We start from the raw sequence: 72,089 nt of genomic DNA, 5'->3' as shown, positions 1-72,089 counted from the left end.
ATACAAGCTGTGAGCCATAGTCTATCTTTTGAATAGTCAAGCTGAAAACAAAATTATTAACCTGTTATGAAAAAGAAACAATATATCTAAAAACAGTGATCTGCCCCCAAACAAAATAATTGTCTGTCGTTCAGATGCACACCATGACATCCCTCGGGCTACGCCCTCAGGATTCAGTTCGTTTGCATCTAAATTTAATATGTTGTATTATGTTTATTGATGCAAGCTTTATTAGAAACCTTCAAGCTGTTTAAAATATGGGAAAAACACAACATGTAAATATCGGACCTTGACCTATGATCTAAGTCGTGTGTTCTGCATACCGTTTTAAAGGAAAAAAAACTATGAAAATCCTTAAAGTTGTTAAATTGTTATGGAACAAATACCAAATACAGCCATTGAACCGTTGACTTTGGAGGTGTGATCTTGACCTTGAACCCAGTGACCTTCTTCTGGGTCAAACTGTTTGCACGTCGCCTTGATGAGCTTAATAGCGGATACTATCATTTTGAAGATGTTTCGAACCGTTTAGAATTTATGAAACGGACATGAATTTAAAGCCCCAACTTTTACTACCCTAGCAGTAAGTTTTGTAGGAGGAGCCTATCAAATAACAAAGCTGCTCTAGCCTGTCTGTCAGCTAAAATAGCTTAGTTTCAATAATTCACAAGCAAATGTAAAAAAAGGTCAGTTGAAGAAGAATTATGAACTTACATGTTTTGATGATTACAAATTAATATTATCCATATTTTTAGCACCCGTATATAGAGAATATTAGATTACTGTCTTATAAATTTATATTTAATAAGTGAATCGAAGAAAATATAAAAGTCGAGGCTGTGTCGAGACTTTTATGTTTTCGTAGACGATCTTGATAAATTTGAATTTATAAGACAGTAACCTAATATTCTATTTATCCTGCTTTCTGATCTAAAATCAGTCTTTAATTAATATTCAAAATTTACCACCAACTAGATCTGAGTCTGCCTTAAATAGAAATTTAAACAAATTACACAAATAGGTCTTTCAAATCCCACAAAATAAAAGCTGAAAAACAAAGGCTAACCTTGTTTTGTTTTATTCCCAACCTCTCTGTTCTGCTGAACATGAATGAATAATTATAATTTGCTGCCAAGTGCAGTTTTATCCGAAGTTCAGTTGCAAGCCGGGTACCCATTCTCACCAAGCAAACGTTAGACGTGACTTATACACACGCCAAAACGCCGCTTGACATAAAAAAAAAGGGAAATCTATTCCTCGATGATTTCATTCAATGACATTCCATTCGAGATGCAATATATTCCTTGACTTAAGTGCAGAAAGCTAAAATCCTGAACAAACACTATACATGAGTCAGAGCGTTTCCGATATAAAAACTTTTTTGTGGTAATTGCAAATACGGTATGCATACGCTATACATTAGTGACATGGTCAAAGCGCGTTTATAAAAATAATTGCATAAATATGTCTTTTAGCAGTTATTCTCAAAAACAAAATGGCGTCGTTTTGAAAAAATAAAAGTAAAAAAGTAGTCCGCCAAGCTTTATTAAGTCACTGACCTGATAAGGCAAAATTTATCATACCCCCTAATTTTTGCTTTTATTTTGCATGAAGTTAGGATAAAAAAATCAATCTTGTGAAAAATTCAAATTTAAGACCAACATTCCTGATATTTAAAGTTCTTAATGAAAATTTTTAGTGAAAGTTCAAAATCAAATATTCATTTAGCTTTTCTGACATTGCTGACAGACCCATTAATGCAGAATTAATAAACTATTCAAGTCTGGGATGTAAAACAATACACACAAATTAGCAAGTGTTGCTGTGATAAGGTCTTAAAAATGATAAGCCCTTTGAAATAATTTGTCACTGCAATCACTTTTCTGGCAAAGCTTTACAATGCACTATAGGTGTTAATTCCATTGATACATGAAGCCTGCTGCTAATCAGGTTTGTTGATAAAATTAAACACCTGGGACTTTTTCGGCGTGCCGTATTAAGCACGCTATGACCTCGTATGACCTTATGCCGCCTGAATAATGTACCAATCGGATTGCTTGGTAAGGTGTTCTCGGTATTTTCAGCCATAATGAGAGATTTAGTAAGAGTGGCGCTGATTGGAGGAAAGGCTGAAAATGCTGCACTCCGAGTCATGTGTGACACTGAGTGAAATGACAACGCGCTCGTCATCTATAACCTCTATAATAAGTACAGCACCATCGGGTTGTATGTGTACCACTTGAAAAGGTGTGCGTAACCAAATATTCATCTGCTCATCCGGAGTTATTACTGTTTTGTTAAGTTTCCTTTCCTTAAGTTTTTGTTTTTACAAAAAGGTTGTTTGTTTTCTACAGTCATTAACTCTTACCCTGCATAACAGCAACAATTTCTAACCAGTGCAAATCATTACTAACCTGCAACAACATGTCCGATACTGTTAAATTTTAGACTCTAAATTTTAAATTAATCTTTCCGGTGAAAACAGTACTGTACATATTCTGAATGATAGACAAATTTGATAATAAGCTGAAGTAGGGTAAGGGTTCATGTTACTTCCAACAATTCCAGAAATAAAGTATAGAACGTATTTCAATATTGTTTGCTTACTGTTACCATCTTTTAAGCACCAAAGGCTCAAAGTGGGCTTTTGTGATTGTTTGGTGTCCGTCGTGTGTCCCTCCACAATTTCTAAACACAGTCTTCGTCAGAACTACTGTCCTCATTTATACAAAACTTCAGAGAGGCCCCTTTCAACATTGCCAAAAATTTAAAATACAGGTTTCTGCCCATATATAACTTGAGCTTCAGTTACATCATGCCGACCATCTTTTTTTCGGCGAACGCCGTCTAAATTCGTTTTCGTTTCCTATGCCACGTGACTTCAGTTTGCAAATCAAACTACTTGATAACGCATTATAGATAATTTATCAAAATGGAAGATTTATGTAACGCTCTGCCTGATTGGACGAGAGTGTCAATTTCTTTCACTCTGTTGATTGTGCTACGCTGAGTGAAATGTAGACAAAGCGTTTATCCTAAACGACGCTGTTCACAGTTTTAAAGCTAACTTTGGCTCAGTATATTTAGCAAGAATATTGATATATTTCAAAATGATAAGTAAGTTTAATAAATATGATAAAACCTGTTCAAATACCAACATATGTCAAATTAAAGAAAGAGCTGAATACGGTCTGCGTATCACATGAATAAGGGTGTGATAAGAGTCTTTTATGAAGAGAAGTGCTTTTTAAAGATTTTCCTTGTTACAATTGTCGTCTGTATATGAAAAGGTTTCTTGCTTTTGTGACTTATTCAGATTGCATATTAAAATGAGTGCTTGTTTGCTTTGATATATTTGTTATAAATTATTTAACTGATTTATTATATATGAATATTTTTCTTTAGTATGGTATGCAGATATTGAACTCAGTTGAAATCTGTTTTATTATATATATGCTATATAACGATTGAATCTCATTACACTAAAATGAAGGTACCTTGCATACAGTTTATCTATGTGATATGACTACGGTCAAACTTTCCTTATAAAACAAAAATATTGAAATATTTACAATTGTATGTTTTGCTTGACCATCACTTTTTATAGGTGTGACGTCATTGTCCAAAGATTCGTGAATAGCGAATATGCATTTGTTAAAGCGGGATCAGTTGGCCTATTTTAGAAATAAATAAAAATAATAAATAAAAAAATCCTTTAATTGATTTTTTTCTCATGTATTCTAATCAAACTTGATTTGTAGCCAACTTTGTTCAGCTGGGACATTTGACCCCTTTTAGGGGCTGCTAGAGCTAAAACTAGAAATGCCTTTGTATAGCGTCTCATGAATAGCTTGGTGGATCTTTGTCATACTTGATCTGGAGCATCATTATAAGGTCCTCTTCTAAATTTATTTATATAGGAACTTGGGCCCTATTAGGGACCACTATAGCTAAAAGTAGATATGCCTTTCTTCGCATTAACCACTAAAATGTAATGGATTTTTATCAAACTCGACGTGTAACAATATCGTAAGGTCTCCTGCTATTTTGTTACAAATGGGGATAGGGACCAATTTAGCTAAAAATATAAACACGTTTAATTACCTCGCTTCATGAATCTTCATCAAACTACTGCTGTAATTATTCGTCTAAGGATAAACGAAGCAAAATTGCAACCCTACGAAACCTTTGTGAAAAATTAAAATAGAACCATTTAAATTGTTAAAGTGCGGTGTTTAGTTTTGCAATTTGAAAAATGTTAGATGAAAGATGAATGTTAAATGAAAAATTCATAAACTTCTTTCCTTATTACAATTCGCCGACCATCATTTTTAAAGATATTTCTTGTTTAACATATTTCTTGTTTATATTCTCCATTTCTCTAGGGTTCATTACCTCATTAACTCCTCCCGGCAAATTCAAATTTTTGGCAGTTAGTTTAAATTATTTTTTGAGACTATACTTCAAAATATTTTGTTTTAAAATATAATAACACCAATTGATTAAAAATGTTCAATGTGTATTTATGCTATTGTTTATAAATTTTTATTCGGTAGTTTATTTAAATTTTGGAAAAGGGCTCTCTGATGTGAAGCATGCATAATTTATATAAAAACCTGCCCTAGCGCCATCTTCTGGCTTTTATATGGCAGTTGGGGATTTCAGCTATTTAACCCGCGACCACCAAGTGTGACCTTGACAATGCACCTAATAACCTGGATCAGCATTTACCTCGTCGTTTTATGGTGATGAAAATATAATTATAGTTATTTGAAAATCCATTAAACGGTTTTTGTTGTCCCCATTGCAGAAAACAATAGTTTATAAAAGGTAAAGGTAAAGGTCTTGTTTATTATAGTGTCACCCCTACTGAAAGGGCCAGCCAATTTGGCTTATGAGACACCTTTAATGTGCGTACCAATTACCTCCCAACTCCTACCACTATGCCAGGCGCCAGGCGGATAGAAGTCGGTAACCATTCATTTAACTAGCTCGCGGCTCACGAACCGGCCATTTCGGAACAAGTCCTATGACAAACATCCCCCGGACGAACGATCCCCATGGGGCTCGAACCTTCGACCTTCCGATCCCGAGGCGGACGCCTTAACCACTGGGCCACGGTGACTTATACATTAAAAGAAGTGTCTTAACTAAATAATACTTTGTAAGATATAAAAAGTTTTTACTTGCATAGCTGACAGCCACAACATTTGTCACGTGCACTGAAGTAGAATTAAATGTCATTGATTCGATGAACTATTGCCAGCATTTACATTACATTCATATGTATTGCAATAAACTATCACCTATCAATTATATTTCATTGAATATTTCTAATTTCTATTAAATAGTACTATATCCTCAGCTTCGAAAATATTGTTTAGACTGTTCTTTATCAATTGCAATATTATGTCCTTTTTGTAAACAGTCCCAATCGGTCCAATATGATCATGTCATTTATTGTATCGTATACAGAGAATGACAGGTAAGTTGACATTACTTTGATTAAAAGTGATATGCCATTTTTAATTAACCTTTACCAGCATTGCAAAACAATTACATTGAAAACAGATGTGTCACATTTTTACCCATATTCACAATAGTTTATGTATCTTTATCATCCACTGCCTATAAATACAACTTCAGTTGGTACAATCCTATATATGGTAAAATGATTTCGTTCGACCTTTCGTAGTCATGTAGGTGTTTTCCTCTGTCTTTATTTCCTGGTAAATATAATCAACTGAAAATGCTAAAATTGAACATAAACATGTTTGTGTCGTTACAAATTAATCATCAAATTAATTTATTTCATTAAAATTATTAATTGCTTTTTTATGTATCTTTAAAATTCAGTACCCTAAAACCCATAAATGAATAAGTTCATTCACCTATCCTGTCAATAATATATACCATTGATACCAAATATGTCAGCGGTGGGAATGGGATTCTAATTGTTCATTAAAATTAATGTTTTGTTAAATTTAAAACTATTGTCAAAACTACCTTGGCGTATTTTCTATTTTGTAAAAGTCAACTATTTTAGACCTTAAAATTTCTAGATAGTCAAAAACACAAACTGCAAAATCAGCTAAAAAGTGATATGGTGTATGATTTAAGTATCCAAGACAAATTCTGCCATAATATTATTTCATTGTAAACATTGTACTTACGTGCCAAGCATAGATCTGGCATGCGATTTTAGCAAACAAATGCAAAGAAAATAAGGAAAATAGCTCTACACAGCAAAAACAAAACACACTGAGGACTTTTTGAATTCGCCCTTATGCGACATCCATTTATTTCGCGCTATTTTCTATTTAGTGTCTGTATACCTATTATACAATTATATCATTCACGTCCTTTATCTAAAAGGTAGCCAGGAGGGACGCTGGCCTTCAGCAATTATAACTGTTTGTAATTAATTAAAGAAAGCCCTGCAGCTAACACAACAAAACATGAAAGAAATAATGTTCATTCTTCTATCGTCTGAATTTTTTTAAAGTTTTTTTTTTTTCAGGGTCACTTTTCACAATAGCTTTTTATTTATTGTACCAGTAAAACTGTATTTCAATGGCAACTTTAACATCTTCTCTGCTGTTCATTGGCCGTAAGTCTACAATTCAACGCCTACAATGAGAAGGTTTCAGGAAGATTAGCAGCGTTACAATAACGTAGCCTCCTAAAAACAAAGTCCTATAGCCATGTTTATCTGGATATTCAGACAATGCAATACATTGACAAAAAGACAAGGACAAAACCAATACAGAAACGGTTTATTGACGATGTGAGTAAGCATTTATCCCGACAGTTACATCTTTCACACGCATAATGATAACAAAAAGGCACAAAAGTAAACCACATATATTCTCGTGTATAAATACGTAGAAACTATATAAGCATATAAGTAGTCACTGCTTTGCTGAGAAATATGCCACCAAGGGCTAGACGAAACAAGGCAGAACACTAATATCAAAGTGTGATCTAAGCATGTTACGGAGTCTTCCACTTGTACCATGAATACCAACCATGCGATGTATCACAAATTAGTCGGGTTTGACATTTGTTAACGGTGACACTGTATGTATTTATCAGAAAAGCTTTACATGCACGTGTCGATCATGCTTCCTGGAATTAGGTTTTAAGACCAAAATACAATTCCCTTATATGCTTTATAAAATGCAAATTGTCACCGTGTTGTCACACATAGGCAGGCCCGATATTAGATAACTTGTCCGTATAACATTTTGAAGAATTATCTTAAAATCTGTAATATAAAATGAAGAGAAAAGTAGTGGCCATGTTTCTTTTAAGAGAATTTTTTCCTGTAAATAACCTACAGCAAAACCGCATCTATATTTAATTGTTTTAGACTGCTTTGGCCAGGTATTACTATTCATACTAAAATTGAGTTCAAATACAGCATTCTCTCTCATTTGTTCTGATAAATTGTTAAAATTCTATCCAAAATTAAATTCTAAAAAAAAAAACCTTGCCTAAGTTTATACCTCTCTGATATCCTCAGTGAAAGGTTAGAGTCAGATACACGACTTAACCAGATGGCCCATAAGGCCTTCTAACCAGAGTATTTTATGCATACAAGGGTAAGGCCTTCAAACCACAGTATTTTATGCATACACGGTAGAATATCACTATAATTTTTGTATGTGGAAAACAGAAGAATTCTTTACTAATATATACGGAACAGAATGCAATTTTTACAACATGATTTTTACTAATATATACAGAACAGCCACGTTGCAGATTTTATACATCCGCATAATACCTACATGTAGGTGGTACACAATAATGTTACAATGGATTTTTTTTAAAAAGACTACACTTCAAATGTATATATCTTTTGTTTTGATAATATGATACTAAATATTAATTGATATTTCATAGACCAGTCCAAACATATATTTTTCATTATCTAAAATATAGCGGTCATTAAAAATTTGTGTCTTTGGCAGGGAACTATAAATACATACAAAAACATGCGTCTTTGCGCAAAGGAAAGAAGCAAATGAACAAAATGTTTAGTCCGTGCATTATAACCGAGATTTTAAACCCGATCACATTTCTTTGCATGTTCTGAACAGTTTTTTTCAGTTCTACAAATTAGCAGTGTCTGTGCAGTATGTATCATTCACATTGTACGAGTTATTGGTTTCTCCTTATATTACCTATAATGTAGTACGTCTCAACGCTTCATCATAGTAGAAGCATATATTATGCACAATCAATTGTTTAATCAGGAATGCAGAAACGCATTTGTTTGTAAAAATTTACCGCTTGGTGCACCGAAGCAAAAACGTGAATTTGAATATACGTTTAGGTAAAGGAAACAAACAAAAACATAAATAACAGTTCAGCCCTTCTTACGGGGGCATATCAGTTATGAATCACTGCTGTATAATAGCTTTAGTTTATACCAACCCCAAACACACATTGACGCACGCTACATATTGAAAAAATATTTCCTTTCTTCTTTTAAAACTAAAATAAAATTCTATTGCTTTATAAATTGCTTAAGGATGTACGAGCGTTTTTTTCAGGATATCCGCCATTTTGAAAAATGTTTCTTCGAATATTGCTTTCTAGCAAAAGTTTAGCCAAAAATTAATGCTAAATAATTAAAATATAGTATGCTTTTTGCGGAAAAAAATTTTTTAACCCTTATTTTTGGCTGGCATTTGCCTAAAATTAACATAAGATTTACAATGGGGTAGGGGCAGATAATTTCACATATCTATTAAAGTAGATCAGGTTTTGTTTTGATATTTTTCTGACTGATACATATAATGTTAAGCTATAAAAAAAATAAAAGTTTTCAAGATAGCACTTTATATTATCTAGAAAATATAGATTAAAACAAAAAGAACAAAAAATATCAAATTTCACCACTTTTTTGCAGTTTTTTCTTAATAAATCTCTTAGATGCACGGTGACCCCAACTTTTTTTCTTTCCATTCTGAAACATTTTTGTGTGTCTTTAATGCTGCAAAATATTTTGACAATCTTATCGTCAGAATTTTTTTGTAGATCTAAATACGTTTTTTCCATTGAAAATAATGTGGGTGAGGTAATTATGTCAACATGTAAAAATTAAAGAGACTTGTTAGTGACAATTATGCTTATATAATACTGACATCACCATATAGTCATGTTAACCTGTAAGACCTGAAATCCCTATAAGATTAAGAAGGATATTATATGTTTTATATAGTACCACCATTTTTCTAATTTTACAAAATTTCAGAAATGCTTAAGCAGTGGGTGAAGAAAATGCACTATAAAATTAAAACGAGTTCGGTAACCTATGTTTTTTTTCTGGTCTTGTTTGTCTTAGAAACTAATGTTCTTCAAGCTCACAGAGTATAAAAAAAATCTTAACGTTAGAAAAAATTCGCTCGTACATCCTTAATTGAGTCTCATTAATTTGAGGAATACAGTGAAAGGCTTAACTTAATTTAAAAGTCATTAATTTAACTCTTTGAAGCGGCATGACTATGATGGAAGCGTTGCTGAATATTTACATTTTATGTGAAGCGCATTTTGAAAGGAGATTAATGACACATTTGTTCGTTTGAAGCCCTAATGATTTATTGTTATTATTATTTTATCTTTATGAATTATTGCAAGGCGTTTGTTTTAGAATGTTTTACTTAATATTTATTTAGAATTAAAAGGCGCATAAATAATAGTTTGGTTATTGTGAAAAAATATTTCGTCAGATGTATGAATAAAGTTCGTTTATAATAACTTTTATTTCTCCCAAACATTTACTTTTGCATGTAACACTGTAATGTATGTCCCACTGTTCTCTTTCCTTTTCTTTTCTAGCGGAGTATTTGCAGGAAGTTATTACTGTACATGAGGTCACAGGTATAGATCGCTTTGTTGGATTTAAAGAAATCCATACTCCAAAGGAGTATCATTTGAAAATATGAAAGACAATTAAAGAAGACACTGTTAATCAAGGCATTATAATTTATGCAAAACGCAAAATATACTGAAAAATCCTCGAATAAATTATCATTTCCCCAGTTCAAGCCTTTTGGAAAAATGGAGAACAAGTAAAAGCGAGCCAACATGCGCCTACGAACCTAATATTGCCAGTTATTGATTCTTCGTTACAGCGGAATAGTAAACGTCAATATTTTTCCATATTTTTGTTTTCCATTTAGTTACAATGCAACCGGAAACGTCACTATTCTTTTCCAATATTGACGTTTAAATTTCATATCTAGCGCGTGATCTCATTTTAATTTTGTTATTTACGCCAATAAAAACGCATATTAAAACGAATCATGAGAGTTTACGTCCGTAAACAACATGTTCGGTAGTCGTGTCAAGTGTACGACAAAATATAGTCCCGGTTACGGAAGAAAAAAAATTTTAGGTCACATATTAGGTGAATATTAATAAAAGTAGTCCAGATAAAGACAAGAGCTGCTGTCGCATTTCATACTTGTGCAATACTAAGTTTGGTTTCTATCAGTTCGTATTTATTTGTGAAGTGCAATCCGTATTTATTTACAAACTATTAATTACATGCAACATAATGATGCTAACTGCATTTATCTTGCAATATATTTTATATTCGATATAAAGCGAGGCGCTTTAAGTTTTCAATATGTTCCTTTTGATGTAAGAATTTTCTTTATTCACTTTTTGTGAAACCAGAACTCTTGCGATTTCAATACGTATACCGCATTGTAGCGAACGTTTAAAAGTTCTTTTTGTTTTTTATTTTTACAAGGTTACTGGTGCAGTTTCATTTTCACTGCTAGAAAATGGAAATAACCTGCAGTATCCTGAACTCAGACATCTCAGAAGATTATTAAAATGAGATACTGACTTCCATTAACAAACGGCACATACGTTTTGGCCTTTTCAAAACTCTGACAGAAAAAATATAGGCTTGTGAAAAACATGAATAATATCCCGATGCTTCTACCAGAGTTGGGTTGGGTGTCAGTATAACTCGAGTACTGGACAACTTAGTAGTTCCTCATGTGAGTACTTAGTACTTAGTTTGCTAAAATACTTGATTATTACTTGCATATTACTCCCAGTACTCATGAGTTATTTATGAGTACAATGGTTTATTGTCAAACTTACAAGCGAATTTTATACAAATCAAGAGGTCACAAGTATGTATTTCTTCATCACTCTGTTCTGTTTGCTTTCCTTATTAAATGAAGGTAGTTGCTCCATTTCTTTTGATCATTTCTTATCAGCACACCAATGCTAGTTGAAAAAAAATCTTCCGATGTATCTTAATGTTCACTTTTATCTGTGTAGCAACTGATATTCATTATCTTTAAACTCGTTATTTTTAAAGTTCTGCTAATTTTTGTTTTAATTTCTAAGCTCCTGCGTAATGGTTGGGGGAATTTATCCATCTTAGTCAATTTTTACAAGGGTTATTTTGTCTTACACTCACAATGTTCATGTGTTCTGGTTCTGGATATTGGCTTAAACATTTTTTTTTAATCCTTGAGAGCTTTCAAAACTTAGCTATTGTAAATTGCTTTAAGATCCTGACGTTTTTTTTTTCATAAAGTTTGATTTATTGTGAGGCTGTTGGAATATTTCACAAAACTAAACACAATGTTTATCAAACATGTACACTTTTATCACTTTTCAAAACTAACAGTATTCATGAGTACTTAACAAAAATGCATGAGTACGGATACTAAACGTTTTTTCATGAGTACTGAGTATTGGCAAAAACTGGGGGAAATTGTACTTGTAACCATAATACTCAAGTACTGAAGTAATCAACCCAGACCTGGCTTCTACTTTGTTTGAACGATTTTACTCAAAACATGTTTCATTTTGCGGTCCAACTTTACTTTTGTTCTCGTTTTTCTCTACTTTAGTTTTTGGCCAATGGAAGAGTGACTGTAGAAGTAATATTTATGGTAAGCTAAACTCTTTGCCGATGTATCCTAGGCTAAGCTGCCCCAAACTGTAAACTTTAATATGAGAAGAGTACACTTGTGCACATAACAGTACCAACTGCATTCACGTTTTAATAGAACAGAAACTACAATAGACAAAAGAGAACATTTTCTTTGTTCCTCTTTAACATACCGTCTTTTCTGACTGTATCAGTAATTTTAAAGACGTGCATACAACAGCACGAACAAAAAATAAAGAAAGAAAAAAAAAAAGAACCCAAACAAATAATAACTTTCTCCTTGTAATTAATCACAATGAAATAAAAATTAATAACGATAATGAACAGACAATACTATCCAGGAAACTAGTTTGTTTAGATATACGATTCATTTTAATGATCAATCACAAAACTTCAATCTTTGTCAAGCTCTTCAAATTGTAAATGAAACTCATTTTTATTTTAGTACGGTTCATAGTTTCAAACGATCAAAATGACTTTAACGCTTCTTGTGATTTCGACTTATGTCTGTCTAGCTTCAGGTAATACTTTTGTTAACATTTTGATCATTTAAAGATATTTCATTACGTCTTTCTAAAACGAGAACATTAATGTATTCGTAATAATGTATTCGTTATTCTTTGGGCTTTTAATTTTGCCTGTTTTCTTATACTTTCTTTATATTTAGATTAAGTTTATTTTTTCTTTAAATTTACATCTAGGAGATTGAATGAGTACTCTTATTCGCTGAGTTCTCGCGAATGCGCACTCATATTTAAGAATATCAAGTGCACAGAACTTGTTTGAGACGTTTTAAATAAAAATATTATGTATATTAATTGTTTAAATTTACAAAAATGGTAACAATATGTATGATTATATCCAACACCACCTATTTTCACAGATGTCTACTATAACGTAAGAGAAGTCTTACATAAGACATGCGAAACATTATGTTTCTTCATATCTTAAAAGTTCCCGGGTTGATACTTAATGATATTTGATGGCCATCGTCCACTTAAATAATTTATCTTTAGGTATTAATTTCAGATGTAGAAAATCCTCATCAAATGTATGTAACTTAACAAAATATATAAATAAATTGTATGTGTATAGCCTCATTCATAATTAAATGTCGCGCAGAAACAGTCGATTGTTACAAAAAGAATTCCAGCTTTTAGCAGCTGTACACATTAATACTGCGTATACAGTGTGTACTATTTTAAACCTGATGCATAGTACTGTTTATGTACGTAAACTGTATATAGTAACTGTTCATATTTTCAGATACGAAACTTGAGTCTAACATATCTTTAGAGATTTATAGTGATACTATTAGAAATAGGTTAAACATAAAGAAATGAAATAAATGAACCAAAAAATCATTGCATATCCATCATCAAAGTAAACGTGTCCTTTTTTGATATATTTTTATTTCGTCATACATTTTATTGAGCTAATCCGTTTATTAATATGTATTTAGGTCAAGGTGTGTTTTATGGCGGTATACCTCCAGGTAGCAGCTATGGGCCTATGGGGCGAGGGTTTTTTCCTCCTAGGTATGAAAGACCATTCACCCCCGCACCCTTTCGAGGTTCATTTTCCGATGGATCTTTCGGTAGATCGTTTACACCGTCAGTGGGTACCAGTGGCCCATTTACACCTCGAGAGCGATCGTTTATGCCAAACGAAAGAGGCTTTTCAGGAATGACCAGATCTGACACGTCTGTTTCTCCTAGAAGAGCCCCATTTTCGTCGTTTGGAGGTTCTCTTACTTCAATGAGTGGTCCTGTGACGTCAACGGAAATGTCTGTTGCCTCAAGGAGAGGACCTGTGGTTTCTAGACGAGGCCGAATGAGTTATAGGAGAGAACCTTTCACACCAAGGAAAGACTATGGGACCTCTAGAAGAGGCTACGTGACCTCTAGAAGAGGAACTGCGAGCTTTTCTGCGAGCCCTTTTGCATCAACAGGTGGTAAATTTGCGCCACGTTCTTTTCGAAGTACAGGTATAATGTCTAGATCACCCGCTTACTCTCCTACCTCGTCTGCACCTTCGTCTTTGCGAGACTATTCTATATATGGAAGACGATTCCCCTCCAGCTCTTTGCCGGCATCATCTCAAGTTACATCATTTCGAGGAATGGGCTCATTTGGAATGAGATATACGCCAGACAGTGACATTTATTCAGATCGTTTAGATAATTATTCAGATCGTATAGAAGATCGTTATGATCGTTTCAGTGACAGAGTTGGAGACAGGCGGAATAGGCGAATTGATCGCTTTGAAAACTACAAAGACCGTATTGACAATGTTGGTGACAGAATTAAAGATAGATGGGATCGAGTTAGTGATAGGATTGAAGACCGAGTTGATACAGTTAGTGATGCCTTTGATAATAGATCTGATCGCAGAGAAAACATCATGGATAATGTAAAAGACAGAGTAGAAAACATATTTGATCGCAGAGAAAACATCATAGATAATATAAAAGACAGAGTAGAAAACATATTTGATCGCAGAGAAAACATCATAGATAATGTAAAAGACAGAGTAGAAAACAGATTTGATGGTTTAAAGGATAGACTTGATAAAGTAAACGATCGTATTGACGATAGATATAGCGATAGATTTGACAATATCGCTGACCGTTTTGACAATCGAATTGATAACATCAAGGATAGAGTAGAGAACAGATTTGATCGGATAAGTGACCGAGCTGACAATGTAGAGGATCGATTTGATAATGCATTTGATCGAAGAGAAGACCGTTTTGATTCATTTAGTGACGGAATGAAAGACAGATACTATCCTCGCAGGTTCGGCTCATCCAGCTTCTTTCGTTTTAGAAGATAAGTAATTCATTTAAGGACTTCTCAAAATTATGTAAATAGTGTAAAGCTGGTGGATGTTATTCATTCAAATACACTGTGAAAATAAACATAAACGAAAGGTCAATTACAGTGAGTTAAATTATAGTTTTGAAAGCAAACTTTACAGGAGTGCGTGGGTTTTCACCTGTTAATTTAAATAAAAATTCAGATGTAAAAACGTGAGATAAAGCGATATGACAAAAGATTCCAAAGTCCGAAGGCGCAAAAGGAGAACGGAAGTTGTAACAAGAATAAATGAATCAAATAATTATTCAACGAGGAATAGTTTAGGTTATTTTCATTAATATTGACACACCCAGAAGGTATCCAATGCATGTTAATCGTTACTTATTAGTGTAAGTTAAATTGGTAAATAAATGTAGATCTATTTGACGAACTTTTTAAAAGGTATCAATCCTGTGTTTAAAGTCGTTTGTTTGATATAAGAACACTCAATGTATTAAGTCCACCATTGGTACTATCAATGATATTACCAAAAAAAAAATCCATATGCAATAACACGGTGTGTATGCATATCGGATCCCTCTCTGCGGTAAATGAGAAAACGGATCCATCTCTGTTCGCGCACAGTACCTTCCTTGTGGTAAACAAACTCCAACGCCAGGGAGCTCGGAAAATCGAAATTTTCGTCCTGAACACAGGTTTGTGCATAAAAACATATGCACCACGGGAAGACGTGCTTTTTTATCGTTACATTTGTTTTATCATTTCACACAAGTCCAAACGAAGATGGAATGTAGAGGGAGGGTACTGGCTCGCATGAACATCGTGTCATGTTTATGAAACTTAAATGCGACTTTCCTTGAATATAGCAAATATCTAGTACTTTAGATGTGAAGTTGTTGACCCCATCTTATTTGTAAATACACATTATGCGGTTATTTTCATCAGATTTTCTTTAAAAAGGCCCTACTTTCGATTTCGTTAATGAACGGGATCCCTCTCAGTCGGCGCAATTTTGCCTCACAGGATCCCTCTTGCTTCTCTCTTGATTTTCTATCGGCACCGGTGCCCTCTCAATTTAACTTTAGTGTTAGAATTATGAGATGGTATTCGTATTTAAAAGCAGCATAGTAATCATATGTTATTAAATTTGTATCGGGAAATATGCACGAGTTTTGCAGCAGAAATAAATTGCGCGACTTTCTTCTGCTAAAGAGCGAGTACATATTTATTGATGCAATGAAAATAACCTTTTAATTACATACGCATACAATGTAATGTAACTACCATAAATTTGTTCAATAGCCCGAATAAGAATGATAGCACTGAACTAGATAAAAGAATTAATGCCACGACACACATCAAATTACGTCACGCACCCGATATGAAACTTAGGCGTCAGTGTATGGAAAAATATTGATGTTTCAGGTACCATTGTAACTCATTGGAGAATTGAAACGCGTATGTAATAATACAGACTTGTGTGGGCGGACGGGGTTTGTTATGGTACAGATGTGTCGCTGAAATGCCCCATTTTCAGACTAGCTACGTATGAATAGCCCCTCTTTGTATCAAATCAAATTAAACAAATTCTAGTTTAAAAGTGATTTGACTATCACTAAGGTATAGGTAAATTTGATAATAAAATTTAAATATGTATGTTATGTGAAATTGCTAATTTATTTTCAATTTAAAAGCATATTAAGGGAAGTAAAAACATCATGATTTTTTCCCCTTATAAAAAGATGTTGTTTTCAATAAGAATACCATCTCAAAATTCTAACATTGAAGTTGAGGGTGCCGGTGCCGATAAAAAATTTTGTCAAAGAGGGTTCCCGTGCCGGGTGCAGAGTGTCAAGAGGGATCCTGTGGAGCAAAATTGCGCCAGCTGAGAGGGATCCCGTTTATTAACGAAATCGAAAGTAGGGCCTTTTTAAGGAAATCTGATGAAAATAACCACATAATGTGTATTTACAAATAAGATGGGATCAACGGCTTCACATCTAAGGTACTAGATCACATCTAAGGTACTAGATACTTGCTATATTCAAGGAAAGTCGCATTTAAGCTTCATAAACGTCGCACGATGTTCATCCGAGCCAGTACCCTCTCTCTACATTCCATCTTCGTTAGAACTTGTCTTTCCATGGTTCATATGTTTTTATGCACAAACCTGTGTTCAGGACGAAAATTTCGATTTTCCGATCTACTTGACGTTTGAGTTCATTGTTTACCACAAAGAAGGTCCTGTGCGCGAACAGAGAGGGATCCGTTTTCTCATTTACCACAGAAAGGGATCCGATATGCATATACAACGTGAATAAAATAAATGTGCACAATGTGTGTAAAAAATATCAGTAACTTTCAGTCAGATTTCAGATATAGTCCATCCGCCATCAATACCACATGCCACTTCGGGCGGGGCGCATGTTCTCCGTGACGATTTGATAAAAGACAATGTGTCTGAAATCAATCGTCCTCCACCTCTGATTCATGTGGGGAAGTGGAGATGGTACACAATCCAGGAACACTGATTATGTTAACTGCCCGCAGTTACATAACTGAAATTATGTTGAAACACGGCGTAAAACCGTTATATTAACGTTTGAAATATTCGGAATCACTGCGTTCTAGGGTTAGGGTTAGGGTTTAGAGTTACTGTTTAAGGTTAGGGTTGAAATTGAACCCACCCTGGGGCAAACTTAGTTTTACATAGGGAAAACCTTTAAAAATCTTCTTGTCTTGAACCACAATGCACAGTACTTAGATATTTGACATGTAGCATTGTCTAGTGGACCTCTACCAACATTGTTCAAATCATGACCGGTCTGTGCACAATAAAAATGTTGATTCTTCAGGTGTATCGGTTGAAATATCACTCAATAAGCACTGGCTATCAGTCCTTTCAGGGCTTTGATTTCTTTGAATATCAATCATTTATTGCATAAGCCCGCCCGCTTAGCTCAGTAGGTAGAGCGTCGGTCTACGGATCGCGAGGTCGTGAGTTCGATCCTCGGGCGGGGCGTATGTTCTCCGTGACTATTGATAAACGACACTGTGTCTGAAATTTTTAGTCCTCCACCTCTGATTCATGTGGGGAAGTTGGCAGTTACTTGCGGAGAACAGGTTTTTACTGGTACAGCATCCAGGAACACTGGTTAGGTTAACTACCCGCCGTTATATGACTGAAATACTGTTGAAAAACGGCGTTAAACCTAAAACAAACAAACAAAATTTATTGCATAAGCAAATTAAATATTATTATAACTATGAACTAAACTTTAAAGACATCCAAATCAAGAATAAATTAGTACAAATCCTTGTGCAGGTAAATGTGTTGGTTACGGAATGAAACAATATTATATTGCTCTACCTGTTTTGCTCGTTGTTTTTTTTTAGATTACCATTATTTACATAAGTCAGAGATTAACTCCGCCCCGCCAGGTCGAATAAAACGCAGTAGTGATCAAGAGAAAACGCTTATTTTGCATTTTAACAATAATGATGTGTCCGAGCCCAAATATTCAACTGACTATTATACGTTATGAAACCCTCAGTTGTATTATGAAGTGAGCATAATGTATGAATATCTGCTTCTATTTGAATAATCGTTTCAGTGTTTAGACACGTATATCAAAGTAATATCAAATTAAATTTAAGTACAAAAAATATGATTCGTTGCGATAGATTAAAGCCCACGCGATCATATTTGATAATGACAGCACGTCTAATTCTTTTTATAGTTTATGATTAATTTGAAAGAGAATGGATGACTGTAAATTATAAATAGGCGTTTTGTAAGCATATATAATTCTTGATAGCAAAAAACAAAACAACACCATTACTAATCAATTTGTTTATATCTTCTCAAAGGTACAATTCTGTATCTGCTTAGTTAAATACAGTGTACCCAGTTTTCGGTCCAAGTCTGAAATACTGTTCGAAGGAACAGATGGAGTATTTCCTCCTTCGTAAAACACTGGAAAGTTGCAACACAAGCTATAACTGGGTTGCTGTGACGTTAAACCCGTTGTGCTTCGTCATCTTACTGTTAAAGTTAATAACTCACACAAACATCTAAGTAGGTGATGCAAAGGTTTTTTAAGTTCAAATAAATATATCCATACAGCCTAAGCTTATTACATACATCATGACCAGTTTTCATTCAGTTTCCCTTGGACTGTAAAATTCACCATTCAAACTGAACAAACACCTACTAAAAACTTACATGAGACAAAAGTTGCCATTCCTAACAATCACAGGAACATCAGTTATTGGAAATTAATTTATATAAAACTTACACAAACTATGAATTAATAAAATAATTTTTGGTCTCTTGAAATGTCACGTGGCAGACGTATAAAACCTCCCTGTACTATATATTGTTATATTTACCGGTCCTTTGGAACCATACTGTATCAAACACTTGACTTTGTATTGAGATATAATGTCGTGCGTTCAAGATAAAACGTTGAATGCTCGAGGTGATTTGACTTAAAAAAAACAACATGACTTTGTGTCCTGAAAATACCGCCTCAGTAATGACACCATTCGTAGCAACCACTTGTTGAACACCTGTTAGAGTTTTAGTAGGCAGTACTACTTTATACTGTGTGTGAACTAACAAATATTACTGTTTATGTACAAAACATGTTTATTTCATGTTGAGGTATTTTTTTTATTATAGGAACACATTATTTTTATTGATCCTCATGCATGTGCAAACCATGCCGCCTGAAGAAAGCGCACACTGAATAAATCCCTAATTATAATAAAAAGAGACCTTATAATTATGTTAAATTTGTACGTTAGGAGGCAGGCATAAACACCAGAAAAAAATAAGTTGATCCTAAATATTCTAAGTATACAATGCTCCACACACAGTTTTCATTTTTTAATGATTTTGCTCTCCTCACCAAATATTATGAAAGTTGCTGTCATCATATTTCAAATCGAAACCATGATCAAATAGGAAATGAAAATGATCTAACGAAGCAAATTAGTGCTAGCTTACACTCAGAAATATAAAAGTTACCGCCGTTTTCCGAATATTACTGTTACCTGGTTTGACATTAATGCAATGCTTAAATACGCGCATGAAGATAAAAATTAAAAATGATAAACTGTGTGTGTTCTTAAGTTTATTTATAGTCGCCACCGGTAACCCATATCGGCGACTCACCCAGAAGACTGTAATTTTTAGTGCAAGATACAGAAGACGCTTCTATTTCGTTGGTTCTTTAGCGTGCCAGGTGTAAAGCACCCATACACGAGATTCTTATCCCAATGTTAGTAATTTTTAGTTGGAAGAACAGAGGCTCGAACTAAATCCCTGATTTTGTATCAGACAGTGTTACCTACGGTGTTCCGTTAGGCCCAGCGCCTGCTCCCTGTGAGCGCGAAGTGCGAAGGTACGACGGTACGATGGCGAAGCGGGACAGTACGGTGGTGACACTATGACGATGAAGCACGACAGTGCGATGGCGAAGCGGGACACTACGATGGTGAAGCGTCATAGTACGATGGTGAAGCGCGACAGTACGACGGACTGTCACCATCGTACTGTCGCGCTTCGCCATCGTACTGTCGTGTTATCGCCATCATACGCTTCGCCATCGTACTGTCGCGCTTCGCCATCGTACCGTCGTACCTTCACGCTTCGCGTTCACAGGGAGCAGCAGGCCCTAACTAGTTACTACTGGACAGCTGAGTCCGCTCTGAAAATTGGTAAACAATTTGTTCATCAATACTTGAACGCATTGGAATTGCCTTTATAATCACAAGTGATTTCACTGTTTCAATCTAATACCTGAAAACAATTGTCAACAGCATACTCATAAGCAAAGGTTTTATGTACTTGTGAATAAGATAAATCGAATTAAAATGATGGTTATTTTACACAATTTTACCAAAGTAGAATAAAATTAAACAAATTATCTGTGATCGATTGTTTTCATCGGGTCAATTTTCTTCTTGATATATCATCTTTTTACTAAAATATGATACTTAACGTCTCTTCAGGCATTGTTATAAATTAGTTAGTTTAGGTCATTGAAATCAAGAACGAAAACGTATTTCGATTACCCTCGTATTAAACACGTAGCATAAAGGCCGAGGTGATCCGACTGCAAATGATTGACATCAAAATAGAGAATACAGTTTTTAGAACTTGTGTAAAAAGTCAGACTTAATTATGAAGTCAAAATGCAAATGCTTTTCATATCGAGTACAAATGTATGTTTTGTTTCAGATAGCTTTTCTCTTTACTCGATTATGAAAATTATACGTAGGGTTAACGGACTAAATGTAACTATTCAGGAAAATTTCTGACAAATAAGAATTTTGGCTTGTATGTTTCTTTGCCATCAGTGTTGGCCAATGAGTTTGAAAGCAACTTTATTTAAGAACACAAAAAAGAATACAAAGATGATATGGCATTATATTTCTAAACACTTTACATGTTAAATCTTAAAAGATTACATATATAACGGCTGATAATTGGTTATGAACATTCTAATTTCTTTACATATAGGAATTAATTGGTAATGATTCCGCTTGTGTATGATACACTAATATACATATATACATGTATTTCATAATAGTTCGGGATTGACGCGTAGAATTCAATTTATATTGTTTCAATAAATTTATATAAATCTAAGTCTTGCTTGAGTAACTTTTTAAGTATAAGTGATACAGTGACGATCATACATTTATTTAAAAGTAGGCAAGCGTTTACGTTTAACAGGCCATTTACATTGAATGGAACCGTTTAGCAAATATAACACACGCCTAAAATATATGTTCATATATATTTTTATTAAAAAGATACACGAGGCACTTGTATAATTTTACGGTTTATGAAAAGAAACAGTTTTCTGTCAAACTAAATTTTGCCACAATTAAATTATAAAGGCTTTTAGATCAGACTAAGCCAATTCCTTTTTCACAGAACTGCATAGTGTAATAGCTGTAGGCATTAAATATCCACTTGTGGAGTTATCCGGATACCGATACATTACCAGGCCTTGTATAAACCGAATTTCTAGCCGTATAAACGATTGTAAAGGTAACTTACTGAACTGCAAACCTGCTGAAACTTCCTATCACATTTATATTGTATATTTATCTTTTTTAATTTATCTGTAAACTCGACTGGAAGCAGCACTGTAATGTTCAAGTTCTTATGTTGTTTATTTTTGTCTTTACACTTCTAAATGTTAAAACCATAAGGGGGCAATAAACAGTTTTTTGAGCTCCTAAAACAAGCTATGACGCCCCAAAGAACCAAACCAGTCTGTTTTGGATTTAGCGCCGTTTTTCAACAGTATTTCAGTTATGTAACGGCGGGCAGTTAACCTAACCAGTGTTCCTGAATTCCGTACCAGTACAAACCTGTTCTCCTCAAGTAACTGCCAACTTCCCCACATGAATCAGAAAGGATTTCAGATACAATGTCATTCATCAAATCGTCACGGAGAACATACGCTCCGCCCGGGAATCGAACTCACGACCCCGCAAACTGTAGACGAACGCTCTCCCTATTGAGCTAAGCGGGAGGGCTCGAACCAGTCTGTAAATGTAAACAAGGACACCTGGAAAAGACAACATACATTTTTGGATTCACAATGACTGACTTCATTCAAAACACGGTCAAACATTTTTTCTACTGTCATCTTAGGTACAGCTAAACCTGGACCTCTGTTGAGAATGGCCGCGAAATCTGGTGACAAAACATACACATTTGCCAAACTTCAAAAATCCATAGGAACTTCCCTGCAAATGAAAAAAAACATTTAGTGTACTGCTCTAGAATTCCATGTCACACCAACATCTGAAAATGTATTCAAAAGTACGTGCCATCCGTACCGTTTTTGAGCTGATTAGAATCTTCTGAGGCCCCTGTCAAATGAGCGTCTATTTTCCTGACTAGCTGAAAAAGGTTTTGCATTCACCGCCATTTGTCAACAGGTACTTGCTATACATCATGGACTGGCTGAACACTATTATTTACATGACCAATAATCTAATCAATTTGCTAACTTACCTTATATTTCTGATTTTGACCCTGGCCAATTCGAATGCAGGGCTAGAAACTGTTTACTGCCTCCTTAAAGAGACAATATATCTTGCCTGATAACCATTCTTCTACCATATTCCAGCAGAGCAACTATCATGTAATAAAAACTATAAAAACAAACCTGGTATTGAGTTGTCTCTGTGCACTACGCATTTAACCAACATAATAATCTTGGGTAATTCCAAGCATAATTTAGCCATGAATGGCTACTAACAGTATACATGTTTGAAATCTTCTCTTTCTTCTTTAACTTAAACAAGACATTTGTAGCCCCTTGTTTCTTTCATCTGTGTGAGTATAAAGTCTGAAGATGACATCTAAGTGCAGAGGACATTTACCTATCTGGAAACACAATGAAATATGTATGCGACTCTGCTAAAATTTTTAGCTTTTGAGTGGCTTTCCTCACTGTAGATTTCAACAATTTGCTGGTTCCCTTTACAAATATGTCAGATATATGCCTACTTATGCCTAAATGAAGAAACAACTCTAAAACTAGCAACTATAAAAGTAAAGATACTCTTATGCTGCTGTAAGAGATACTTATAAAATACATTGTATCTAAAGGGAAGTAATCCATCTGGTCTTGTTTGAAAAATAGCACAATGTCCAAAGTTCAGAGAGTATCAGAAACCTCATTAATAATGTAATGAAATACCACAGACGATGGTAGGCCAACTCACATTTCATTTTTTGTAACAATAACCCAGTGATAAGCCACTCAAAATGCAGCATCTTTGTTTTTTGGGAGAATCACTTAGAATTTAGACTCCACTGTGAAATAGTGTATTGAAATTATTGTAATAAAGCTGAATGTTTAAATAATCTACAAAAACCGTTTAAAGGAAATACATTGAAAAGGAAGCACAGTTCTCACAGAAACCGTAGGACAGTTTAAAAGTGGCAATGTAGGAAAGCAGAAGCAAAATTGTTGAAATGACGGACACTCCAGATATTCAACTGCAGCGACTGAACACAAGTGAAGCAAGGGATGTTCTTTATGTAGCCGAAAATGAATACCAGGATACCGTAAACGTAGATACACTTCCTTAAACACTAAGACCTCAATGTGAAAATCAGAGCAAAATTCAAAATGGTGACATAGATGAAAACATTATTGTTAACATTGAAAAGTTACGACAGCTTATACAGCTGGTCCATAAATTTATTATTATTATTATTATTATTATTATACCAGATTTATATGATAAACACGTTCAAAGGCGCTTTACATATAGCAAACGCAGCCACACAGGGCGCGAAGTTCATCCTCTACTAGTACAGACACAGAGCGATCTGACCAGAGGGACAGAGTGAGATAACTTAGCCTAGCTCTTTGCGAATAGACAGTCTGGTTCTTTAACGTGCCCGGTGTATAGCACCGATACACGCGAAGCCGTTGTGGCAACGTTAAATGTCGCAACGCTGCTAAATGTCGCAACCACCGTTAAATGTCGCAAGGTTGACGTTAAATGTCGCAACCACCGCTAAATGTCGCAAAATCGTCTGCCGCTTAATGTCGCACCTTTAACGTTAAATGTCGCAAAAATTTGCCAACCGTTATATGTCGCAACACCAACGCTAAATGTCGCACTTCCTATTTGACACTATGATTATCAATTCCTTGTGTATATTTCCTTTTTTGAGGTTTATGTAAGACAAATAATTATCTTAATGATAAGTGTTGTTACGTATAGCAACAAGAGGGCCTTGTTGGCCCTAGATCGCTCACCTGAGTTCCACACCTTGCTTGAACAGTCACGCAAGAAAAATATTTGTGAAATTATTTTGTAATAGGGCCAGTGTTTTAGGATAGAAATATTCTGAGGTTTCGGGGGCAGAGAGAGAGGGTTATGTGTGGGTAGACGGAAAAGTAGGATAATGAAGGGAATGAGACTAAACCAAACAAGAGATAACCCCTCCCATACATCGAAATTTTGAACAAAAATTGCAATTTAAGTCCAGCATTCCATACTTGTATTTCAAAATTGTCAATGGGAAAAGACCCTAACCATCTAAAATAAGTGTGCCTCTAGTACGTACCTAAAAATAGACAAAAACGCACCACAGGTCAACATTTCATACCTGTATATAAAAAACTTTCCCACAAACAGAGGAACCCCGTACCTACCGCACGTCGCCGGTGACGCTTTTGTTTTAAACTGGTGCCCCCCCCCCCCCCCCCCCCCCCCATTCAAAATTTCTGGTCCCGGCCTGTTGTGTAATGAAATTCAGGTCGACTAAATACATGCGATACAACACGCGCGACAATACGGAGCGCGAGCTTAATGTCTCATGAGCTTAACAGGACTCCACAGAATTACATAGTTCAGACCTGAAATAAATCTAGTACTGTGGCGAGTACCACGTTAGTGCTCAAACCTTTAGATATGAAATATATAACGTATGTATGATGCGGAACCACTGAAAAGCAAACGTACAGATTAGAATGAAAGGTCAATTCAGCCCTTCCCAAATCAAGCATGCATTACCCAGTCTTATCTTTAAGTTGTAAAGACTGTTTAACTTATCTTATTTTGCTGTGCGACATTTAGCGTTGGTGTTGCGACATATAACGGTGGGCAAATTTTTGCGACATTTAACGTTAAAGGTGCGACATTTAGTGGCAGACGATTTTGCGATATTTAGCGGTGGTTGCGACATTTAACGTCAACCTTGCGACATTTAACGGTGATTGCGACATTTAGCGGCGTTGCGACATTTAACGTTGCCACAGCTGTCTTTCCTGGGAAGAACCAGTACAGGTCTCTTAGTTAGGCGGGAGACACTCAAGAGTATCTCAGAAATTTCCAGAGCCTGGACCGGGATTCGAACCCTGGACGTCTGGGTTGACAGTCAAGCGTGTTACCACTAGACCACCGGCCCAACTTAGAATGTTGCTATCCTTCTATTTCAATTTCACGTTCAAAGGCGCTTTACATAGTTCAAATGCAGCCACACAGGGCGCATAATTCATCCTCTACTAGTACAGACACAGAGCGATCTGACCAGATGGACAGAGTGAGACAAAGCCCCCACGACAGAGAGATCAGAAATCAGATACAGGCTTGTCCGGCTAACTTAGCCTAGCTCGTTGCGAATAGACAGCCTGGTTCTTTAACGTGCCCAGTGTGTAGCACTGATACACGCAAGGTATGGACCATACCAGACATTGGCCGACTTCCTCACAGTTACTGAATAAACTGTTACTCAGTTTTTGCAAGAACTCAATGTCATCATTTTTAGTAAAAAAGAAGAGGCCATATTTTGTTCTGAAAAAAAAAAAACATCCACTACTTTTGTACAAGTCATACTTGAAGTTATCTTTTTCTTTGTGCTTATTTAAAAAAAAAAGAATGATAAAATATCTGATATGCGTTTCCATACAAAAAAAACATCAAATTTTGAAAACTTTGTAAATAGTGCCTATTTTCAGTTTTTATTACCTCCCTTTTTTTTAATCTGGTCTCACATACTAGATATGCATTTAATTTAAATCAATGTAAGCTTTCCTTTTTTTGATAGAATATGCATATAAAATCCGAAATATGAATTCTTATCCCCATATCTTAATGTTGAAAATTTGAAACATACATTAAGGTGGCAGTTAACAGTTTTTATTGAGCTCCCAAAACAAGCCGTGACACCCCGAAGAACCCAACCAGTCTGTACATGTAAACTGGCACAAATGAAAAAGACAACATACATTTTAATCAAGCGGCAAAAACACAAGCAATTCGAAGCTATTTCATATTTACTAATTTATTTAAAGATATGGCAAATTTTCTGGTATGTTATAGTAGATAAGATTCCATGAAATTAAATGTAAATAGTCCGGATATTTAGCCCCGTCAAACGGTAGCAAAGCGGGCTTTTATGCTATTTATGCCTCAACGGCAAAATAATGTCACTATAACAAAGTTCATAGTTGTATTTTTACAAAAGTCTTTGAAATACTCTTCGTTTATGTTACATGTATTGTAATATATAAGCTGGAATCAGTGTTATAACTTAGTTTGTTCTGTATCATATCTTCCAGTCATGACATGGAGGTGTTTTAAACCCTGAAATTATAAGCGACAGTTATTTAATGTGGTCGGAGGACGGGTTTTTACATGTATTTTGATCGGTCTGCACTGGTCGCAAAGGCAAAATCACTTTACGCCAGCAGGCTAAAGGTTAATCAACTTCATCATTCGAATTAACAAATGGCTCAACAACATCACTCACGCAAATGTTCACTTTGGCGTGTCCAGTTACTGCTACTGCTACTGCTATTGCTACTGCCACTGCTACTGTCACTACTTCTACTACTACTGCTGCTGCTGTTACTCCTGCTGCTGCTACTGCGACTGGTGCTACTGCTGCTACAGCTAATGCTACAGCAGCTACAGGTACTGCTGCAGCTGCTTTTTCGCGTTTTTGCTACCTCTGCTACTGCTGCTACTGCTTCTGCTACTGCTGCTGTGATACTGCAACTGATACTACAGTTTCTGTAACTGCTGCCATTGCTTTTAATGCTTCTGCTGCTACCGCTACTACTACTTCTGCTGCTGCTACTGGTACTGCTGCTACTGCTTCTGCTACTACTACTACTGCTACTAAAGATCCTGCAACTATTACTGCTGAAGCAACAGCTGCTACTGCTGCTGCTGCTACTGCCAACTTCACGTTTTTGCTACTGTTGCTACTGCTACCGTTACTTCTGCTACTGCTACTGCTACTACTGCTACTGTCGCTAATCCTGCTGCTGCTGCTACTGCTAATGCTACTTCTGCAACTGCTACTGCTACTAATGCTACTGCTACTGCTACTGCTACTGCTACTGCTGCTACTGCTTATGTCATGATTTTGCTAGTGCTACTTCTGCAACTGCTACTGCTACTAATGCTACTGCTACTGCTACTGCTACTGCTACTGCTGCTACTGCTTATGTCATGATTTTGCTATTGCTGCTCCTGCTACTGCTACTACTGCTACTGCCAATTTCATGTTCTTTCTACTGCTACTGCTTCTACTTCTACTGCAGATTTCCGACAGCTGTGCTACTGCTACTGATACTACTGCTCTTGCTAGCGTAAAATTTCGCTGCTACTGCTACTGCCAACTTGATATCAATTTTGAAAAGAACAGGTGCGTTCAAATCACTCCGTCTTCATAAAATATCGCGTCTAAAATACTTGCTCTTTTTCACCGCGACATTTTATGAGACCGTTATAGAGAAACAAAAAGTCGTGGCTTAATTTTTACCCTCGACCTTTTGTAGAATTTCTACTAAAATTGCAAGAAATGTCGCGGATTTTTTTCTGTTTCTCGTCTTTTTATAGACTGTCGGGGGATAAAATGTAGAGTCAAACAATGGACGCTACCGGCCAGTCAAATTTTTCCTTGCTGTTTCCAACCACTATTATAGAATATTGTGGTTTATATGTTCCTCGCGACATTTTGCACGATTTTGACAGAAAATCTCGCGAATTTGTAAGTTGCCCGCGACATTTTTTACACAGACGATAAAATTTGAAGCGGGTTTAAAATGATCGCAACCGGCCACCATACAAATGTGAGATAAAGAAATTTTATAACTGAAATAAATTTCCCTTTAAATAGATGATACAAAATGTAATATGATAAAAAATCGTTGAAAATAAATAACTGGATAGGAATAGTTAAAGTGCAAATTTTATGTACTAACTTAATGGCAGCAGTAAAAATCATAAGATAATAAGGTTGATTATATATGTATACTAATTTCTAAATATTTTTCCAAAGTTACATGTTCATTTGGTCTTGTTTTTTTTTTTTAGATGCTTTAGATAATATTTTCAAACTAACCATTGTGAGTTTTCTAGAAATGCTGTGATAATACCTTCACAAATTGTGAAAAGTTACTCGAGAAAATGTCGAAATTCCCGAAGTCACTATCTTTGAAAAAAGTGATATTTCTAGCCATCAAGCAATATTTAATTATTATTGTATTTAAGTGCAAACAAGCCTGTGTTGTAGACCATCGCCACTACTAATAAAGCTGCTAACAAAAATCACTATTTCCTCTCCGCGTTTAAATATAAATAGAGATAATTTACCTGTGTTGAGGGACCTTCTGTCATCAAAGACCCTTTTTTATCATTTCCTATAAGGGGTCTTTACAGACGGGTTTGACTGTATATCTAAGACCAGCCGTCTAGCTACTTACACTTTATTTCTGCTAAACGGCAAGGGTATTGATGAAATAATTTTTCTTCTGACCTATGCAGACAAAATATTAGAAAAAGAGGATATAACATGAGTGTCTTTTCATATTGAATTTATTAAACGAGTTGATAAAATAATAAAATGCGAGACTGTCGAGGATTTTATCAATTTTGTTCAACGAGTTTGATATATTCAGTGTGGAAAGACACACATGTAATATTCTTTTTATCAAATTTTTCCTGCTGAAACATAAAAAATTCTTCTTTCTATACCTATCATAGACCATGTAAACTCGACCAACGTTTCCTATACTTAAAACGACGTCAACGTCAAAACTGTATTACACTTAGTGTAGAGTATTATCAAATTTATGTAATGGTTTTATTTCACTCCAGCGATAAATATAAATATTAATTTGGTTCACGATCGGGATCAGACGTGCCCATTTTTAGATTTGGTTATCTTATCAGGACAAATTGGTTTGATAAAAGTTGTGCATGGCACGATCTTCTCTATATTTTCGAAACTATTGCCAAACTGCAGACAGACATGAAGTACGCAATTGTTGTCTTCTTTTTAGTGTTTGGTAAGAATAATTGTTTCTTTTCTTAATTTTCGCATTTGTTTAGGTAGTTTTAAACTTTGTTTTAGCATACAGGCATTGTCAGGTACGTTATAAGAATTATATTAAAAACCAATGCTGATAGCACATGACTTATTTTCGGCCATATAGAATGTAAGACAAGCTATTAAAATTGTTATTATAAACCAGTGATTTAGAATTAGTCTATATAATTGAACAATCCCTTAAGCAAGTAGGGTACCACAGACCTTGTGGTAAAGCGTTGTAACAATCAACTGATGCCAGTTACGTAAGTACTATTTAGACCACTGAATAGAAAGTAATGTCATTTAATGTTCAACGATATGGTGCAGACAACTAAATTCTATAAAGGGTGTTAATCTAAAAAAAACTGAGCGAGACAGACTCATGATTTTATACACTTCAGTTTCTTTTAATGGTTTTTATCGTTGTGTGAAATTTCAACAAAAATGATTAGCTAACTTTAGAGTTATTCTTTGGAAAAGAAATGTTATATGTTAGTTTAATAAAGGGAGATAATTAAAAAAGTAAGCTAGATAAATTTATTGTACTTATACAAAGCACTTTTCCTTAATGTCCACAAAATGAAGTTTGAATACATTCCATTCATCATTTTCGGATAACATGTTAATAGTATCTATAGATGAAAATAGATAAAGTGCATGACCTTTGACCCTAATTTCAGACTTTGTTTCTATTTGTCATGTTCTGTTTTAGCTTTTGCATCAATGCTAAATGACTAAAAAATAGTTTCATAATACATTTAGTGTACAATTTTCCAGAAAAAATGCCAGTACATAATCAGCTACACAAAACAATCGCAAAATCAGAATTTCATAGCATGACCTTTTGACCCCTCTAATTTACATAAAACATTGTTATATTTTTTAGAGACAGCTATCAAAGTAACCGGTAAGGTTCAAGCTTTAACAAATATGTTGTCTTCGGGCATTAACATGCCGGCCCTCAAAAAATGATTTCTAGAGCACTTTTGTCACTAAAACCACCTGACTAAATAATACCTGCCACATGTCAGCTTAGTTAAAATGTCAGTTTTTAATTGCGAACTATTGGTTTAGGAAAATACATTCCTTATATTTGAGATGTCAGATAAGTTATACCTGTATTAAATTTGTATGTGCTTATTTCAATCTAAAATGTCATTAAATTATCTGTCCTTGTTTTTGGCATACTTACAGCGTCACGAAACTTTATGTCCCGTCATGCTCAGTATGGACTTAGGCGTAAACATTTGTTTGTTTCTGGTAACATGCTCAAAATGATTAGAGTTGGTTGGTCGGTATTTTTTTTATTAAGTGGGATTTTTCGGAAACTATTTTGTGCCTTTACATCACCAGTAAGTTGATTTCTAACATCACTGACCATGTTTAAAGCATAAAAAGTGCACTTTTGCAAAGTTTTGTTAAAAAGTTGAGAAGAAAATTCTCCAAGGCCATAAAAACATTTAGGGTCGGACCAAAAACTTAGGGTAGGTCGGGATACCGGAAACAAACATTTTTTTACGCCTTATTCTTTAGTTCAGTGTAGGTTCAGGGTCATAAAGCAAATATTTGATCTTCTAGAGGACTACAAGCTCTTCGAAATGTTGATATTTCACCAGTCGTTTTGACGGTTACGGTATTTTCCTTTGTAAAGTTCAGTATTTTAAGGCTATTGTTTCTACATCCATATAGAACAAAATGTCTAAGTTTTCTAAAGGAACATGCTCGGGGTGTTTTTATATATTTCATACTGCAGTAGCTTTCGAAAGTTCCTGTTAGAATTTTGCAGCATATTACTGCTCTGACTAGAGATTCAGACGATTTAATGAATGTCAAAAATGCAATATGCCAATGCTTTGACTTGCTCTGGTAAAGAAGGTAGAAGAATTTCGCAAAAGAAAGAGAAAAGCGCCAATTGCGAATTTGGTAAATCAAACATAATACTGTGAAATCATTTAATTTCGTGGAAATTATTTGATTTCGTGGGCTTTGACAAATGGCTATCAGCTCATGAATTCTGGATTTAAAAGTTTTGTTTTTTCGTCGGGATTTAATATGATGGAATGGCGCAACCTATAAATCCAAGAAAACTAGTCCCTCACAAATAATAAACTAATGGTCACACAGTACAATTTGCTGTAAATACATACATATAAGTTTTCTCATGAACAGTTAAAACAACCATTTCTTCCGTACATTTTGCTAAATTGTTAAATTTGAGGTTGGGGACGGGGATTCTGCTGCATCCATATCTCGTATATTATTTGTTTTAATTCAAAAATGCGATATTAACTTCATCATCCTCTTTTGTCGTTGTTGTATTTTCGTGTTCTTTTCTGTATGACATCGTATTCTGCATGGCGTTTTATTGGAACTAAACGCAAGTGACGTCAGACGTTTTTAATAGCATTTCAGAAGAGACGTTTTAATAAAGTTAGAATGCAAGGCAATTATTTGAAAAGTAAATAAATGAGTCTTGTCTTGAAGAGTTTCATATAATTTCTAGGGCTGGTCGCATCTGAACTATGTAATCGGAATTCCGCCGACTGCGCTCACGAGAAATGCACATCGCCACAAGTACCGACATGTGATGGCTACGTCTGCACATGCGCAGACCCACCCGCAGATAACAGTTGAGCAGTTTTTGTTTTGTTTTATATTTTGTTAAATAGGGAAATTGTTTGTAATAATAGGGTATGATTTTGTAGAAAACGAAATTAAGGAAAACGTTATTCTGTCTTTACTGTCTTACTATTTATCACTCAGGTAATTGTTTATCTTTGGAGCATAAGTTCTGCACCAGAATGTCCTCGAATTCGGTTTAAGGTATGACCCATGTAATAGTGTACCTCCTTTTGAAGAGTATTCATTTCCTACAATAAACCTACTTTGACTTACATTTTTCAGGGGGCATAGGTCCTAGCCCAACTGGGACCAATTTTTTTTCTTTATATTTTTTTTCTAGTAAGTATTTACATTTTTTCAAGACTTATTATTGATTCATTGTACAAAAGTGTTTTTTTTTTATTTGATAAGTGATTTCTTGTTGTTCAAAGTGAATTTACCTCTGAAACAGAAGGGGGCAGAGCTAGACATCTTTAAATACTGAGTTACATGCGGTAAAAGTTCTCTATCTTGCCATTACTCTTTAGATAACATATTGTGGAAGAAATGTAGGTAGGTTTTACTTCTGCCCAAAGGTTATTTTTGAATGAAGTGAGCAAAATTTAAAACAGTCCCACACGACTCGACCTTGTTTTTTCAATGTTGGAGTTAGAATTCTGTCTCATTAAATCCTTTTATTTGAGGCACCCTAGAAAAATAATATTCACAGTTCTATTTTGTGTCCAATAGTTTGACGTTTCTTTCAGTAAAATTAATGGCATAATGAATTCTCTGCAAACGTTTTTGACAGTGGCCATCTCTTTTAAATTTGTCTCTACTTGAGCTTGAGGAAATCACGAATTATGCAAATTTATAAAACGCGACACGATAAAAGTTGTTTAAATTGTGCATACCGTATATTGCTGTAACATTGTTTTGAACATTTGAAATATTCAACATTAGGTAGGTCATACCTTAATTGACAATTTTAATTCAGGTCAATTTAATTCTAAACGAATGGACGATTCACACGCGTATTAAAGCTACTATCAGGAGCATTTTAGATGTTGGTGATTATTTGTTGTTAATCTCCATTTTATCTAAAATAGATGAAAATGTATCTACTAGGGAAAGTTTATCTTCGTTTTGAATAATAAGGAGAACAATTCTATTAGTGCATGTATTGTCGGTTAGCTTTGACTCGAGCCCCGCCGAAGGATATATTATCATACATGTATGTTCAGCTAGTTTAGATGAGTCGATTTGTTTGTTTGTTTTGGATTTAACGCCGTTTTTCAACAGTGTTCAGTTATGTAACGGCGGGCAGTTAACCTAACCAGTGTTCCTGGATTTTGTACCAGTACAAACAAATCGTCACGGAGAACAAACGCCCCGCCCCGCCTGGGAATCGAACTCACGACCCCGCGATCCGTAGGCCAACGCTCTCCCTACTGAGCTAAGCGGGCGGGCTGCAGATGAATTGAAGGATTTATCATGGCTTACATAGATCTACTAAAAACACACAGACAGTTGTATTTAATTTACCTTTTGAATTATGCGTATGTATCATGGAACATTTCATCTATACGCGTATGTATATTAACCGAACATTCTATCTCAGACAGATGTTGCGACAGTGATTTTGTGTTGTCTTTATCCATTTTGTTTCTCCAATAGTATATATATTTAAAAATCAAATTTCTTTTTTTAAAAACTGAACAGTTACCAAAACATAAATTAACTCTTGCTGAGAGACATTGAATTATGAACATACACAATTTAATTCTATTAATTCTAAATTTAGTAAAGTTAGATACATATTATGAGGATTTTTTTTTCATTTTCATAATCGATAGGCAATGGACATCTTTACAACTGATGTACAGATTGAAAAAAAATGCTATAAAATTATAGATATAGCAAGAAACCTACAAGCATCAGTTTAATTCCATCCTGTAAATTCATTATATAGCTTGCTAGTTGCTTTTGGCTTTAGCTTTGCGACCAGTGCAAACCAAGATCAGCCTGCACGGATGTGCACTGTTCATGGTCTGCACTGTTCGCTATTCATCTTTGAATAATAAGTGGTGCTGCCAAAATTGAATAATGGACAAGTTCATTTCAGAAATTTAGCAGGATAAGAGTTAACAGATGCTCGCCCGGTTAGCTCGTTTGGTAGAGCACAATGTATCGGGGGTCACTGTCTTGATCCACAAGATATTGTTCTTCTTAACGATGTTATTATACGTACTCCATTGCTGATTCATGTTGGGGAGCAGTTATGTGCGGAGATATAAGTAACCCGAAAAAATCCTGAAAAGAGTTACTTCATGAATTAACTATTGAAAAATACCTCTAAATCCATATCTAAAAATTAAAATAGTAACCTGTATGACGGACCGTGAGAATGTTATACAGTTTACTTTTCGTCAGTCTTTTTGATGTGCAAACCTGTTCTCCGCAATTTGACATTTCATATATGTGAACCACAAATATATATGAGCCGAGCCATGAGAAAATCAACATAGTGGCTTTGCGACCAGCATGGATCCAGACCATCCTGCGCATCAGCGCAGTCTGGCCAGGATCCATGTTGTTCGCTTTTAAAGGCTATTGCAATTAGAGACAATTGCTAGCGAACAGCATGGATCCTGACCAGACTGCGCGGATGTGCAGGCTGATCTGGATCCATGCTGGTCGCAAAGCCACTACGTTGGTTTTCTCATGGCGCGGCTCATATTTTGGTTATCTAGAAACATTTCACAAAAGTTCACGAGCTAAGTAGTACCTATTTCTGGCTATCAGATAATAATTAAGCCGCGTCATGTGAAAACCAACATAGTGCGTTTGCGGACAGCAAGGATTCAGACTAGTCTGCGCATCCGCGCAGTCTGGTCGGGATCCATGCTGTTCCCTTTCAAACCCTATTGAAGTTAGAAAAACCATAGCGAACAGGATGGATCCATGCTGGTCGCAAACGCACTATGTTGGTTTTCTCATGACGCGGCTCATATTTTAGATGCTTAGATGTCTCCCTTACTTTAAACGTTTTCACAAAATAAATTGTCGAAAATCAAATTGTGGATAAGAATTTGTTTCGCTAAATTTAGTTAACACAATGCAAATGTTCTCTTATAATAATTATGTCGGTCACGTATATTGCACATAAATTTTCAAAGTTTTCCAGACAGTCACTTAGGGAAAACTGGCCCCGACCCTGATAGTCGTGATTTGAAACGAAACAGATTGATTTGCAGGAAAATGAGACATAAAACATGAAATATTGAGGAAGCCAAGAAACGTTTGCTATCATTTAAACATGTAACTTGTAGGGTCCCATCCAGAGAACATGCGTTTTACTAAATGTTGAAATTGACCCGGTTGTTTAAGAAGAGATGTTCTTTAAAGAAATTGTGTTCAAAGGTTGACGGACGGGATAGACGGACGGGACAGACGGACGATGGACATTCAAAGAGCTTAAAATCTCACCACTCAGAGTTTGAAGCCCAAAGTTTAACACAAGTATAAGGTATTGTTTCTGTCATCATTTTTGATTACAACAGGCAAAGATCAGTCAATACTTAACGCTATGTCAAAAAAAGTTAAAAATCTTGTGGAGATACTGCACAACGCAAAATATTGTAATTACAGTTTTCGCTATATTGTCAAAGTTATAACGATTGATTTTGGGATTATCTGTCGACAGAAATCGGACGGTTCGCTTATAATTAATTTTGCGGCGTTATTCATCCTACCGCGAGTTGTTTTAATCTGGACATATATTCGAACAAACAAATATTCATATAACATGATTTTTATAGGTTTATTTTCATTGTTTTTTTTCTATATCGTTTTGTCTAACAAAAATGAATTCATGGTTCTCAGAATCGTGTAATCAAAAATGTTCTCATTATCACATGTATGTTTTTTTTCAACTAGATATATTACTTTACAGGTTGTCACAGCAAAAGTGACTGTGACGGAAAGAATTACTGGGACGGCCACCACTGCAGAGTTGAGGACCGTCATTGTTTTGATTCAAAATGCCGGTGCAGGCACTTTTAAAGGTGATTTATTGCGCCTTGTGCAACATTTTCAAACATTTGTTTTAGTCTTCAGATACATTCTATTTGTCTGAATAATTTGTATATTTGATATATTGATAACCTAACACATAAGCACAGATACTGCATGACTCCCTTTTTATGCTACCATTGCTATAACTATAGTTGTTTGGTTGTAAATAATAGACTTTGGATCATGGCTGATTTTGGTTAATTATGGTGACAGCAGGATCCCAGCATCACACATTACTTTATATACACTAGTTGAAAGGCAACCAACTATTTGTTAAAGCAAGTACCCGTTGTTAAATACTATATATTAATTTAGACTAATCAGAGACAAGTTCTATAAATAGCACCAATCAAAGCTCACTTCTGCCAAGGTAAACATAGGTAGATGACAGAGAGTTCATTCTGTATCCAGCCATTGATGCAGACACATCAAGGATTTAACTAACTATTTGTTCACGTACCTTGACGAGAAAGTTATTGCAAATACAGGGCGGATAAATGAGCCGTGCCATGAGAAAACCAACATAGTGGCTTTGCGACCAGAATGGATACAGACCAGCCTGTGCATCCGAACAGTCTGGTCAGGGTCCATGCTGTTCGCTTTCAAAGCCTATTGCAACTAGAGAAACCATTAGCGAACAGCATGGATCTGGATGCACAGGCTGGTCTGGATCCATGCTGGTCGCAAACCCACTATGTTGGTTTTCTCATGGTTCGGCTCAAATTATTTAAAAGAAGACGTTTGATGTTCATAGACTAAAGAAGAAATGCAGAATTGTAACAATGTTCTGAGCTAAAGGGCCAGTGCATAGGAGTTTAACCTTAACCGGTAGCTGAATGTTATAGTCTATAACAAATGTAGGCTTAGCATCGGAAAGCTGAGGCAGAGACATAATGTTTGGTTATCTACTGAGACAGTAGAGGAGTTTCAACTTATAGACGCGGTTCAGCGTTTTACGACAAAACATCGGAAATTAACCTATATCATAGTCAAATGGTAAATGTAATAACATATAGGCCCTGAGCATCCAGGAGTCAGGACAAACATATTGAGTTGCAGCTTCAATTAAGAGGACATAGGCTGAGCATCTATGCGATATGATTCATATGTTATTGATTTAAAGACATCTTTGACGGGAACTTCAACAAAAACCCCAGTCAGGTATAGTGTCTCTAGTCTATAGGAGTTTGAGCTGATTATCATTAATTGAAAATTGTTAGTTTGAAACATTTAGTGATTTGCCTGATCCCTGAAATTATTTAGCTCTTGATTGATATCGTTTACGAATTATTGGTACATTTAGGCAAGGTAGCCGGAGAAAAAATATATACAAGATACTTGGTCTCACCAGCTTTGCGTTTTAACAAAGGACATTCTACATCGTTTGTCAGCTAGGCTAAGATAGTCATCTTAGCGACTGGACCAATTTCATTGTTCAAGTTAATGAAAGCGTAGGCACATACCTGGGTGTTATAACTCGTATACTGACATTTTGGGGTCTCGTCCGGGATCTTTATCCAAGGTGGTACATAGACTAGTGGTTTTAACGTTTTGTTCGAGTACCAGAAGGTGCTGTGGCTTAGCCTGAGCTACATATAATTGAGTTTTAGAAATAGTTCCAGCTTAAGGTTTCAAGATGGACTGCAATAAATGGGTGGCGATTGAAGAACAAAGGGGCTTTTCAGGTTCTGAACTAAGTGATTATGTGTATAGGAAAAAGAAGAAAAGGTTGTTTGAGTTAGAACAATTGAAAAAGGAAAGAGCGTTGAAGGAGAAAGACTTAACTTTGAAAGAATATGAGCTGGAAGTATCTAAAATAAAAGCTGAGACCGGAGCTTTTTGAGCTAATAAAGGTACTGAGCGACTGAGAAATAAATAGCCAAGGCTACCGAAGTTCGAAGATAATAAAGATGTTATGGATGCAAACCTAGAACGGTTTGAGCGGTTTTCAAAACGCCAGGGATAAAAAGACGAGACATGGTCTTTGTGCCTCATTTAGTTACTGACAGGAAAAGGCCAGGACGTATATACAAGTATGCCTACCGACCAAGCCAGTGACTGTTCGGCTAAAAGAAAGCGTTATCAGTTAACAGAGAAAGGTTTCAGATTGAAGTGTAGGGAACTTAAGCCAGAGCAAGGTGGATCTGTTTTTCAGTTAATGTCAAGGTTAGACAGGTATTTCAGTCGATGGACAGAGATGGCAGAAGTTGACAATACGTTTGAAACGCTGGAAGATCTTATGAACGGTTCATCCAAACTTGTTCCACAGAACTTGCTCTGATCTTGAAGGGAAGAGTTGCAAAGTCGAGAGCTGAGGTTAAACAGTTTGCAGAACAATATATTTTAGCTCATGGTGGCACTATCACTTCTAACCGGAAGAACAGAAGAAATTTGTCAAGCAGCAAAGAGCCACAAGCTTCGATCGAGTTTCAGCCAGTGTCTCAGCCTACAACAAAGAGAAAGGCCAGCTTTTAAAAAGTCCACATGTTTCATAAATAATAAGGAAGGTCATATAGCAAGAGAATGCAGAAACCTATGAGGAGGATAAGCGGTACTGCTTTAGCTAGTCATGGAATACAAGATTCTACACCCAAAGACTGGAAAAAGGAAGGTCAACCACAGAAAGGCAGACAGTCTGATGACAGGAAGGTTTCAGCCTCATGTATAGCTGTAGATTTAGATAACGAATGGATTAAAGACAACATAGAAGATGAACGGCTTATATTACCAGATGAAAAATCAATTCCTGTTATAACAAGCACCTTTACAATTCATTCAACAAAGACTGAAAGGAACTTGGTGTTGAAGAAAGGATATATAGGTGATAAAGAAATACAGGTTTTGAGAAATTCAGGGTGTTAGCAGTTGTTAGGAAATACCTCGTATCAGAGAGTCAAATATTGGATAAGAGATATCTTATGATTTCGATTGATGGACGTACAAGGAGAGTTTCTGCAATAAAGGTACAAGTTGATGCACACTATTTTATAGGTGAAATTTAGGCAATGTTTGTGCCGAACATGATATGCAATTTGATAATCGAAGATATAAAAGCAGTTTCAGATAGACCAGTCAGAAACTGGAAAATTCGAGGTGAAAGTCTTCATTCGGCGAAGATTGTGCTGCAACTGGGACGACGAAAACCCAAATCCCTGAAATTATTTATCTCCTAATTGAAATCATTTACGAATCATTGGTGAACGAATCATTCAGGAAAGGTAGCTAGAGAAAATATCTGTATACGTTTTTACAAAGGGCATTCTACATCGTTTGTCAGCTAGTATAAGACAATTGGACCCATTTCATTGTTCAAGATACTAAACGCGTTGGCACACACCTTGGTCATGTAACGCGTATCCTGACACTATATATAAGAGATTAATCTATGATGTAACATCCTTCATTGAAAGTCTTACTTAAATTGTCAAAAATACTACATATATATATACATTTTCAATGCAGCTTTGGTACGCAAAATCCTTTCAAATTACAGAAGGTTGTTTGTCACCAAGGTGACCGGCTGTCCCTGAAATAATGCCTAGAGGGGCACCTGAGGCATCCCTCCATCGTCAAAATACAGAAAGAAACACGACATAAGACTGCATCTGAAATCATTCGTCCTCCACCTCTGATTCATGTGGGGAAGTTGACACAAGATACTGGAACAGAATCCTGTTAACTGACCGTCGTTACATAACCAAAATACTGATGAAAAGGGCAGTAAATTCAAAATATGTTCAAAATTTTCATACGACGTTGATGTCGAAAACAAAAAAATCACACATTTTAATTAGGACATTGCATTTGTACTATGTACATGTTTGTATATGGAAGAGCAAAATGATACTAATTGGCAAGAGTGAATAAAATACTTTATCATTTAGACATGTGTGTATTTCTTGGATTAGTTTACAGTTTCCCCTTCCAGTTAATATGTGCTTTAGCCATGCTCGTCTGGAAACTTACAGTCTTATAATTTCATTGTCTGAAAAAAACAACATTATACATTCGACATATCAAATACAAATTCCTTTCCTTTCTTTTGCAGGAAACTAGCATCCTATCAACATCAAGGATACTGACATAATTTATATTCTATTGGTTGATTTTCAAATAAATGAATTTGAACTGTATACAGAATATATTTATTTTACTTCTTGCATTTACATCATAGTGTTGTTTCTGACGCCGCAGAGCGGGTAAAATGGGCAAATTCTGGTTTGAAACCATTTAAAGCCATGAAAGATTTTACTCATGAACATCCGAAAATTTGTCATCTAGTATGAAACGCCGGAGCTGTCTTACGTTACATGAATACGAGGTATTTTCTTTGGTTAGAGTAGTATCTTTTTAAAAGATCTTGTTATGTCTTTTTAGTTACCGTGTTATCATGTTGACTTGCAATGCTGTCATGTTTAACGTACGTAGTTTTTTTGTCAGAGTGACATATTATTTTGCTAAACGACCGGTGCATTTTCTCAAAGCAAGATGCTATCATGTCCAGTGAACATACTATCTTGTCAGAGTAACGTACTGTTTTGTTATAAAATGGTACGTCACTCTTGACATGATAAACAAAACAATACGTCACTCTGACAAGATAGCATTTACTTTGAAAAAAATAGGATGGTCGTTTAACAAAAAAGTATATCACTCTAACAAGATAACATGTTCACGGGAAATGATAGCATGCTACTTTGAGAAAATCGGATGGTTGTTTTATAAAAAAAAATACGTCACTGATGGCATAAACTTCTGAGAAAATAGGATGGTCGCTTCACAAAATGGTACGTCATTCTAAGAAGATAGTATGTTCACTGAAAGGGCCTCAATAGTCAAGTGGTTAAGGTCGCTGACTTCGAGACATAACAGGATCATGAAAAGAAACTACTTTAAATAAAGATGGTACCCCGTATTCATCTAATATAAAGCAGCTCTGGCGTTCCATATTCTAGCGCTAACATTACTTTCCCTGTTTCATCAGCTGTCGTAAATTTAAGATTTTGACGTTCCAAAATCTGAAAATTATTTCATTGACAAGTTAAATCAGTATTCCAGTACTTTTTCTTGGTCTTGAAAAATTGAGTTTTATTTGATGAACTGACTTCTGGAATCAGTAACTATTACATACTCAACCAGAAGAACCAGCAGAAAATAATGTAAGCGCTGTCTTGTGATTCCTTACATCTTCAATAAATATTTTTTTAACACGGTAAGATTTAGAACTAACCAACTCCTATATTGTGACGCAATTACTATTTAGAACTAACCCACATCTACATTTTGACAAAGTTACTATTTAGAAATAACCCTCTCCTACATTGTAATGCAATGACTATGTTCCATTAACCCCCTCCTACACTGTGATTTAATTGCCATTTAGAAATAATCCACATCTGTATGTGGCAGTTTCCATTTAGAACTCGCCCACCCCTACATTGTGACGTAATATACATTTAAGATAAAATCACTGATACAGAGTCTTCTACATTGTGCAGTAATCAAAATTTAGAACAGACACTTTCCTATAATGTGACCAAATTACAATTAAGAACTAACCCACCCCTACCTTAAGACGTAATTACCATTTAGGACTTGTATACTACTACATTTTGACGTGATACTTATTTAGAACTGACCCAATCCTACATTCTGATGTATTACTATCTAGAACTTACCCACTCCTTCATTGTGACGTAATCACCATCTCGAACTTACCCACTCCTATATTAAGACATAATTACCATTAAGAACTTACCTACTTCTAAACTCTGATGTAATTATTAGGCCGCACCAAATTGCTTACTTGGTCAACGGATTTCCCAGTTTGCAATATTGACAGCCGAAATGACAGTTAGACTGTGTAAATAAATCTTGGAAAGATCATTTGAAAGTTTCCACAACGTTTTGCTGTGATCCTTCAATTGAAATTATGCACATATATCAGCAGTAACCTGGTAGTTCAGGCGGTATAATTCAATTTGGACTTCACATCCAGTGTTACATCATGAATAATGTACTGCTGAAATAACTGTGATTTTAAGGAATGGTACATTGCTTCTATCAGCTATGTAAAATGAACTCAATTTTCTGGCGGAGAAGGGGTACGCACATGGAACTTTATTAGGACAAAGGAAACCTAAAAAGCTTACAAACTCACAATCCAAGAAAAACATGCATTAAAGGCTTGCTTTTTTATTTTTCAAGTAGAGCTGAAATACAAGAATATTATATAACTGATTATAGATCCTTTTCAGATTTGTTTAATGGGTACCATCAGATCTATTTATCAAAATGAAACTGAAGATGATAATGCATTTATTGTTAAAACTTGCATCATCAAAAGTAAGTCTTTCCTTATCTGCCAAAGTTAAATGTCAAAGAACAATAGAAAGTGCAAAATTTGTCATTGAATTTACAAGTGAACTGGGCCATCTGTGGATGGATTTCCTGGTATCTGGTGAACTTGCATTGGAAGTATATATATATATATATAATGATTTCTGTTATACACTACATGAGAATAACAGCTTTCTTATTCTTATGTTGTGACATAGAATCTAAGGCGAAACCCTTTATGTGGCCAGGGTACTGGCTTGCCTAGGATACAAACGTAGCGAACACATTAGTTCTATACACTAGAAATATGGTCAAATTGCCAGATTTTCTTGTATCCGCCTGTTGTTCCTCCAATTGTACATATTGTAAATATTACAATCATTGTAGCGAGACCCGGTAAACATAAAGATATATTTGAGTCAGGTGTCGAGTGGCTGCCATGTAATTTTGGAACAGTTTGTCATTAAACCTTCAACATTTAAAGGCCTTTGGTTCTTTTATGTATTTTCAAGCCATTCGCTCCTCGGCGGCTCCAAAAATAGGTGAAATCCAAAAACAAATATTTTTTATTCTTATTTCGCTTGCCCGCTCCTATTCTGTTTTGGAAAAATCCGATGACCAAGAAATTAATTTTGTGTGGCTTTATGTAGAACTTATATGTTACACCTACATTATGACGCAATTATCAAAATTATACATTGTCAAGTAATCACCATTTAAAACAAACTCACGCATACATTGTGATGTAGCAACTGATTACCATTAGAAATAAACCACTTCTACATTGTTACGTAATTACCATTTAGAAATAACCATCTTCTACATTGTGACGAATTTACCTTTCAGAACTAACCAACTTCTACATTGTGACATAATCACCATTTAAAACTAACAAGTTCCTACATTGTCACGTCATAACCATATACAACAAAACCAACTTCTACATTGTATCCGTAACCACTATTTAACGTGGCTTGCTACTTTCCTCTCGAATTTCGGCATCATCTCAGATCGTGAAGGTTTTCAGTATACTTGAACGGAAATGCACCCCCTTTCGAATGGTGCATTTATAAAATAAATATCTGATACAGTTTTGACGTCAAAGCGGCCCTTAGCGACAAGAGTAAATTTGCGCCTTTTTAGCGTTAAAAGCTAATTATTTTGAATTTTTTTATCTGATTTTGCCGGTACAACGTTAATTTTATAGTAGGACATTCTCTTTTATCACAGTGTCTATTTTTGAATGGACTTCTATAAATTGAAATGATTATTCAGTGCAACCGACCGCAAAACCTCTTTTGAAGTCGGAAAATTTTGCCTCGTCCGTCAGATGAAATAGGGAAATAAAGCATGTTTTTAAATGGTGATTTTTTCTGTTCATATCTCAACATTTTGTGCAATCTTTATAAACAAAATGATAAAAAGACAAAAAAGAAAAGAAAAAAAAAACAAAAAAAAAAAAAAAAAAAAAAAAACACCACACACAAAAAGCGAAAAAAAACTTACCGTCGTAATTTTACGAGACTTTAACGTTAAAACTGGGGCAAACGCATTTGTCTTACGTTCTTTATGTTCCTCATATGTATACAAGGTACGTACATGTGCATATTAATTGAGATATTATGATTACTCAAGTTGTCCCATTATTTGCATATAAGTATATTCATAGTCGCCACCGGTAACCCATATGGGCAACTCCTCCAGAAGACTAGCTGTTAGTTATTTTAGTGGGAGGATAGTGCGAGATATAGAAGGTACTCCAATTCCAGAAGCTTCCCTGGTTCTTCAGCGTGCCAGTGTAAAGCATCCACACACAGGACTCTTATCCCAATGTTAGTAATTTTAGTTGGAGAAGCGGGGACTCGTACGTAGTCAAAATGTGTTACTACTGGACCACTGTGTCCGCTCTAAGTTGTCCCATACCCTTACTCTACTTATTTAAACGGCAGTAACGGTTCCTAGCTTTACGCCCGACACTATTAACCGCCTCGGTAGCCTAGTGGTAGAGCGTCCGCTTCGAGAGCGGGAGTTTGTGGGTTCGATCCCTGGCCGCGTCATACCAAAGACGTAAAAATGGTTCTAGCAGCTTCCTCGCTTGGCGCTCAGAATTAAGAGGATAGTGCTAGGACTGGTCAGCCCGGTGTCAGTATAATGTGACTGGGTGCCACGTGTCTACGGCGTGATATTCCAGTGAGGCAGCACTATAAAGTTGGGCATTGTGCTCACTGCTACAAGTAGACACCGTCGTTTATATGACTGAAAAAATGTTGAAAAAAAGACGTTAAACCCGAACACACACACACACACACACACACACACACACACACACTATTAATATTCCTTTTCAATTTTCTTTTTTCATTTTGTAAATACAGTAAAACCTGTGGACAAAGACCACTATCCGGAAGAAGCTTAAGCGGTCTTTGTTCACAGGTGCTCTTTATTCTCATGTGTTTCAACTTTAAATGAATAGTGCACTTTTATCCCTATTGGTTTTTATTCACGGGTTGGTGTTTGTTCGGCGGTGGTCTTTAATTAAAATAAGTTTGACTGTAGGCGAAATGCTATAAAAATTCAAACATATCTAGTGTGTTCAGATGTATTTACCAAATCCTTAATTGCGACGTAATTAAGCATTACTGAAATCTATGACAAAGTCCTATATGTCTGCGCACATGTACAGGTTATAAAGACCCAGAATTATACATGACTGGCATGTAAAAATAATTGGGAAATACATGAATCTAGTTGAAAACTGACAGCGGCATGTTAGGCCAAGAAGATGTGTTTAATGTCTGAACATTTAATTGAATTAATGTAGTAGTGTGCACATTACTTGATGTATTTAGATAAGTTTAGACTACACTTTGTTTCCGCAGTGCACGACATTTTTTAATTCCGTTTTTATAACTATACTGTAAAGATATTGACTGATAAGGTTTAGAAAAACCGATTCAGAAAGGGCCTTAATTTTCACCTCACGTGTAATTCACCTGTATTACAAGTTAAAGCATAGCAAAAGTTCCTTCTAGGGCACATCTGTATAAATATATAATGATCATCTTGTAAACTTTTGGTTGCAATGTCTGTTTTATACTGCCAAAAATGTCAAGTAGGTATTTACGCTAGTTATTATTTGACATAAATTGTTAAATCCAACAACAAATTATATCTGTTACCACTTTCAGTTAAGTAAATACGGCAATAAGACATTGACCTGGTCAATCCATTACGATTCGATGCTTGAATTTGTTGCGCATAATTAGAATGTCGCAATGAGGTTTGTTTTCACATATCAACCATGCATTTGAAAGTAACGATCATATTTAGTTGTTTACATGTAAATTTGCTGATATATGTCTATCTGTTCTTCAAGAATGGAGGAAATAAAAGAATCAGTCAACCATCCTCGGGTGTAGTAATATGTAATCCATGGACGCGTTCAGTCAGAGAGTCGACTCAATTATGAAAGAATAGTTTTAACGTCAGAGGTTATTTCTAAGGTCACGGAGTTTGACTGTCCAGCTTGTAATGACAACAGCTTTCGATATCAGTAGTTCAGTCAAGTGTGACTTACCGAACTAAAATGTTCCTTCTCAAGAGAAGGAACAATCAGAATAATTTCAATCACGTTTTTGTGTGTGTTTAGGGTAGAGGAAGGGAAAGAAGGCCGCTTGGCTACGTAGCTCCTTTTCTCATCCCCTCTAATATTGATCTCGACAGTTATCTTCCTTTTTTACAGTACTATATGATCTTTATTATGTCAGTTCTAAGCCAGTTAAATATTTGTTTTTGTTTCTTAGTATATCCTAATCCTTGACTGATGAACTGTATGACCTCGGCTGCGTCAATTAAAAAAATTACTAAGAAATTGCTTGTACAATTGCGACATTATGACTGTATTTACATTTCATGTAGAATATAAATCGAATATATATCAACGTTAACGTGATTGCATTATGTTTTCTGTAGAATATACCGATTAGTATATTCGTTACTAAAATTTCATTCTTCTTTTTAAGTGTAACTGTTTATTCAAACTGTGTTATGTTATAAAACGATAGAGATAAGAATGTAAGTTAAAGTTCTATTTACGTGACTTTTTATCATGTATCTACGTGACATTTAGTTCCATATTAAGGTTTCAGCAAATCACGAAGTCCTTGCACACCTTATCTTTAAGTCTTTAAATTCAAATCAATGCAAGTACACCTTTCACATTTACTTCTTGGTCGCTTGAGCACAAACATGAAGCTCGTTATTGTCTTCGCTTGTCTAGTTGGTAAGTGGACATTTATTCAATATAAACAGACCGTACACATGGAGAATATTTGTTTGTGTCAGTATAAGTTTGAAAATAGCCTTCATGAGTGAACGCCAGATGCAATGTTTTCACCCATGATATAGCCAGGAGTGAAAATGTTAAATACGGTGTTCACGAGTGAAAGATATTTTGACCTTACAGGTAACCGCCTCGGCAAGCCTCGGTTGGATAAACCTTTCTCCAACTCAGTGGATAAACTTAACTTAAGAAAGACAGTAACCTAACATTCTCTATTTATATGACTGAACAAAGACGACGCTAAACCCGAACACACGCAAAATTTTAAGTGTTGCTTGTGTTAGGTTTTACGTATTTATCTGTAAACAAGTTATCTAGATATTTAACCAATTTCACAGCAGTCTCAACTTTATAGATTACCACTCCAACTTTTTTTTTCAAATCTTGCAAGTGGTCCACAATATTACCAAAACAACAATTTCCCTTCATGAAACGTAAACTTAGAACATAATAGTAATAAGCCATGCGAAAACTTTGCTGCCCGAGATTTAGAACTTAATGCCATATCGTATAAAACTTTTGTAAAAGGTGAAAAGGTGACTGAATTCGTCATCTTGAAATAGTTGTAATAATTACTTGTTATTTTTCAGGTGTTGCAGTTGCAGAGCCATGTAATGGTGTTGACACTACCCAGTGTGCTAACGAAGTGTGCGCTGCTGGATTTGTTCCGACATGTGAAAGCGGAGTATGCACGTGCAGTACTCCACCGGATCCGACTGGTAATATTACGGTTTTAATAAGATTTTTCAATTATGATATCTCTCTATGCTTTGAGAACTATTATACACAAACACGCACTACAAAGTTTATGTTATAACACCAGTAAGTATTGCCATTTGCGTCTTTTTATGGCACGTTTGTCCAAGATAATACCGTTACATCAATTCATCACAATAGACTTACATTTAATTCTAACGGAACGGAAGCATATGGCGTGTCTGATCTAAAAAACTGACAACAGAAAGTTAAAAAATAATGTTTTACGACTTAGCTATCATTTTAGATTTTGATTGGGCGGGATAGGGAGTCGAGGTCTGGGGTGAGTTTAAGTAATACTTGCTTTTTTACTTATTTCATTACAGCATGTACAACATTAAGTGACTGTGATCAATACTGGTTTTCTCATCACTGTGGTGGACCCCACAAACAATGTACGGCCGGCCATTGTACATGCTCACATGGTCACGGCGGGCATGGCCGATAAGTATGTATTAATGTTCTATTTCAAATAAACTATATGCTATGGAAACATAACTACTTGTAACAACAATTAACTAAAATAAGTTCTTTTTCATTTAATGGGTTGGATCATACTCAAAGATTTATATGATGGTCACTGCGAATTTTGGCGAATTAAAGACCCACCACAAAATAACTGTATTCTTTTGTATTTCCATGATGGTAATTATACATGATCTACATGAAGAAAAGAATGAGATGTGCAGGTATTTAGTAACAAATTGACAGTGACATATATTAGGCCAAGACAATGTGTGTAATGTCTTGATATTTTATTGAATTACTGTAAAATATGTACAGAAATCAGTGTATGTAGTTAAATTTCAATCACATTTTGTTTCTACAGTGTAAGATAGTTATTCATCTATATTTTTAAAACTATGCTGAAAAGAGATTGACAGAATAAGTTTGCACATGAAGTTGTGAAAACACATTTATTCAGGAAGGGCCTAAATTGTCCTCCTGAAAACTTGTAATATAGCTGTATATTACTTGTATTATAAGAATGATTTTCATGAAGTTTTTGTGGGTGAAAAAGGTAGGCCACTAGGTCGTAGTGAGTCTTTAAATAAATCCGTCATTTGTAGTTTGAGTGATTGCGTTTATCTTATACACAAGTGCATGTGGGAAAACGTCATATGTTTTGAAGACCAACTATGACCTAGTGAACTACATTTTTTCCACATGATCTTTATGAAAATCATTCTTATAATACAGTTTCCATACAGTTTCACTACGAAATTACATGTGGATGTGTTTTAACAGATTCATTGCTAGTTTTTTTTTAGTTTTTTTTCCTTATTCAGACATTTTTCAGTATATCTTAGTTTCAAAACACAGCTGAATACATGCATTACAATCAAATATGGTTTCAAGTTAATACATTAGTTCAGTAAATCGTTTAGAATCTTGCCTTGGAAATTTCTTTGATTTTTCTACCACTCGCTTCAGGTACGTTGATATATAACTTCATACCTAAATGGGTTGTAGCATACGGTAGCACAGAGGTGACATAGGTGTTTTTATACTAAGACGCGCGCACGTAATAACTAATACGTGCGCACGTATTAGAAGAAAAAACATCAGCGCAAGTGTTAATAGAAAAAACATCTGCAAACAAATAATTAATTAGTTTTTAAAACAAACATTACTACACGTATTGGTATAAAAATCGTCGGCGTACATATTAGTAGTAAAAACATCTCCGCACTTATTACGTGCACACGTAATAGATAATAGACGTATTAGTTAAAAAAAAACTGAACAAGTATAATAGCTATTACGTGCGCACGTATTATTTTAAAACATCTGCGTACGTATTGGTACAAAAACATCATTGCACATTTAAGTTAAAAAAACATCTGCGCATGTATTGGTATAAAAAGCATCTGCTCACGTATAACTTATTACGTGCGCACGTATTACTTCATACGTGCGAAGATGTTTTTATACTAGTACGTGCGCACGTACTGTTATGTGCGCTGATGGTTTTTATACTAATACGTACGCACGTATTACTTGTTAGATCTACGTGCGCACGTATTAGTATAAAAACATCTATGTCACTTCTGTGCCACCGTAGTAACAGGTACTTATTAGAATTTGTCAGTTACTTTAAAACATTTTATTTGAAAAGAAAGAAAAGATTTTATAGTAAATATTAGCCATTTGAATCTATCTTGAGCAATAAAATATCTTAATTGCATTTTTACTTCATTTTATGCTGTATCCATTTGACAGACGTATGGAATTTAAGAATATCTCATAACAGTAGTTAGCAAAACAACAACAAACATTTGTAAAACAAGTAAAGTTCATTACTCAAGACATTTATGCAGTGGTTTTCTGATGGTCGTTTTTCCCGTAAAATTGAAATTATCAAAGATATCTTCAAAATGCAAACAATCTGCTAAAGTCAGAGACCTCTGTAATGACGTATAATTTATAAATTTCTTAAAAAAAAGCGATTGTCATATAGAGCTATCAAGAAAACACTAAAATGAAGGGGAACATGTTTAAGGTTATTTTGTGCAAGGTTGTATTTTAAATCTACATCATAAATGAATGGAACACTTTATAAGGATGCCCCATTTGTTTCACATAGTTCTACTATTGCGACATTAGAATACACTGTTCTGTTTTTCAGGAAATGCAATGGGATACAACTGTCTACGAAATCATTCAATGAAAATACCTTTTCGTTTAAACATCTTTGTCTTACTGTGTATTTAATAAAACAAAGCCAGCATATAGTTCTTACATGCATTGTTTTCTATGTAAAGGTGCTTCGCATGCATCCGAAATCTTCAACGGAACTTCACTCTGTTTTATATACCGAATCTGCATGATGGAGAGCCCCATTTCTCGACTCGTATTTGCACGCACTCCACCCTCTCAAAGTTTCAAGTAAAGTCAAGGCCCGTATCTGATATAAAATAAAAAAAATGTGGGAAACAACAGATCGCCAAACACGACAAAAACGAAAATGTTGCAGGCTCGGTTTGGTCGAGCCTGTTCGTGGACGGTAGTGGAAATGCAAGATACCGTCCTCGCCCTCTAACCCCGGGTGAGCAGAACTCAACTGTTACACATGTTATAAGTAGCAGAATATAATTTAGGCATCCGCAGATGTATTCATACGACCTTCAATGATGCACAGAGTACAATTCCATGAAAAGCGGCGTATGGTCCCCAGATAAAATTATAATGGTTTTGCCCTATAAGAGAAAACAATGGGCAGAACTAAAGAACCTGGAATTTAGAGATGGGGTCTGTGGTTATAGAGACTGCATATCACAGAAACTGCCGAAAGACAAACTTAACAAGAGGGTCATGATGACCCTATATCGCTCGCCTGTTAAACTTGTACTTGGAATCGTCAAGATAAACATTCTGACCAAGTATCATGAAGACAGGGTCATAAATGTGGCCTCTACTGTGGTAGCAAGCTGTTCGTTTGATTTGAGTGATGACCTAGTTTTTGACCCCACATGACCCAGTTTCGGAATTGGCAAAGAGTAATCAAGATAACATTCTGACAAAGTTTCATGAATATAGGGTCAAAGATATGGCCTCTAGAGTGTAAACAAGTATTTCCTTTGATTTAAGTGCGTGACCTAGTTTTTGACCCAACATGACCAAGTTTCAAACTTGGCCTAGATTTCATCAACATGAACATTCTGACCAAGTTTCATGAAGAAAGGATCATAAATGTGGCCTCAAGATTGTTAACAATGTTTTACTATTCATTTATCGGGTGACCTAGTTTTGACCCCATATAAACCAGTTTCTAACTTGCCCTAGGAATCATCAAGATAAACATTCTGACCCAGTTTCATGAAGATAGAGGCATAAATGTGGCTTCTAGGTTGTTAACAAGCTTTTCATTTTATTTGACTAGGTGATCTGGCTTTTGACTCCACATGACCCAGTATCGTTGTTGGCCAACAGATCATCAAGATAAACGGTTCTATGCAAGTTTGTATCAAATCAAAGCATAAATGAAGCCTCTACATGGCTGAAAGGGCCAATATAGAAAATGTTGTCCCCTTCAGTGGCAGTAACTCTAGAACCCATGATGGAATTTAGCCGGTTTTCGAAAGGAACCGAGATAACATGGTAACTTAAGTTGTGTACAAGTGTGGTTAAAATCGAATGTAGACTTTAACTTCTATCGTGTTCACAATGTAAAATTATTTTTTTTTGCTCTTTCCGGGGTCCATCAGGGGCCGTAAACTCCAGATGCTTTGCTTGGATCTACCGGATTCATGTATTTCCAAGATCTATTGTTGTTAAAGATATTTTGCAAGATTGTATCAAACCAAACCGTAAATGAAGTCTCTATATGGCTGCAAAAGCCAAAATAGCATTTTTGGCCCTTTAAGGGCCATAACTCTGAAACCCATGATGGGATCTGGCCAGTTTTTGAAAGAACCGAGATATTATACCAATACAAGTTGTGTGCAAATTAGATTAAATCGGTTGCAAAGTGTGGTCTTTATCGTGTTCACAAGAAATTATGGACGGACGGACGACGGACGGACGGGCGAACGACGGACGAAGGGCGATCACAAAAGCTCATCCTGTAACTACGTGACAGGTGAGTTAAAAAGCAGCAACCATATCCAAGGGGTGATTACACTATGGGCGGCGGTTACCGCCAAAATTAGTAAACATACAATCAATCGTTTTACGGTACGTCGCAACAAGTTTTTCAATACATCATTCCATGTTTGAATGGATGGAATGTAGTTTTGTATTAAAAGGTAAGGGAAACCTGACAATAAATTAATTTTATATGAAAGCCATCCTCAAGCCGTTCAAAACGCTGAAATAATTTTTAAAATCGGACCACTATTGAAAAAGATATGGCAGTTTGAAATTTAAGGAAATGCCTGATCATGGAGGCAGCCATTTTAGTGTTTATGACGTCATTTACACACTGCTGATTTTTTTATTTTTATATATTTCTCGAGTGTAAAGTGTATAACATGATAATTTCTGTCATTATAGCTGGAAAAAGTAGAGAATTTTTTTACAAAAATAAGTAAATACAGTTTAAATGTGTATCTTAAAATATAATAAATCCGCCATTTTTTTTTTTTTTTGTTGCCATGGAAAAAAAATGGCCGCCAATTTAACTAAATATTTAAATGCTCATAACTTTTTCATTTTTACTTCGATTTAGAAAATTCTTTCACTTCTGTAAATGATTTAAGAAATCCCAGCTGATGAAATTAACTTAAAAATGACGTTGCCTTTCCCTTTAAATGGTTTCAAAATACAATGCGTTGCATGCAAATATATTGGACGGGATGGAGTTTCAGACTAGACGGCGTTGAAATGCATAGCAAAATATTGATAAGAATAGTTAAATTCACTGTCATTTTTTATAAAACAACAAGGTCATTTTTCTGAAGTACGATTTTAAATTTTTTTATGTATTCTCATTGATGTTTAGCGATACTAGTAACTGATAGGTGTGCGACTTTCAAACATTAACATGTAAAATCTAGACTAATATTAAACCCCAAAAACCAGATGAAATCATGACATGCGCCCTTCTTATCTTATCAGTCAGATTTGCACGTTCGCATTTCGCCGGGCATTTGTACCTCAACAACGCAACAATGGACACCAAAATCATTTTAATTCTAGCATTTTGCACTGGTAAGTCTTTAGTTCTTAATAGATTTAAATATAAATTGTCTTAAACCAAACAACAGTATTGCCTTTACAATCGAGCTAATTTTAATTAAAGATAAAAAATTGAACGACGTGATGGGAATTATTTTGGAATCTCATTTGGTGTTGTTTTCTTTTATTTTAAAACATGAAAGCGTTTACTCATAAATATAAGTAAAATTTCCCTGCTTCAAAAAAGTGTAATTAGGATGTCACAGATGGCGTTGCAGCTAACTGCGTTTTGTCATTAATTGCGTTTAAATGTATTATGCAAACTTAAATCATATTGTTTATAATTAATTGTTTGAGAAATAACCTTGGCTTGTCTAATGGTACAGTTTCTGTAGACAACTAACCTCCAAATAAAATACAAATTCTAGATAAAATATGTCCTATTTTTTCTCGTACTCTTCTTCCTATAGAATCTGCATGTGTATAGCACTGTACTGAAACCTGTATGCTCCTATCGTATGTAAGATAGAAATGGCGGCGTATAAATTTGACGTCCTCAAAGGGATTAACCCTCTTGCGCTGCACATATAAGGGTAAAAAAACAACAACTTGAGGACAGATGTCAAAAGTCTGTGACACGGTGGGAAATACTGTATAAGATTATTCTAAAGTATCACTCCTATCTGTAAGCCATGGTCTGTAAGAAATATTGTTCAATTTACTTTTGTAGCCTAGGGACTATAATCATTTGTTTTATCTTAGAGATTTCAAGGGACTTCCCAATACTGCGTAGGTTTAAATACTTCTTTAGATATAATAGAAGGATACAGACCTTTGAAAATTTGAAAGATTTAAGAATCTCGAAAGTCGTTTTAGTCTGTTCTAGCGTTGCAAATGACTCGATGTTAACCGGAATTTGAATACATGTTTAAATGTTTTAGATTGAAAGTATCTACACACTTAAATATAATTTGACGGGAAATAGCACAAAAAATGAACAGGGCTATATTTTGCAGACAATTTCAAATGTGGAACGACTAGTACTAAATGTTCATAAGGAAACCAAATATTTCCCAATCTGCTTTCTGAATATCAAAAGAAGGTCTCATATGCCATTTCAAACAGTGTTTGCAGCAAAATTAATTCTGGAACTTTTTTTTATTCAACACATTTTGCTTATATCAATTCATGTAAGGCATTTATGTTCCTTTCTTTCTTTTTTTTTAAAACAGAAACTACAAATTGAGTGTTCACAAAGTTTAGATGTTTAATCAAATTTCTTTCATACATAGATCAGTAATATCAGTACCGAAGGAACTGTTTTATATTTGCTAGGCATCACTGTAGCTATCGACTGTACAGGCGATGATACCACCACGTGTGCAGACGTGGTTTGTGCTACGGGATTCGTGCCAACGTGTGAACAGAATATATGCACGTGTAATCCCACACCTGATCCATCAGGTACAGTAAACTTTGCAACGTTCACCCTTACCCTGCTAAATTTCTAAAATGGACCGGTCCATCATTCAATTTGGATAATATCATTTATTAATCGAAGGGGAGTTCACTTGACTGAAAATTTACCGACCGAATAGCGAACAGTGCAGACCATGATCTTGGTCTGCACTGGCCGCAAAGGCAGAATCACTTGCCGTCAGCAGGCTAAAGGTTAAAGTAATTCATTGATATACATACCACATTTTTAACTTATTAACTTTTAGCTGACATATAAGATGTGTCATTTTCTTTGATATTTCCTTACTATTATTACAAACTGAATGCATTCTGTGTTGTTCATTTACTATAATCGCTCGTCATTCAGTTATCGAAGCGCGAAGATAAGGTTCAAGGGTGATTTGTTTGTTTGTTTGTTTGTTTTGGGTTTAACGCCGTTTTTCAACAGTATTTCAGTCATGTAACGGCGGGCAATTAACCTAACAGTGTTCCTGGATTCTGTACCAGTACAAGCCTGTTCTCCGCAAGTAACTGCCAACTTCCCCACATGAATCAGAGGTGGAGGATTAATGATTTCAGACACAATGTCGTTTATCAAATAGTCGCGGAGAACATACGCCCCGCCCGAGGATCGAACTCACGACCCCGCGGTCCGTAGACCAACGCTCTACCTACTGAACTAAGCGGGCGGGCTGGTTCAAGGATGAATGGCCAATAGGATGTTTGATTGCAAGATAGTAGAATGGCGACAGGGATGATAGAATGATAAAATATATTAAATATTATCATCCTACTCTCTTACTACTACTATTCTGCCATTGCCATTTTCCCATCGCTATCTTACCTTCTTACCAACCTACTACTCTATTGTGCGCGTCTATGGTTTTACAAAGAGATAGAGGGCTCTGGCAGGATGGTACCGTAGGATAGTTTGTTGATAGTGTGCGATGGTAGGATAGTTAAAAAGAAACGACAATAGGATGGCAGCTTTATATCTTATGATCAGACCATCAATATGCTGACATTGTGCTAACAGTATTCTTTACTGTTTCTGCTAATTGTATTTCGCCTCGTCAGATTCCTTCTCAACGAGGATGATTTCTTTCAATCAGTCTATATCAGTGTCCATTATTTCCTTGTAATACTTTCAAAACATAGAAACATACATAAATGAGCCGCACAATGAGAAAACCAACATAGTGCATTTGCGACCAGCATGGATCCAGACCAGCCTGCGCATCCGCGCAGTCTGGTCAGGATCCGTGCTGTTCGCTTTCAAAGCCTATTGCAACTAGAGAAACCGTTAGCGAACAGCATGGATCCTGATCAGACTGCGCGGAAGCGCAGGCTGGTCTAGATCCATGCTGGTCGCAAAGACACTATGTTGGTTTTCTCATGGTGCGGCTCAAATATCAACAATCTATTTTAGTTCCGTAGATGATGTTCAAATGATATTGTCATCATTTATAATTCAAACCAATTTATATCTATGCATTACAGCGTGCTCGATCGTCAGTGACTGCGACATATACTGGCAGTCTCATCATTGCAACAAGCACCATAGAGAGTGTGTTGGAGGTCACTGCCAGTGCGCACATGGACACGGGTAAGTCATTGAGAAAACTTAACTAAGCAAATTGCGTTTTAACGAGAATAAATAAAAAGGTAAAAATGGGATTCCTGGAAGCGTTTAGCATACCGAACGTTACCAGATTCACAGTATGCAAATTGAGCTACTTAGTGTTGACAACTGAAGCCGCAATCGTTTCATGCGTCTGTGGTTTAACGAATGAATTTATCATTGAACATAGTCTGAAATGTAATGAATTTAGCATTGCGCGCAGGACAAGGGTCCGGTGAGAATAGCCGCATTGGAAGTATTAGTTCTCTCAAAAGCAGTAAATGTAAAAATTATGTATAAAAATACATAGACACGTTCAAAAAGTAGGCTTTAATGACAAATCAAAAAAGAAAAAAAAGGAACTTGGCTGGACAACGCAAAAAATACCACAGGGTATTTCAAACCGGATAACTTTGCATAAAACAACCAAGTGGTGTTTTAGAAATGCCTATCACCTGTCTCGTTAAACAAGGGAAAATATAGCGCCTAACTGTAAAAAAAGTGAACACAAACATTCATTGTCTCAAAACGTGGGAATAACCACTTTTAAAAAACGTTTATAAGTTTACTGAAAACACACACCCTATTACCTGATGTCCACCACGCCGAGGGATGCGGCTGCCACAGAGGTAGGAAATCAATAACGGTGAATAGTGGTGTTAGTTTTTTGCGCTGTATTTTTTCATTTCGACTTTCCATGAAAATATTCTGGTGCAGGCATATGTGTAAATGCCTAAACATATTATATGATTAATCCTGGTCGCCAACTTTGCGAAATAAAGAAGTATTCAGCTGTTTAAATTGGACGTTTATTAAAATTCATGCGAAAATCATATTCAACGGCCCAATTCGAAGTGTTTACAAAATAATTTGACCGGGTTACCTCACACGTCAAACGACCAAACATCTGGGGATAATCCTGGCAAGTTTCAAGTCTGTCCGTACGTCTACACCGACGTTATGACCCTCCAAAGGGACTCGGGTACAGTCGCGTATGATAAACTTTACCGCAGAGGGCATTTTTAAATGATGCCCATCTCACCGAGGAGTCAAAATATAGGATATCGTTTACGACAGAGGGAAATTTTGTGTAAAAATGTCTATTTTGGCTGTTTGTTTTGCTTTTGAGACCTGGGAGGTCATGGAATTATTTGCAGTATGCATTGTTTATACTTATGTTTAATAATGGGCGATTTTCAATGGCGGACACCGCTGTAACACAGTGTTAATCAGTCTAGATTGAATTTTTATCTATCTCCGACGTCGTTTTGCTACTATTAGTCTTCGTTTTGTAAACTCAATTTTGTTTCAATTTCTTTTATAATGAAATATACAGAAATAATGATATCGTAAGTCCTGATGGTATCGGTACTTGCGTTCTTGCTGGATTCAGTGTTGAATTTACGGTTTATATTAAATGGTAAATCGTTTTGCAATCAGTCTAGATTGTATATACATTGCATACAATCCGATACTGTACATGTATAGAGTTGTTTTACCACTGAAAGTCTTCGTTTTGTAAAATCATTTTTGTTTCTTTTTTATCATAATATACAGACATTTGCTGCCAGCAATGAAATCCTAAGTCCTGGTACTTGCGTTCTTGCTGGTTTCAGTGTTGAATATATGTTGATATTTAATACCAAATTATTTTGCATTATCAAGCTTTCATACTAAGAGGCTACTGATAGTAACATAGTTCTACATAAAAGATCCGTTAGGCTAGAAAATTTGAATATATTTGTTGTCAGTAGCATAAGTCAAGTGATCGGTTCTAAATAAAGCTGTTATTCATTAATCGTTTACAGAAATGTTCTAAACAATTTATTTTGTATTCATTTTCAGAACCAAAGATGAAGGCATACACGTGTTATTACTGTAACAATGAATTTGAAGTTAACACTGGAGTGATTGACCATTTAGTTAATTGTCACGTCAAGAGAGATCTATCACAATGCAATGGAAATAACTAAACCGTCTGTTATTACCGAGTTACTATCTGAAATGAAGATTTCATTCTGATCGATCTCTCTTGAAAACTTTAAAGATGTATTCAATTTTGATATTTTGCCCTGTAACTTCGATACATGCCCACACGCTGGTCACTAGAAATGAATATTTCACATTCATTTGGAATCACGTCGGTATATATTTTCTGTCCTATATCCAGCATTCCAAATGTTTTCATCTTATTCCAGTTCCATGTACTTAAATGGTCAATCACTCTAGCGTAAGCTGCAAATCGGTGTCTTAGCTTTTTTTAAACAATTCTCATAAAAGAAATTGAAGCAAAAATGAATTTACAAAATGAACATTTACAGCAGCAGAACCAATCTGTACATGTAGCAGATAGTATGCAATGTCGGAGATAGAAATACAATCTAGACTGATTAACACTGTGTTACAGCGGTGTTCGCCATTGAAAATCGCCAATTATTAAACATCAGTATATAAACATTGCATACTGCAAATGATTCCATGACCTCCCAAGACTTAAAAGCGAAACAAACAGCCAAAATAGAGGTTTTTATACCAAATTCCCCTCTGCCGTAAACGGTATCCTACATTTTGACTCCTCGGTGGGATGGGCATCATTTGAAAATGCCCACTGCGGTAAAGTTTATCATATGTGACTGTACCCGAGTCCCATTGGAGGGTCATAACGTCGGTGTAGACGTACGGACAGACTTGAAACTTGCCAGGATTATCCCCAGATTATTGGTCGTTTGACGTGTGAGGTAAATTCGGTCAAAATATTTTGTAAACACTTCAAATTGGGCCGTTGAATATGATTTTCGCATGAATTTTAATAAACGTCCAATTTAAACAGCTGAATACTTCTTTATTTCGCAAAGTTGGCGACCAGGATTAATTATATAATATGTTAAGGCATTTACACATATGCTTGCACCAGAATATTTTCATGTAAAGTCGAAATGAAAAAATACAGCTCAAAAGATTAGCACCACTACTCATCGTTATTGATTTCTGACCTCTGTGGCAGCCGCATCCCTCGGCGTGGTGGACATCAGGTAATAGGGTGTGAAACAGTAAGACCCAAAATCTTACAAAGTTTTAAGATAACATTCCCATAAAAGAATCGTCTTCAGATTACTATTAAATTTTAAAACAGATAGAAATCTATAACGTTTTGAACTTTCTGTTAAACTGCAGCGAATAACTCGACCGATATTTAACATAGGTTTAACTATATATGAGCCGTGCCATGAGAAAACCAACATAGAGGGTTTGCGACCAGCATGGATCCAGACCAGCCTGCGCATCCGCGCAGTCTGGTCAGGATCCATGCTGTTCGCTTTTAAAACCTACTGCAATTAGAGAAACTGTGAGCGAACAGCATGGAGCCTGGCCAGACTGCGCGGGTGCGCAGGCTGGTCTGGATCCATGCTGGTCGCAAAGCCATTATGTTGGTTTTCCCATGGCACGGCTCATATTATCTGTGTGGGATTTATTTTACGTGTATACAGATAGGTACTAACAAGCTTTAATAATGTGGCAGTTGAGTCCAATAAGTCCAGGGGTGTCCAAAGATAATCCGTCACAGATCTATTGTAAAGCAAGAATTGGATTTACCTGTATTGGAAAATAAACAGTGTCGATTGTATTGAGGTCAGCTGCCACATTATCAAAGTTTATTATTTGTTAAATGCAATGGCTGTGTATTTACAAAATAGACAAGGAATGGCGTTCTGGCTTCTGATTGGTCAGCACAGATCACCTCACCAAAATATTGAACTGCTCTAACAATAAGGTAGCAGGGTACACTTAGATTCGAAAATTTTGGGCACGGCCAGGCTTACATGTAGCGAGTCGCAATTTTGCACTTCCCTAATGAGCAGAATCAGGGTGGCCATTTTATAAATTGCGAGCATGTTTTGTGCTTTTAATTAATGGCAAGATCAGGACTCTCATACAAGAATACAGAAAGTTATCAAAACGAAAGTTTTACACAATCCATTAAAAATAGCATGCCAAAATCATCAATGTTGCACTTTTTGAACAGCCCTCAATGATCCCGCTGCAGGAACTCCATTTCCCAATTTAATAGTCGCCCGCCCGCTTAGCTCAGTAGGTAGAGCGTTGGTCTAGGGATCGCGGGGTCGTGAGTTCGATCCTCGGCGGGGCGTATGTTCTCCGTGACTATTTGATAAACGACATTGTGTTTGAAATCATTAGTCCTCCACCTCTGATGATTCATGTGGGGAAGTTGGCAGTTACTTGAGGAGAACAGGTTTGTACTGGTACAGAATCCAGGAACACTGGTTACTAAGTTAACTGCCCGCCGTTACATGACTGAAATACTGTTGAAAAACGGCGTTAAACCCAAAACAAACAAACAATTTAATAGTCCCTACTGAACTTCAGGATATAAACGGAATGGGGGCCCATCCAGCCCGTTTTTTCACAAAATAGCGAAAAAGTTCCTGAATATCAGTCAACAAGCACGGAACCCTTCCGTGATTTGAATTTCCCGCGCCAAGGTGACTCACCGATTCATACAAAGCTAGCAGCAGTTAGTTTTACAACTTACATCAGAATTTTACATGTATCGGCTGTTTCCTAAAGAATAATCAATCATTATCTCTCACCTTAACTTACAGACATCCAAAATCACGAAGTTCTAATTATAACAAATATTGCCGGGCCCAAAATTCGAAGTGTACCCTGCTACCTAAACGAAAGTAAGAAGTAGCGCAAGGAATCCCAAAACAAATACCATAAATCATTTTATATCTATAAAACCTATTTATGTTGTATTGTTTCCTCAAAGGTAAATGGTGGCAACACTCTGTATAGAAAACACAACAACTAGTATAGATTGAATAACGGGTATTTATTAAAAATACCAAGATCTAAATAGAACTAAATGATCTAAATTATACATGGTTTTCTATATCTGGGCGACAAAAACCGCCACAAAGGAACGCGCTCAAGATGTATTAATATCTCAAGCGCTGAACAAAAATTATAACACGATGGCGGCTTCCTTTCTTCTTGTTTATTTATACTTCCACAATATAGATCGACTATGAAGAAAGAGAAGGGCTGTAAAATAACAGTTTCAAGATGGATGTGAACCTTACCGTCGTGGAAACTTTTAACTTTCAAATCAATTAGTAAGTCCTAAATTGATATTGAATAATTTGATTTACAGTGTCTTATGTTATTAATGATACTATACTGTGATTTTCTCTTTATTGCAGACGTTAAGACGACTACATTGACAATGCACGCCCAGGATTATGAATGATTGAAACGAAAATGCAATTTTATCAAATGATACGTCTTTAAAATCTAAAAATAAAGGTAGCAAATACAGATATATTTGTATATTTTATACTTTTTTATATTACGATCAGTAATCAGGAAAGTGAAGACGCTGATAACACACTTTTGCAAAAACTATATATGCAAAAGATATACAGAAAGCAATGTTGCTCGTTTATTCATGCATCTGGACACGGTTTTACATTATCAGACAGATGTTGGCGTTTTTTGCACATGACTTAATTTGTTCATCGCAAGACAAAATTTTGAGAGTTGCATAATCAGTTTTCTGACCTAGTCGTATAATTGTAATCACTTACTTTTCAAACTACTAATTACCAAAACATGCTGATACACGTGTGTAGCGCAATCCGCAATTTAATTTTACTACACCCAGGTTCACAAATGAACAAACTCTATTTTCTAATTTTAGTCTTATTTATTTTTTTCTATTACAAATCTGTTCCGTGCAGTATGATTTCTCTCTCATCCAAAATAAATTTTAAATAAAACTGATTTATTTCCAAAGTTCATGCGTTCTTGCATGCTTCGTACCATAGGCTACATAGTACTACCAGGTACCCTATTTCCTACGACCCTACATTTCGTATTTCTGCCACTACTCTCAATTCCGGCCCCGCTCTACCAGTTCTGCCACTATCATACAGAAAGGTGGCTGTATTTATACAAAATGTACGCTGCTCTGTCTTATGAAATATCCAGTAGATATTGTGTAATCCAGATGAGTAATATTGACGTCAGCGCATTATTTAATATTGACGTATGCACATTCCTACATACATCAGTGAGGGTAACCTAGCAACATAAGCGAGAACAAGCTTAGCAATGTAATTGCAACAGATAGTTAAATTTAGCAATGCGCTCATTAAACGTAAATTCGTTTAGAATTACCACGGTCATCACGTTCGGTCAGATTATTACACCATAATTCCATATTTGCGGATAGCTTTCGCAATCCGTTTTGACGCACTTTTAACGTAACTTATGAATATAAATCAAGAACGTTGCAGCATGAAAACTAACGCCACTTTAGATAAAACCATGAAATAAACATTGTCAAAAAATATAATTGACCTAGTTAATTCCAGTGCTCTTACGAAACAGGCATTATCTAAAAGTATAGCAATCTGAGTATATAAGAACCTAGGAAAGTCACTTGTTTAAAAATATTCATTAGCTCGACTATGTTACACATGCAGATGACGTATTAGTTATCAATTGTAGTGTGTGTATTTTGCGGGCTGCGAGTTGCGGGCTGCGGGTTGCGGGCTACAATGAAATATATATCAAAGTGTTTTTACTTAACAATTTTTTTCACTTGGCCTTAGACAATTTTCAAAATTCGTTGACAAATTTATTTCAACCATCGCTCATATGAAGTTTGAAGAATGTAGGCCAAATGATTCTAGAGTTATCATTTGCAACCATTTGGTAGACGGACAGACAGGCAAACCAACATCAATAACTCCTTTAAAAGGGAATATCAAAAGACCTTGAGTGTTGTTCACCATACACCTTTTTATACACCCGAAGGAACGTATTATGTTATGACGCCGGTGTCCATCCGTCTGTCCGTCCGTCCGTCCGTTAGCAATTCCGTGTCCGCTCTGAAGCTCTTGAACCCTTTGAAGAATTTCGAAGATACTTGACACAAATGTTCACCACATCGAGATGACGTGCAGAGCGCGTGTTCTGGATGGCTCACTTCAAGGTCAAGGTCACACTTAGAGGTCAAATGTCGTATGACTTTGTTTCGTGTCCGCTATGTAACTCATGAACTGCATGAAGGACTTTAAAGAAACTTGGCACAAATGTTTACCACATCGAGAAGACGTATGGCGCGCATGTTTCGGATGGCTCGCTTAAAGGTCAAGGTCACACTTAAGGTTCAAAGATCATACCTTCTGGCGTTTTTTTTTTCTTTTTCTCTTTAGAACCATAAGATATGGCCCGTTTATTTTGTAAAACACAAACATACATATATACATACAAAAAAACCAAAGCATAAAGTTTGTACTACATGATCTCACTTATTAACTGAAAAAAAAAAATCCAACTAAAATATATAGTTCTATTTTCAATTTTCAGTTCTAACTCGTTTTTATATATAATGTACAGTACTTGGATCATACCTTCTGGCGTATATTGCTCCGCATTGCAGTGCTCTTTGTGTACATTTCGCGGGTTGCGGGCTGCTGGTTGCTACAAGGGACATTTTTCCATTATCCATTATAGCAACCCGCAGCCCGCAAAATGTACACAAAGACCTTGACCTTTAAGCAGATTCATAAGGAAATCATTCAGAGGTAGATTAAATTCTGAAGTAAGCAGGCCCGGTTCCAGAAATACATGTATTCGATCGGGGCCAACAGTTGAGAACGAATGCGTTAGGTACAGAAGTGGGCCCTTCGCTCATGTCAGTGGGATAAGGGGATCTGTCCCTGAATATTTTTGAAATACAGGTATGAAATGGTAGACTGGTGCATTTTTGAGCTACGGGAGGGGGTATCCTCTCATTTTAGGGTGGTCAAGGGGCTCTCCCCCTGGAAAAGGTATGAAATGGTGTCCTCTGGTGCATTTTTGGGCCTGGATCTACATTTTGAGAAAATATTATGCCTTCGCCAAAATAGTTGGGTGCAAATTTGATGCTTTGATGAGAACAGGTTACTTCTCAGCCTTCTGGGTTGGGGGAAGGGACACGGACCCCCTCGGTCCGGCCCTGGATCCGGGCCTGTTAAGCATTGATCTTTAAATAGATACACACTATTTAACTGACTTTATGTTCCTCAATATCCCTTTCTTCTTTCTGTTATTGTTCCATAAGCTTTGTAGAATCGTTTATTTACTTCACATTTAACTTTCAATAAAATTATGTTATAGTTATTTCATATGTAGAAAGTAATTAACAATAAAGTCTATAAGAAGATCACTTGTAAGCATACAACACAACCAGTCAGAGTAATATGGCAGACAAGTACACCAGTAAACACATTTAATGTGTCACAGGTCAAGACCTGCCCAAAGTCAAGAAGATCTAGTCTATGGTGCATATATTTTTGTACTATTTGATGTAAAGATATCATGTCGGTGTATGATTCTTATTCCTGGAAACCATTTTTACCTATTGGAGAGAACAAATGTATCTTGGAACAGTGTGATTTTTTTTAATTAACCGCTTATGTCAGTAACACAGTGATAAATTGAATATAGAAATAACACGAAACGACAATTTTGAATACTTGAATTTAAAATATTTCTTACAGCTGACAACCCTAGTTTATCCTGCATGTGTATCTTGGAATATTTTTCAACCAACTTGACTTAATTACCAGCTGCTCAGATGATATTTTCTTGTTGCAGCATCATTTGTACCGGTTAGAGGGATGCTTTTGTCGAATTTAAGACCTTCTTGGTACAATCGTTATTGTTCATTTCTATATGTAAAGATTTATTAAAGGTTATTGTTTGTAAGGTGTTCTACTTTTACCGATATTAATCTAAACTGTCATTCTTTTATCATTCCCTATCTAAAATACTACATGTTTACTAGTAAGTGTTTCAGTTTCACTCGACAATTTTTCACACCGTTCCTGACATCTCATTGTGTCTGTGTAAATGTTGTAGCTGCATAAAATCATTTCTTTCCGTGTCTGTTTACTAATTCAATTAAAATAAAATAAGTAATTGATTTAACTGTGACAGGTGAAAAAAGCCCACATATTCATTAGAAAACATTACATGATACATCAAATCATCACGACGCATGTAAACACACATCCTTCTGTCATAACGGAATATTGCGTCCTCATAAAACCCGGAATAAACGGAAAATGCCAAAGCGTCCAATACCTTAAGTCATTATCATTTTTGAAATTCGCATTTTTAATTTGCAACCAACAACGTTTTCCGTCACATATACTTACGGCAGAGTTAGATAAGCCTCATTTAGAAAAAAATGTTTCTTGCAGTCTCACAGTTTACAGACTGGATACAGATGAGTGTGAATGACAGGAAAAACTATTTTGTCTGATGGATGCTGCTATGAAAGTAGTCCATCCAGAAAAAAGATTGTCAGACTGTAATCCATCAGGCAAGACGTTAAGCAATATTTGGCGATTGCATGTCCAGTATATGTAGTAATAGTCACCAGTACATGAGCAGCATTATGGTAGCAATGCTAAACTTTAATATTTCCCCCGTACATGACCAACATCATAATAATGACGAATCCAGTTAGCAGACCAATGTTCTGTATAAATAAGGCCGTCCATTTGCTGTCAGGATTAGTTTCTTCGACTTGTTTTATCTGGTCGCTCATCTCTGGGACCTAGAATATACAAAACCCATTGCTGGATATTCGTAACATCATAATAATTGAGCCGTGCCATGAGAAAACCAACATAGTGGGTTTGCGACCAGCATGGATCCAGACCAGCCTGCGCATCCGCGCAGTCTGGTCAGGATCCATGCTGTTCGCTAACAGGTTCTCTAATTGAAATAGGCTTTGAAAGCGAACAGCATGGATCCTGACCAGACTGCGCGGATACGCAGGCTGGTCTGGATCCATGCTGGTCGCAAACCCACTATGTTGGTTTTCCCATGGCAAGGCTCATATTTCCATAAGACTTGATTTAACATTTACATCATTGTTATTATAATTTAAAGAGAAAATTTTTTTTTTGAAAGTTTCCAAAGTAAGAGATCATAAACGCCATGTCACGTTTTAAAAAAATATGCATGTGAGTTAACAGATTCAAATGTAAGCAAAGAAAAGCAGTTCAAGGTAATTGACCCGTAATCACATACGAACACTTTCAGTCGATTACATTTCGGTATTCTTCGACATTCTTCGTCATTCTTCGACCGTTAATGCTGCTCCTATGAGCATCATGTCAGAGAATGCCGAAATCGTATGTGGAGATTAGGGAGTGGTATGTTTTTACGAGTTTAAGTGCCTTAACTGGATGATATTCATGTTAAGCTAGAACATATTAACTTTATCTATTCAAACGGCGTTGATGTTGATCTGCATCTCACGAAAAGTCAGTGGATAACTTTTAATTAATAAGTAAAAATGCATAACCATACCATGTCAACATAATTTATAATATAGATCATAACGTGAGGCAAAAATGTCACAATGTACAGCCTTTACAGCAGATTACTACTGACTTTACAAGTAATTTTTGAGCAGACTTGTTGTATATGGCCAAATTTAAGAGCTACAAGGACTATTTCTGCCACTTTAGTATTTCAAGCCCATAACTCTAGAGTCACTAGGAAAATCTATATGGTTATCGAACATGGAACCACAAAATATTGTGACCAAGTTTGGTGAACACTTGATAAAACCGCTCGCGTTAGAGAGCAGACACTGTCAATTTTCGCAGTTTTGAGTAATTCAACAGTCATTATTTTATAAAGAATCTAGCTATCCTCAAACGTAACCAAAATATTATGCCAATAAACAGTGTGATCAAATCTGGCGAATATTTGATAGCAACAGCTCAATTTAGCCAGCGAACTGTTGTGTGCACCGCCCGCTGCCGTCGCATTACATTCCTTTTTACGGGCGTATAAAAAGGAGATAAAATATACATCACAATTATGAATGTAAATGAAACAGTTCTGTATTCATAAAAATGCTGTAAATTCTACTTTATAAATATGTAAATGACACAAGCATACCATATCTACAAGAGATATGTACACAAACATTCCACCAGCAACAGCAAATATCCACATGTTGGCATCAGTATTCTCGCCCAGAAGAATGCCGATTACAAGTCCGACATAACAGGTGAGGGCAGCCAAGAAATTATAACATAGAGAACGTCTCATGTTTAATCCAGAACTAAGCAATATAGCAATATCACCTGCAAATATTATGGAAGTTTTTACATGTTAAAAAATCAAACAATGTGATTACGCTCTATGTAAAACAGATACTCGTGTTTACTTATTAACACTGAATATTAAGAATAACATTACTGACTCACATGGCAATGGTATCCTGTATGACAATACGTCTCAAAGCTGACAAAGGCGCTATTTTAGAAGAAGGTTTTTAAAAAATATGATGTATGCTCAAAAACGCGAAGAATACCAATATATTCACTATTTAAATACTGCACTGACATTAAATATCTATCAAAATTGTGTATAACAGACCCATTTCAATTCTATACCTTTACGTCCAGTCGAGTTCTCAAACTAATGAAAAGATCGTGTCGTAACCTATCCTACAGTTGTTAGTAAATCAGTACCATTTCTATAGATACTCTATAGTCCACGAAAGTTTTTGAAGTATTTAATTAATTCACCCAAAGAAATCTTTGATTCAACGAAACAAAGGAAATCCCTTTTGTGTTAAAACAATGTGATTTAAATTTACCTAATTCATGCGGAAGCTCCTCGCAAATCACTGAAATTGAAACGCTGATTCCGAGGTAAGTATTCTCCGTAAAAGCTGCACCAATGGCTATGCCATCGACGAAGTTGTGGAGGGCATCTCCGATCATAATAATAAGAGCAACAGTGGTCAGTTTACGCTTCCGTTTCACTGCAAACCATTACTTATACATTAAATGTTGATGAATATTTTTTTTAAAGTTCGTCTCTTTTACTATCCGCGTCATCGGCTACTGAAGGGTCGAGGGCATCCGATTCAGCACCTTACGAATTTTACATTACGAGGGGCGTTCAATATGTAATGTTACTCCGTATGTAGTTCCGTAACCGCTTGTTATTTTTAAATGCGGTTTTCGGCACATTATAGAGCAATGTATTGGGAACACTATGCTATATAAATTATAAAAATCGGTAGATTCGAAGTAAAAATATAATCATTTGAGTGAGATGTACTCTGGTATACTGGACAATTTTATGTCCAAAATATTGAGATTGTACTATGCAATTCCTTGATTCTACTATTCAACAACTAGAACTATAGTTCAATTTTCAGGTTAAACAGATAAAACAAATCATGATCTTCACAAAATCATTTGAAAACTAAAATAAAAAAATCATAACAGTATTAAATCGAGTGTGTATATTTTTACTCGAAAAATAATAAGTTGAGTACAATAAGCCTCTGCAATTTTGTCAGGTGCGATAGTTGATACTAGTATCTTAATTCCCGATTGCGAAACTAGTTCTTACAACTTTGATTAATCGCTCTCAACACCCCTTGCGGATGGAGTCAACCTCGAGTTTAGATTTTTTTAGTTGTGTTGTAAAATTAAAAATGCAATAAATAGTTAAAAACAAACGCAAACTCATCACAAATTACTGAACCTCGTAGAAAAATGATAGAATTTTTTGATTTTACAAGTTATTCTACTTTTTCTGAGACTCTGGATGCCCAGGACAAACCTAAATTATGATTATGGTCCAGTATACCTAAGTACACCTCATTCAAATGATTATATTTTTACTTTGAACCTGCCGATTTTTATAATTTATAAAGCATTGTGTTTGTAATAAATTGCTCTATAATGTGCCGAAAACCGCATCAAAAATAACCAGCGGTTACGGAACTACATACGGAGTAACATTACATATTGAACGCCCCTCGTATATACAAATATTGACTAGACGCTTTAGTTTTTAAATTTGTTTCTTTTCTCTAAACTTGTTGCCGAAGAATTCATTCTTCGGCAACAAGTTTAGAGATAAAAAATAAAGTTAAAAATGTTATACAAATATGAGAAGTTTTTCTTTCTCCAAAGAATGATAGGAATTTGGAATCAAATATTAATATTAAAAGCAAAAATATAATAGAAATGCAAGTTCCAAAAGTTATGACTGCCTCGTAATTGTTTATGCACAACCAGAATAATTCGAAATGTATTGCAAGTAAAGTTTTAAGCAGCGTTAAAACTCGTCTACCGGTTGAAAAGACTAAAATATTCCAAAATCTTTCGTATGGAAATTGAAAACAGGTAATAGATTCAATATTTAAACATACACAGCACTCTGAATAATTCTTCCTAAAATGGGGATGGGGAGGTCGATTGCAACAATTAATAAAAGACAATAAAATATATGTGGATCTAACTCTGTATTATGAAGCTTTAGTTTCTACGATAAATCTCCTACAGAATGTGTGAATAAAACTTTTGATAACATGCATGAATATATTTGTATACTGATGGTCATAACTTCACTGCATAAAATAATAACGTCTTAACGGACCGCCAATTCACCCACAGCTCCTTCTTTTTTATTATCACTTTAAAGTGATTTTAATTCAGAACAACCTTTTCTTATGTGACTATTTCTACATTATTTAAGATTTGCAACCTTTAATTTTCAAAGCTTTCTTACGACACAGAGAGAAGGTTGCAATTACAATCTGTTTTTTGCTATGAACAACTTATAGATAAAAAGTACAGCACCTTTCTGTAGTTTGCCAGTCTCCTCAACTGTTAGTTCAGTCAACTCGTCTGTATTCTCGTTATTAACAACAACCTCCAATACATGAGTGTGTCCCTTGTCTCCATTTTCTTTGACAGATGCTTTTGCTTTGTCATTTTCGTCAGCTGGTACTACGTCGCTTACAATGTCTCTGACTGATTGATCTACCTTCTTTTGCTTTCGTTTCTATTGGTGATAAATGTGTACGGTTTTAATTAACATAAGATAAATGTAAGTCATGATAGTCTTTCGGCTCCTTATAAACTGTGGTGATGTTATTCATTTTTAATGGATTTAGTTTCAATCAACATCAAATCAATGAAAGTCATGTAGTCTCTCCGCCTCTTACATACTGCGGTGGTACGTGTTCAGTTTTCAACAACATCAGATCAATGAAACTCATGGTAACCTTTCGGATCCTTACATACTGAAGGGAAATGTGTTCGTTTTTTATCAACATCATATCGAGGAAAGTCATGATAGGTTTTCGGTTTCTTAGATATTAAGAGGAAGTGTGTTGAGTTTTATTAACATCAGATCAGTGAAAGTCATGGTATAGCCTTTCGGCACCTCACATATTAAGGGGAAGCGTGTTCAGGTTTAATAAGCATCAGATCAATGAAACATAATTATAATAGTATTTTGGTTCCTTAAATATTAAGGGGACGTGTGTTCAGTTTTAATCAACATCAAATCAATGAAACGCATGATAGCCTTTCGACTCCTTACATGCTACAGAAAAGTGTGTTCTATTTTAATCAACATCAAGTCAACGAGTCATGGGAGCCTTTCAGCTCCTTATATATAAAGGGAAGTGTTTACAATTACCCTTGCTTTAATATACCCTAACAATAATGCTAAACTGATGGGTTGTTTAAACAAAAACATGTATATACGACAAACGTAGTTGACAGTACGCTTGGAAAATTCCAGAAAGGTTCAAGGCTTGTTCGAAAAAGAGAGAAAGCTCGCAGGCCTTTTTCCTTTTATATCAAACAGAGGCATTTTCAAATTTCAAAAAAAAAGTACATTATTTTTCTAAAAACCCGACTTTAAAAATTCCGAAACATCTATGAAGTTTTTGTTTTGTTTTGCTGATTTCTTGCATATCAGACTGGGATTTCTGGTGATTTCACCGGTCCTGAAAAAAAATCCATCTTACGTTCTAAGATGACTCTCGTGCTCTAAATGACGTATTACGAAGTACATCTTTGTAGCAGATTTGTTTAGTAATCTTTTTGATTTTACGTAAAGTCGGATAAAAATCAGATACCTCGAATCTTCCTCATTGTTCGTTACAATACATTTATCGAATCAAAGAAAACTTTACGAAAAATAACCATAACGTTTCACTGCAGATAATAAAACAAAACCGGAACTATTACGTTGCGTCGGTTTGTAACGTCATGGCGTACTCGTGTTTACGTACGTAAAGTTCCCATGCTTTGTTATTGCACTACTGTAAGAAAAAGTGCTATAAGAAAGTCATTTGTATGAATTTATTTTTAATCATTATTTGTTGAATATGACATTCAAGAAAAAGATTCAAACACTGGTGGGAGGTGCAGATGGAAATATCCGGCTCTCGGGTTACTGTTTACGCGGTAAAAACAGTTACCTTCGAGCCGGATATTCCAATCTGCACCTACCACCAGTGAAAGATCTTATATTACAACACCTTCGTTACTTTTTCTAATTTTTGTTGACGTCACGGTAAATAAATTTAGCTACGAAGTTTTGTTATGCTGCTCTATAATCCACAGTTTTTTGTGCTAACAATTTCATTATATATATTACAATTTAGTTTGTTCCAGTTTAAACGGATTACAATGCATTGATGACTCATACATTTGTTTTTTAGACTTGGCAGATTCTTGACGTAACTGGATTTGTGCATTTCTAAACATGGTGAAAAATAT

General features: G+C 35.5%; 4 protein-coding genes and 1 long non-coding RNA gene across 5 annotated transcripts in view; 4 read left to right on the top strand and 1 right to left on the bottom strand.

The window, feature by feature from the left end:
- Positions 1-12,299: 12,299 nt before the first annotated feature.
- LOC123536667 (uncharacterized) lies at positions 12,300-15,177 on the top strand. The gene is made up of 2 exons (XM_045320013.2): positions 12,300-12,453; positions 13,395-15,177. The coding sequence occupies exons 1-2, from the start codon at positions 12,405-12,407 to the stop codon at positions 14,765-14,767; spliced, it is 1,422 nt and encodes a 473-aa protein (XP_045175948.2). The 5' UTR covers positions 12,300-12,404; the 3' UTR covers positions 14,768-15,177.
- A 14,273-nt stretch (positions 15,178-29,450) lies between these two features.
- LOC123535556 (uncharacterized) lies at positions 29,451-40,440 on the top strand. Its single transcript, XR_006683230.2, has 4 exons — positions 29,451-29,606; positions 32,133-32,258; positions 36,186-36,297; positions 40,356-40,440. It is a non-coding gene; the product is annotated as an uncharacterized LOC123535556 (long non-coding RNA).
- Positions 40,441-46,771: 6,331 nt separating this feature from the next.
- LOC123537155 (serine protease inhibitor Cvsi-1-like) lies at positions 46,772-50,486 on the top strand. Its single transcript, XM_045320732.2, has 4 exons — positions 46,772-46,928; positions 47,579-47,707; positions 48,071-48,192; positions 50,374-50,486. The coding sequence occupies exons 1-3, from the start codon at positions 46,847-46,849 to the stop codon at positions 48,190-48,192; spliced, it is 333 nt and encodes a 110-aa protein (XP_045176667.2). The 5' UTR covers positions 46,772-46,846; the 3' UTR covers positions 50,374-50,486.
- Positions 50,487-53,240: 2,754 nt separating this feature from the next.
- LOC123536659 (serine protease inhibitor Cvsi-1-like) lies at positions 53,241-61,784 on the top strand. The gene is made up of 4 exons (XM_045319999.2): positions 53,241-53,396; positions 54,699-54,827; positions 56,322-56,427; positions 61,668-61,784. Exons 1-4 carry the CDS (start codon positions 53,276-53,278, stop codon positions 61,672-61,674), a joined length of 363 nt encoding a protein of 120 aa, XP_045175934.1. The 5' UTR covers positions 53,241-53,275; the 3' UTR covers positions 61,675-61,784.
- A 3,116-nt stretch (positions 61,785-64,900) lies between these two features.
- The window catches only part of LOC123536658 (metal cation symporter ZIP14-like), a 10,874-nt gene continuing 3,685 nt past the window's right edge, over positions 64,901-72,089 (bottom strand). The window contains exons 5-8 of the mRNA XM_045319998.2: positions 70,152-70,356; positions 68,147-68,314; positions 67,441-67,628; positions 64,901-66,079 (exon numbers count right to left, since the gene is read on the bottom strand). Coding sequence (XP_045175933.2) covers positions 65,930-66,079; positions 67,441-67,628; positions 68,147-68,314; positions 70,152-70,356 — 711 coding nt within the window. The 3' untranslated portion in view covers positions 64,901-65,929. The remainder of the gene's footprint in view (positions 66,080-67,440; positions 67,629-68,146; positions 68,315-70,151; positions 70,357-72,089) is intronic.

This window comes from Mercenaria mercenaria, chromosome 17 (assembly GCF_021730395.1).
Source record: "Mercenaria mercenaria strain notata chromosome 17, MADL_Memer_1, whole genome shotgun sequence".
NCBI classification, from domain to species: Eukaryota; Metazoa; Mollusca; class Bivalvia; order Venerida; family Veneridae; genus Mercenaria; species Mercenaria mercenaria.
Note: the sequence above shows the minus strand (reverse complement) of the source record. Positions and strands in the feature narration are given on the sequence as shown.

What these genes read in the sequence shown, in the direction of transcription:
- LOC123536667 (XM_045320013.2), top strand. Translation starts at nt 12,405, where the DNA reads ATGACTTTAACGCTTCTTGTGATTTCGACTTATGTCTGTCTAGCTTCA. An exon ending in TTATGTCTGTCTAGCTTCAG is followed by an intron (nt 12,454 to 13,394) that starts GTAATACTTTTG and finishes ATATGTATTTAG; the next exon opens with GTCAAGGTGTGTTTTATGGC.
- LOC123536659 (XM_045319999.2), top strand. Translation starts at nt 53,276, where the DNA reads ATGACATGCGCCCTTCTTATCTTATCAGTCAGATTTGCACGTTCGCAT. An exon ending in AATTCTAGCATTTTGCACTG is followed by an intron (nt 53,397 to 54,698) that starts GTAAGTCTTTAG and finishes TATATTTGCTAG; the next exon opens with GCATCACTGTAGCTATCGAC. An exon ending in TCCCACACCTGATCCATCAG is followed by an intron (nt 54,828 to 56,321) that starts GTACAGTAAACT and finishes TATGCATTACAG; the next exon opens with CGTGCTCGATCGTCAGTGAC.
- LOC123537155 (XM_045320732.2), top strand. Translation starts at nt 46,847, where the DNA reads ATGCAAGTACACCTTTCACATTTACTTCTTGGTCGCTTGAGCACAAAC. An exon ending in TGTCTTCGCTTGTCTAGTTG is followed by an intron (nt 46,929 to 47,578) that starts GTAAGTGGACAT and finishes GTTATTTTTCAG; the next exon opens with GTGTTGCAGTTGCAGAGCCA. An exon ending in TACTCCACCGGATCCGACTG is followed by an intron (nt 47,708 to 48,070) that starts GTAATATTACGG and finishes ATTTCATTACAG; the next exon opens with CATGTACAACATTAAGTGAC.